We start from the raw sequence: 67,691 nt of genomic DNA, 5'->3' as shown, positions 1-67,691 counted from the left end.
TAGGCGTGCACGTGTAACCCAGTGAACCCCCCACCCCCACCCTCACATTCACAAAGCGGAGTGTCTGCACTCAGTGGCACCCTAGCCCGCTCAAATCCCCCCACCCCCCAAAAAATAAATAAATCACAATTTCTCCTGTCACTCAACCCAAACTGGGTCAGCATAAGTTTGGCTACCAATTGAGCCCCCTCCTCACTGTACTTTGGGCCCCCAATGAGGAGGCCGCCAAAAAATTTGGGCATTACGTAAGCGAGAAGCCTGCTCTGTTGGCCACAGCAGGGTGCCAGAGGAGGGTTGACAAAAGAAAATGGGTTAGGCTGCTATTATCCTCCCCATGGTCCATCACCAGTCCCCCCCAGTCCCTCGTTTATACCAGCCATTATCACGCCAATGTCCAAAGCACACCAGCATTTCGTCTCTTTTACTGCAAACCAAGTGCAATTAATGATCATTAGCTGCCCTGTCTCCCTTCATCCCCATCATGCCCCCAGCCTGCAGCCTGGTTGGGGAACGAGGGCCAATCACAGCGCTGGGAGCGTTCAGGCGTGCACTGTACTCGCTGGCCGAGCGCTTGGCCATTCTTCGCCCTAACAGGCCATTCAGCGGGGCTGTTGAGGAGGGGCTCATTAACACTGGGTGCTCGTTAAGAGTGGGGACGACCAGCGCTGTGCCACACGCTGGATCCGCAGAGGTCTGTCCCAACACAATCAGCTGTGTCTCCCTCCAATTATCTGAATGGACCTAGATTCTGTTGGTCAGCGAGTGGTCACATTGCACCAGAGCGTGCCCCCAATCCTGCCCCACCTCCCTTTCTCTAACCCCCCCCCCCCCCCCTCCACTCAGCCTGCCCCCTGCTTCCCGCACACCATCCCCAACCAGAGCAGTTTTATCCGTTACTATGGCGGGATGTCCCCGTGTGCCCATGCATTGTTTGGCAGCTAGGCCACTGTGAGCAACCACAATGGGCTCAGAACACTTTACCATCACATCTCTACCAAACGCAGCATCGCACGGGACAGACCCGCCAAAAATCGCCCGCCACAGCGCCCAGACTATTAGTCAAACGCTGGTTACTATCCACTTTCAACCTGGCATACCTATTTTGGACATGTCTTTAGAGGCGAGATTTTCAATACATTAAAAAAATAACATTACAAAAAAGCTCACAATGCATCGTGATGTGACACGTTGTGATGTTGTAGGTCGCCTACCTTCGCTATTCATCATACAACAAAGTATATAAGGCTGAACAACCGCACAGATTTCAGAATGAAATTACATGTGGCAGAAAAGATAGCCTGTTTTCAACTTTTACTTGATCGCTAATAATATGATTTATCTTTTTACAGCGAGTTTATGCGCTCTCTAATCAGAAATATGGACTTCCGCTCTCTGGAGCTGAAGCTCTTCAAAGCCAAGGTACTGTCAAATGTTGGTGTTCATTATTCATTATCTTTGTGCTTATAACATATGTTCATATAATATCTTCATTCTGAGTAGATGCTATACAGAACCTGCTTAAGCCGTGACAAATGCACACAATACACTTCATGCAGTATCAAAATGAATTGTGTTCATGTTTATCCCTCAAACCACTCCTCTCCCTTTACTGGCCCTGTGGGTACATAATTATAACAAAATAAATACAGGTAAACACTTTGAAGAGCAATTGCAAGGCATGCTTTGTAAAATGAGCTCTCCCTGAGAGGCATTTAGTCCTCATGCATAGAAATGAAGGAGGGAGCAAGCCAGAGAGAAGGAGCAGGGGAGCGGGTAAGACAGGGAGCGAGGAGGGGAGAGAGAGAGAGAGAGAGAAAGAGAGAGAGAGAGAGAGAGAGAGAGAGAGAGAGAGAGAGAGAGAGAAAGATATGGGGGTGCTTTTCCCTTTTCATAGATTAGCATGGTCTTAATCTCATTAAAGTGCCCAGCAGTGAATACGCTGTCCACTCTGTCCAGCCCTGTAATCAGCCCGAGACACTCGGCTCATCTCACATGGACCGGGGTTAGTCCACCAGCTGGCTGCACCCAACCAGCCCCGGCCCTCATTCATACAAGACTGGTATACTGAGCCACTGAGAGGCAGAATGAACATGAAAGCTTGTGGCCATGGGTGTTGGGAACTGAGCCCTGGCCAGGTAGAGGAGGGCTTTGTAATTACCGAGCTGTTAGGGATAGGTTTGATAACTGGAGAGGTTGGGGAGAAATGGGCTAATTGCCATAGGGATTATATCCCTCCCCCACAGAACAATTATTACCTAGAATGCATTAACTGTGCTAACAGGTGCAATCGGACAAGACTAGAAACAAGCCGCAGTAACCTGAGGCGGCGCTGAAAGGAATACAGAGGCACACACACACACACACACACACACACACACACACACACACACACACACACACAGCAAGTGTGCGACTCTGAGTGTGCGACTCAGCAGTTACTCAGCCAAAAGAACTTTATATTTTTGTTCAAACATTCTAGTAATGTGCATTGTACCCCTACAGCAGCTTTTCATGTTCCTACTGGATGGCCAGGCAGGGGGCGCAGTGACCCAGCAGGGTTTCATCAGCGCGGAGCAGCTGCTTGTGGAGCTGAAGGCCGGGGGAATTCACCCGGATCAGGAAGCAGCAGTGAGAGAGGAGCTCCAGCGCATAGGTTCTCTGGACCTGATGGACTTCCTAGCCTACCTGCCCCTCTTCATCCTCATCCATAACTCTGTCATCGCCAACCCTCTGGACGATTCCACTAACCTGTGAAATCACTGGACACCCCTTTTACCCTCTATTTTTATGGGATTACTAGCACCATAGCCTTTTCAATTACACTTGAAAATAAAGAGGGGTTAAGTGAAAACAATGCAGATATGTTACAGGGAAACCTTGTGCAAAGTTCAGGGGATTTCTCTTGCAGCTCTTGGGGTGTGAAACATTCATGCATTTTAGGTATATCAGGCAGGGGAATTATGAAGTGCTGTCTATGGTACTGAAACATTCTGAAGTCTTTCAGCTGGGGCTGTTAACATTTGAGCTTGATGCACATACTTGGACCCTTACGGGTCCATTTGGTTCCATTTGTACACTCTTAGGAGGAGTTAAATTAACACTAAGGATTTAGTACTTTCTGTGTCAATCTGATGAGTGAAACTTCAATCTCTTACAGAGGAATGCAATGCAGCAGAAACAGCAGAGAAAGTGCATGCATGGTTTTGAGAAAACAATGTGCAATTGATCTGACATGCTGTATTTGAGGCATGAGGCTTTTGTAACATTTGATAGTGCATTAGATTGGAAACAATACATGCATGGTCAGTTATACTTTGCATTAAAATACACATTACATTATTTTACATATCTTTGGAGAACCATGTAGATTAGAACATAAAATTACTTCTTCATGATTCATGACTTATTTTTTCAACTAATGTAGTTACATTGCGCCCCCCCCCCCTCCCTCCCATCTTTAGTTATTAGATATACCCTTTCTCTGCTGCATTTTCATGCACACATAATGGACACTGACAAGCCACAGCCCAGGATTGTTTTGGCCAAGCTGTCTTCATACATAAGCAGCATTATGCCTTCAGTCAGATCCACTTGGCCCAGTGGAAATTGTGATGCTACTGTTTACACAGTAGCATCACACAAAAAGCTAATATAGCACCACAACCACCCCAAAGAAGTGTATATTGTTGGTTAGATATACATATTTCATTTGAAAGGACTCTGATTGTGAGAAATTACACTTACATTACTGCTATTTTTGCTTTCTCTTGAAAATGAGACCAAGGTGCTGCTCATTACAAGAGCAAGCTGGCATGATCAGGTAACCTAATCTGCTATATAAATGCAACATGGCATGCATGGAATACCACAATATTGTTGATCATTAACGTTTTGTAAAAGTCTAAAGGATCAATATTGTATTGTAGTTTTTTTTAAACATTTTGGTAGTATCAGCTATATTGTGAACTAGAGCATGTATTATACAGTTTTGAAACAATAGCCTATTGTCAGCAACTCAGATTGCCACAAATTCTCATTTTTTTGTACTGCAGATGGAAAAACAAGAGAGGGCTGAACCAATTTCATAATTATCAAAGCTTATTACTTATTATAATATGATGAATCTTCCGGATTCCCAAATAAATGATTAATTAAATTACTGATAGGGTGTGTGTCAAAGAATCGATTGTGGCCTGCCTTGTGGAACAACACAATTTGATAAAAAGTTATACATTGCTTTGCAATAACTTAAAAGTGTTGATAGCAGTGGTGTAAAGTAACTACATTTACTCAAGTACTGTACTCAAGTACAATTCTGAAGTATTTCCAAATTTCAGTACTTTTACAAGTATAGGCAAATATTGTACGTTTACTCCATTACAATTATTTGAAAACTTTAGATCTTTTGATTATTATTACAAAACATGCATTAACCACTTTAGCACTACATTTCGTGACGCATTGTGAGCTTGTCTGCTATTTTCAAAAGATTTGTATACATTTTTAAAACTTGTGAAATGGGACATTCTGCATAATGAGTACTTTCTACTTTTGGTACTTTAAGTACATTTAATTCCGGACTTTTACTTGTATTTCTACATTGCAGAATTGATACTTATACTTAAGTAAAAAACAATCAAAATGTGAGTATTTTTACCACCACTGGGCTGGGCCCACTAGTCGTGCGCTGCTGTCAGGAGGCACACGCCACAAGCCATTCACTGCTGTGTCCACTCGACCACTATACAACCTCATTCACTCATTAAACCAGGCACGCGCCTGGCTGCAGACTCGTCCCTACCTGTCAACAGTGGTGGAAGAAGTACTACTCAGATGTTTAATACTTCAGTAAAAGTAGCAATACCACAATATAAAAATACTCTGTTACAAGTAAAAGGCCTGTGTTCAAAATGTTACTTGAGTAAAAGTACAAAAGTATTGGCTTCAAAATATACTTAAAGTACCATAAGTAAAAGTACTAAGATGTTTGAAATAGTAGATCTACAAGCGCACATGCAAGGCGTTATGCACATGCAAGGCGTTAACTGCCTCTGAGGTGTAATGGAGTAGAAGTAAAAGTACTGGTAATACTCCAGCAAAGTAAAAAATACCTCAAAATTGTACATAAGTAGTAGCCTACTTGAGTAAATGTACTTAGTTACTTTCCACCACTGCCTGTCAAATGTCGTTGACTCGTTTTGAAGGAAGATCTATTGAGAGATCTATTGATAATGAACAAATTCTAATCGTTCCGTTGAGATTTGCAAGACCTCCAATTTCACCCAGCGTAAGATTCAGGGCACATCAGTACCCGTGCGTAAATGCAGGTCTTAAACACAACTACAAACAACTTTTCATGAATTTCACCCCAATTCTTATCGCCATCAGACGGTGTCTAAACCCTAAGGCTAGCACATTAGGCTATCTGATTTCTTATTCTTTAGAGTTGTCCTTGGTCAGCTAGCCCAGTGGTTCTCAACCTGTTGGTCGGGGTCCCTTGATGACACTGAAGTGACAATTTAAAGACTTTTAAGAGATTTTTAATACCTAAAAAAATAAAATAAAATAAAAAGACCATTACTGCATCAAAAGTCTTCAACAAACTATACAATAAAAACTGGTCAAACATTGGCCAAATTGTCAAATAATATAAGAAAGAGGCGAAAATAGCCAATCTACAAGTTTACAACACCTTGCAAGTGAGGCATTGTGAGCTTGTAGATCGGCTAGTTTCACAATATGTATCTGTGGAATGGAGTCATTTTTGTTATGCCTCAACTCCTACGTGCTTGTCAGTGTGGGGGGGGGGGGGGGCAGTTCAAATATGATTATTTTTGGGGGTTCACGGCCTGAAAAGGTTAAGAACCACAGGTCTAAGTGACCAAAGTGATTATGTAGGCCTACACACACACACACACACACACACACACACACACACACACACACACACACACACACACACACACACACACACACACACACACACACACACACACATTTATATATAAGACATGGACAAGAATGAATTAGGAAATCATTTTTTATTCTGGGGCTAGATTGTAGAAAATATTGTTATAAGACTTTCTTTCTTTCTTTAAACCAACATGTTTATATGAAGACAGTGTAGAGACAACGCATCGCCATTGCGCTCTGTTTGGACAATAGCTGCATAACTTTTGATCATTGTGAACATGATACATAGCATGAATTTCCTATTAAATAAGACACATTGGTGCTAGAATAAAATGTTGGGAGTATCAAACCCCCTCTGGAAACCTCATGAACAGAATAGCCAGCTGCAGAGAATAATAGACTAATACGCGTCTAAAATAGGCAGGAGGTGTAGAAGCAACATAGCAATATATAGACAAAATATATACAAAAGGATGTGTACAAAACATCTATAAATCTCTTAATACATACAAAAATATCTTTAAAAAAAAAACCTTTCAATATAGAATTCCATAGAATAAAATCCGCGAGTTGGAAGCATTTGTTGAGTTAAATGTCTCAAGAGTTTGTCAAAGAGTTGGCGTTTCTTTGATTGGATTTAGCATAGTTGAAGAAGAGCAACGTTTTAAATAGGGTTTTATGTGCCTGTGACAGACAGAGCATGAATTCACTTTATGAACATTGTTTTTTTTCATGGGCAAGATGCATGGAAGGAAGCTTGGATTCCCACGCTGTCACACAAGGAGAGCCGTCTCCCCTGTTCCTTTGGCGCTGTTCTCTGTCCGAAACGTTTCAGGAGCATGTATGCGAAGTGCGAACACATACAGACAGTCTGTATAGTGCAGTGGTCTTAAACGTTTTTCAGGCCAAGGACCCCTTAGCCGAGAGACAGGTGAAACAGGGACCCCCACTACATATGGATTCGTGTAACATGTGTGTTTTCAGACATTAAAACGACTTAAAACACTCAAAACTTTGTAAAACTTGACCTTTGTCTCGGTCTTGCTTTTTTTCCCCGTACACCAAACCTCTTTGCCGAAAATAGCCGATCTACAAGCTCACAATGTGTCACAGACGCCTTGTGAGCTTGTAGATCTGCTATTTTCGGCTAATGTTCACCCCAGAATACTATAGGGATGCGAGGGTTTAAGTGGTCAATGTAAAAATAAGAAGACAAAGTTCCATCACATAAATATGTGGCGCCCCCCCTGCAGTATCTCCCCTAGGGTCCCTATAGGCTAGGGGTCCCGGACCCCCTGTTGAAGACCCCTGCTGTAGTAGTGCATCTGGAGCCTCCCGCCCGCGGGGACCATCCCAAGCTCACGGTAACAGTAGCATATACATGGAGCTGATGATGCCGATCCTGATCCATATTTCATTCTGAGTGGACGAGAAGAAAGGGGGAAAAAAATATTATTATAAAGGCATTTATTCAAGTTGTTCAGCAGCAGCACAAATGGCTAAATCGATTTTTTTTAAAAGGCATAATAACAGCAGATTTCTTACCAAATCGAATAGTTTCTCAGAACCAATTGGTGAAGTCCAGGAGCTCTCGTTCCTCGGGACTGAGCGGGTCGTAAGAGCCCTCGTCGGAGGAGTAGGACGACACCGGGGAGCCCGCCATCGAGTTCATGTCGTTGGAGTAGTTGGCGGGCGACAGGACGCCCGACTGGAACGCCGCGCTCACCGCATCGTGCTCGTCCAGGAGCTGCTGCAGCGCGCGGATGTACTCCACGGCCGAGCGCAGCGTCTCCACCTTGCTCATCTTCTTGTTGGCCGCGCCGTTGGGCACGTGCTCGCGGAGCGTGGCGAAGCCGTTGTTCACCAGCTTGACGCGGTTCCTCTCCCGCTCGTTCCGCCGCGCCACGGCGTGCGGCGGCGGCTGCGGCGGCAGGCTGTAGCCGAAGCCCGCGAAGTTCAGCCTCCTCTTGCACCGCAGCAGCTCCGGCGAGGAGGAGCGCTGCTGTCTCCTCTGTGACAGGGGATGGGAAGATGTGGAAAAATGTCACGATTAGTATTGTGGCAAAAATGATGATGAAAATGTATGATGTTATCATCACGATAATCAAAATATGCTTACAACTTAAAAGTGTCCTTTTTTTAACCACTTGAACACCTTTGAACAGCATCCCTATTCTGGGGGGAATCTTTGCCAAAAATAGCCGATCTACAAGCTCACAAGTGTTGCAAAGCATCTCATTGTGAGCTTGTAGATCTGCTATTGTTGGCAAATCGATTGTGTGTGGAGTGAAATAAGAGTGTACCAAATGCTCTTCTTAGAGGGTAGAGGGTTTAAGTGGTACTGAATTTGCAGCTCAAGAAAAGCTAATTCCTCCAAGGGTATGATGGAGGACCATTTCATGATACATTAAAATCTCCACAATACGGTTATTGTGAGTGTTTTTAAGTCTCCTCACCTGCTTGGATGCTGCTGACTTGGCGCTGCCCTGGCTGCTGGTCGGGCTCAGCTGGATGCTCTGCGCTGCTGCAGCGAAGAAACAGGCCGGTGGCATGAACTGCTGCTGATGGCTGACGTTTATTTCCATCTTGGCTGTGATGTCCATTGAGCAGTGAGTGAGTGAGTGCAGTTGAGTGATCGCCCAAAATAAAATAGTGGAAAACGTTGTAAAGAACTTTATACCAAAATAAAAATAAATAATACAAAAATATATATTAATTAAAAAAAAAAAGTAATAATATTTTTTTACCAAAATAAAAAAGTGGAAAACGTTGTAAATAAAGGCATAAAAAGCCCCCAAAAATATCTTGGAGGGGAAAAAAAGGAATCTCAAATTGTTCTTTGGAAGTTGTAGAGTAGGTGGTGGCGGTGCGTCCTGCTCGTGCCGTTCACGTGTGGCTTCTTAATGCTGATCTTGTCTCATGGGGCAGTCTGGTGGGCGCCTGCCTGCCTGCCTGCCTTCCACACTCTTCAAGCCTGCAATGCTATGGGTCCTGAGGACAGCCTGCGAGGCTTTTCAATACACTGGCTGCCCCACGCGCTCACACTGACCACGCCCCCGTCGCCTGTTGTATTCACCTTGGCTCCTGTGAGATGCGCACGCCGGACGCGTGCCACTTCAACCCCTAAACAAACAGTCACTAATGCACAACTGCTTGCACTTAGTAGATTTTTTTCCCTTCCCCGCTCTGTTTTTGAGAGCAGTTAGGGAGGCAAATGACAATGACAATTGATTGATTGATTGATTGATTGAATACTTTATTAACAAGTTTGCAAAAAAAGCACAGAAAGTACAGTTCTATACAAAAGGATGCTAAAAGGATTAAACCCAAGAAAGCACTATGGCTTGTTTCCATTGACTGACCACAATGACTGACATTTAGTAAAATTCAATTTTCAGTGGTAAGGTACATCAAAACACATTCACATCTTAGTTGTTTATTCTGACTATAAAATGTGTTTTATGAAGTTAATGTATGAAGAGATGAAACACTTAGATAAGGACAAAAACTTTGTCCTTATCTAAACAAAACTTTCCACTTCCGTGAGTAGGCTATGTAGTCCTGGCTTATTAATAGGTTATAGCCCACACTAGAGCTAAACATAAACATGCAAATAATAAATAGGAAAACTGTATACTCATATAATGTTAAACGAATAAGACAGACTCATCTTAAATTTCGATTTTAAAAGGTCCCCTACACTGATTTTGGACCAAAGTGGTGCTGAAAGACAGTTCTCCCCTGGTGAAAATATCAAGCCTGGTTGGAGAAAGTCTATTCGTTGTTTTTTTGGTTTGCTTTTTTGTTTAAATTTGTGGTGTAAATCACAGAGACTGAGGTGTATAGAGGACAGCCTATTCGAAACGTTTGGTGTTGCAGTTTATTGTTAACACATAAGCCAGAGAGGTCTGAATGCTGAGAGTGAGGCATTGTGCTGCAGGGGCGAATTTTCCACTTTCATTAGAACTAATCATCAGTATAGCAGAGGCGGAACGGAAGGCTAAATCTGTGGAGGGGCCCTGGAAAGCATGCTTTCGACCATGTTTTGTGCATGATTTGATACACCCTATATTGTTACAGTCGCCGCGACACAGCGCATCTTTTCAATTATTGTTCCTTTGAGAAGTAAGCATTATAAAACTTGTCTTCACAGAACAAACCATCCCCCCCCCATCATCTCTCTTTGGTAACCGGAACACTCGCCCCAAAACACGCTCGCCCCCATTTTTTCGGCAATTTGTTTACTGAGGATAAGGTTAGACATACGTTTAGGTTTAGGCATAGATTTACTGGTTAAGTTTAGGAATAAGATTAGGGTTTGGCACCGTTTTACTGAGGTTGCGTTTAGGAAGGTTTGGTTTAGGCATGGGCTATATATTGTTTACTGAGGTTATGTTTAGGAATAACTTAAGGTTAAGTAGGCATATAGCAATACCTGGTGCCTGGTGGCGACCATTCCGAGGTCGCCGGATTTGCCCCGGGCGACTGTGTTTTGGGGCGAACGTTTTGGTATTCCTCTCTTTAGCTCTCTATGTCTTAGTGTGTGTGTGTGTGTGTGTGTGTGTGTGTGTGTGTGTGTGTGTGTGTGTGTGTGTGTGTGTGTGTGTGTGTGTGTGTGTGTGTGTGTGTGTGTGTGTGTGTGTGTGTGTGTGTGTGTGCGCGCGCGCGCGCGTGTGTGTGATGACGGGGAGGGTTGTAAATAAATTGTGCAATTTTTCTGCGTTGGCAGTGGCCATTCAAAATCAAGCTTGCATTGAAGAACCCATGCAGCCCCCACCAACTTTCTTTTCTTTTCCTCCCCTTTTTTTGGCACAGCAAGAGAGTTTAGAAAAGAAGCGTGGGTTCTATTCATCCTCCCCCCGGACCTCCCCCCGGACCCCCAGCCCCCTTGCACCATCGCAGGGTTTTAATCTGAAACCTATCCATGCCCTGCCCTGTCAGTGCGGTTCCAGGGTCCAATTAGCGCTTTGTAAAGACCTCTCCTCTGCTTCGGTCTTCCAGACAGCGTTGCCATGTCCGCTTACTATAAGCGGCTTTAGGCCTGTTTTTCTGTAAAGTTGCTTGAAAATATTGGGGGTTGCGTTTTTTGGGGGGCTTGTTTCTAAAGTGTAGTTGCTTATTTGGGCTTGTTTCTAAGGTGTAGTTGCTCATTAGGGTTTGTTTCCAAGTTGCTTATTTGGGCTTGTTTCTAAAGTGTAGTTGATTATTTGAGCTTGTTTCTAGAATGTAGATGCTTATTTGGGCTTGTTTCTAAGTGTAGTTGCTTATTTGGGCTTGTTTCTAAAGTGTAGTCGCTTATTTGGGCTTGTTTCTAAAGTGTATTTGCTTATTTGGGCGTGTTTCTAAAGTGTAGTTGCAACATTTTCATGTCAAGGACCCCCCAAATTAATATGTATTTGTCTACCCCCCATCTGAAAATATTAAATTTCACATGTGCCATGCCAGCCCCCCCCCCCCCCCCCCCCTCACCCCCATACAGGATATGTGTTAATAAAATGTTTCAAAAATGTTCCCCCCAAGATCCTTTTTTCTTTCTTTTTTTTGTCGCTTCTTTTGGGCTTGTTTTCATAGACCTAGATTGCTTGTTTCTCTTGCAAAATTTGGCAACTCTGCCTTCCAGAGGCAGAGAGGGGTTCCAGTCATAGCTGAGTGTAATAATTAATATGACATCTGGGCGCTCGAATGTCTATTGAACCACTTCTGCCTTTTTTCTGTTTTCGGACTTCACTGAGACATAATAAAACAAAACTCATAAGGACTCGTTTTAATCCCCTGTGTGGTGTGTAAAGGGATTATCTTTCAATTTGTTAGCTATTAAACATAAATTATGTGGAGGGCCAGTATAGGCATTGTTTAATTTATGCCAGGCGCATAATGCAATCCGTTATTATTAGGACTAAAACAATGAACAGACCCTAGCTTTACTGTTAACAAACAAAAACAAACATTTTGAAGGTATTTTTAGGATTTTTTGTTTTAGGCTTAACTTTTAACATTATTAGTTTGTCTGAATGGAATTGTGAAGTCAACCTTCACAAACCACTGGTGGATAGTCCGGAATTAAAAATGTACTTGTAAAGTACAAAAGTATTGGCATAAAAATGTATTTAAAGTACCAAAAGTAAAAGTGCTCATTATACAGAATGTCAGAATTGTATAAACATCTTTTGAAAATAGCAGATCTATAAGCTCACAATGCTCATTGTCAGCCGAAATGTATAGAGGCTAGGACTGAGGTGGTTAATGTATGTTTTGTATTAATAATCAAAATCTACAAAGTAACTACGTTTTTTTTTTTTTAAGTATTAAGTAATTATTGGCATTTGGGAAATACTCCAGTAAAGTACAAATACCTCAACATTGTACTTAAGTACAGTACTTGAGTACATGTACTTAGTTACTTTCCACCACTGACAGCTGTAAATTCCATTCTCAACTGGTATCACAATCACAAACAGAGCTACGATTGATTATTATTCATCCTGCGGTTCAAGCGTGAGAGTAGTGGGAAGTTGGTAATTCAGTGCCCCCTAGAGGAAAACCATAGCAGTTGACAGACAATACTTTTCTACATTCAGATACCACTAGATGGCAGTATAGTATAGTACTGCTGACTTTCCTTATACTAGTGGTTCTCAAACTTTTTCGTGCCAAGAACCCCCAAATAGACACTTATTAGACCGCGGACCCCCATTTGAAAAGATAAGCCAGGGACCCCCATAATAGAAGATTTTTACGGCTCTCTAGCAGTGATTTCAACCATTTTAATTTCAAGGACCCCCAGTTTGACATGCATTAGGCTACAGACCCCCATTTAATGGCATGTATGTCTCTGGGACCCCAATTCATATTGTAAAATCAATGTTAATTTAACTCTGAGAGTGTACAAATGGAACCAAATGGACCCTAACGGGTCCATTTGGTTCCATTTGTACACTCTCAGAGTTACAGACCCATAAGGGTCCATTTGGTCCCTGTCCATCATTTAGCTGGGGACCCCCTGGAACCCCCTCAAGTACCCCTGGGGGTCCTCCGACCCCACTTTGAGAACCAATGCCTTATACTTCAACTCAAAGGCAAGTGTAGAGGCAGTGATGGAATAAAGTACTTTTTTTGTATTTTTTATTTTTGTAGGCTACTTAAGTAAAAGTACCAATTCCACAATGTAGTTATACTACAAATAAAAGTCCGGTATTCAAAATTTACTTGGGTAAAAGTACAAATGTATTCGCATTAAAATAATCATAATAATCATGTTAAATAAGTATTAATTGATTAACATGTTACAATATTAATAAAATATATAATATATTTTGATATATATGTTTGTATTATATGTTATATATTTGTAATACGTACAATATGTATTGTAATATATATGTTTTTAATATATGTTTATGTACACGTTTTAGTCAAGTAAATTTAGAATTTTGGTCTTTTACTTATTTTATTTTTACGTATTTCTATATTGCGGTATTGATACTTTTAGTCAAGTTAAATGTGAGTACCTTTTCCACCACTGGTAAAAAAAAAAGAAAAGAAGACTGTAGCCTATTATTCGCCACAACAAACAGACCACCTGTCCACTGTGAGTTTCCGTACTTTTCAAACCACGTGTTTGTGTTTGTTTTTATCAGGAAGATGGACATGGACCAGATGATCGATCTGGGCACTAAACATGTATAAATTAAATATAGATAGGTTTAAAAATAACAATAATTGTATCAAATATAAGTGATTGTATAATGCCGTTAGGGTAAAGGGTATTATATAGCGGTGCTATCTAGAGTTAACTATATAACTACTTAATCTCGGCATCATTGAAAATAAGGGGTCCTGCCCTCCATGTAGAAAATAAGTAAAGGTTGAATGAAAAAACAAAAACTATAGGCTGTAACAGTTTTAAAGTTTAATATTACTAAAGGCAATTGTAGATGATTAGCCTGATTTAAAATTGCTGTGTCAGAATCACAGGTTTACAGGTGTTTCCATCATGGAGGACCAGCTGGAAACAAGCCTTTGGCTCTTTTTGTGACGAAATTAATATCCATTTGGCTGCTGCAGTACTTTTAATTAAACTGTCAATAACATATTTAATCAATCAGGCGTTTTAATTTCCGTGAAAAGATTTGATTTGATTTGATTTAGCACAGAATGTTTAAAAACAATACAAAATAGTATATATATATATATATATATATATATATATATATATATATATATATATATATATAGGAGGGGAAAAGTGCCAGGAGGAGTCAAGAAGCCCACAGGGCTCATACGAGGCCTCCACCTATTTATAACAATAATAATTTAAAAGAACATTTGTAGAACATGATTTAAAAACAACAATTATCCAACAAAGTTGGCACTAATGATTATATAGCATTACAGTATAAATAGAGGATAAGTGGAGTGATAGCATAAGGGAAAGAGATCAAACAGCTTAAATAAAACAAAGATATCCACAAGTTTCCTTGGGCGTTGTGGGCATCACTTCCTGTCGATTTGATCAGGTATCAGGGATCAAATCGACAGGAAGTGATGCCCACAACGCCCTAGGAAACTTGTGGATACATAAAGTACTGTATGTGATAGCTGGTATATATATATAAATATGATGTTTAGGACATTAGCATTATCTGCAGCTGTGTTCATGTTCTTTTAGAGAGTGGCTATGAGGTCCCTTAGCTATGTTCAGAATCAGCGTGTTAGCTTGGATTTCACAGGAACTGTCCTTCCTCACGCTATTTGTCTCGGAGATGTGGACAATGATTCGGTAAATATGACTGGAAGCTTTTTGAATGAACTAATGTCGTCGCCCTCTTGTCTTGTGCAGAGCAAATGATTCATGTCTCCCTCCCTCCCACCAATGCAGTTGAACGAGCTTGTTGTGGGTGACACCAGCGGGAAGCTGCTTGTTTATAAGAACGATGACCCCAAACCCTGGATCACAAGAACCTGTGTGGGCATGGTCAGTATACAGCAACCAGCACAATGAGACAAAATGTAATGACTTTACCCATTAAGACCTGAAGCCGATTCTACAAATGTCTTCTAAATCCCAACATTATTCAGAAAAAGTGGTCAGTGGTCAAGGACCCCCAAAAAATCTCAAAATCATTTGTTCCAGGGACCCCCAGAAGCAAAGATTTGAGTTAAAAATGTTTGCTTTAAAACAATATATATTCAAAGATTTGCACAAACCGCTATGAGCTTGTAGATCTGCTATTTTTGAATAGCCAAAGTGTAAAATGATGCTTTGTAGTTCAAATCAAAAGGTGACACAGATGCGTTCCAGGTCTTAATGCTGGGTTAACACAAATGTGTTTCCCAAGCTTACATGTAGTCCTTTTTTATGTCCCCAGCTAGGCTGGGAAGACCTGGGATGTTGGTTGTCTAGGAAGTTGACAGCCGGAAATTATTGAATTTGGCGGAAGTACCGCCCAAGGAAATGACGTTGAAGCTTTACAAAACTGTTATCATTCTCCGTGAATGAAACGAGTGTTGTGATTGGTCAAAAAATATCATTTCCGAGGGAAATGGAAATCCTGTCCACTCAAGACTTGCTAGACACTCGCTGCTTTAGGTCGTGACCAGGCTCTTCTTTTCGCAGATGAGTGAGGCTGGGACCGAGGTTAGTCCCCAGCTGACCTGTGTGGCGGTTGGAGATGTCTGCAACAAGGGAAAGGTTAGCTGATAGAAACCTGCCAGATGCATGCACCAGCACAGGACATGTTTCCAGTATCCCACCTAGTCGCAAGCAACTCTTAGATGCTATTTTTGCTATCTGGCATCTAGAGTCGCAATACCAGCCCATTCATTCAAACAGAAAAGTCAGATCTGATTGTATTAAAACGTTAAACTCACTAACATTGCAGCTGGATGGAAAGATTGGATTATCCTTTTTGTATCTGCCAAGTTTTTGTTTCATAAAAATCCACATAGACATGTTATGAGCTATTTTGTGTCAATGAATTCCGTGCAGGTGATCATTTTAGTGTCAGAGCGCAACGTCCTGCTGCCTCCTGCATTATGTGACATTTTGAAACAGGTGATGATACGCAGCAGGACCATTGAGTGATTTCCAACGAGCACTTCCAAACTCGAACACTTAGAAAAATAATCACCTGCACAGAATTTATTGATCGAAAGTAGCTCATAACATGTCTACAGTGGATTTTTATGAAACAAAAACTTGGCAGATACAAAGAAGATAATCCAAGCTTTCCGTACAGCAGTGTTGATTTTGACAGCAAATTTTGATTTAGTTTTAGTCATAGTCTTTTGAATCAAATTCCATTTAGTTTTAGTCGTATTTTAGTCATCTGAAATGTTTTAGTTTTTGTCTAGTTTTAGTCGACTAAATATCATAAGATAATAGTCGACTAAATCTACAGTTGATTTAGTCGACTAAATTGTAATTTGGTGGTGCCTTGATGGCGTCGTAATGGCTGATTTTACACTTGGTTGCTGAAAATAGCCGATCTACAAGCTCACAACGCGTTGTTTAATACAATGAGATCAGACTTTTCCGTTTGGATGAAATGGGCTGTCAAGGGTTGGTATTGCAACTCTAGATACCAGATAGCAAAAATAGCTTCTAAGAAGAGTTGCTTGCGGCTTACACCCACCCATGTTGTTATCCAATCTGTCATCACCTTTTCCTGTCTGCCAGAACTTTGTGGTAGCTGTGGGCGCAGAGGGTTGGTTTCACCTGTTTGACCTGACTGCAGGCCAGGGAGATTCGTCCAGCCAACACGAAGCCCTGTTCTCAGATGACCAGAAGTGTTTCACTCAGCACATCCCTGCCAATTCGAAAGTCATTCTCATAAGTGATATCGGTAAGATTTATGCATATATATATTTTTTTTAAACTTTAAATGTCATGCTTGTGTAACATCTACTGCTCATCCAAAGGGACCTCCCCCACCTTCCCATCCAGTTGATTGTTCTGATGAATTGAACTCTGACTGTGTATGTTTTCCAGATGGCGATGGTCGCAGTGAGCTGGTAGTGGGTTACACAGACTGTGTGGTGAGAGCTTTCCGTTGGGAGGAGTCTTCTGAATCTTCAGACACAGGCTCTGGACAACTGGTCCTGCTCAAGAAGTGGCTTCTGGAGGGACAGGTACACTTAGAGATTATATCATCCTGTTAGTGGTAGCAGAGAGCTGTAGTAAATTTAAAGACAATGAAAGATAAACAGTAAAAATAAGAAAAAAGCCAACCTATGAATTTGTTTAGGGCACAAATAAAATCTTTCTATGTCTGATTGTAAAGTGTTTTGGGCCTATTTTCTGTTCCTATTTTTTTTGTTTAACTCTTCATTACTTACCGTACTTACTGCTTGCACGGCACCATGACAAATGAGGACTGTTTAGTCTGTTACTTGACAGGCCTGCCAGCTCATTACACATGATACAAGCCCAGTGATTGATGGCACGCTGTATGTGGCAGGTGGACAGCTTGTCCGTGAACCCAGGACCAGAGGGCTTGCCAGAGCTGATGGTGTCTCAGCCAGGCTGTGGCTACGCCATCCTGCTGTGTACCTGGACCCAGCAGGACTCCAGTGGTGCTGGAGAGGAGTGCCCCGCCACTCCTGGGGGGTAGATATTGCTATAATACCTAATTATTTACTATGGATAGATACTGTAGAAGCCATTTCACTGCTTTTTTGTTTATTATTATTATCATTATTGTAGTTGTTGTTATTTAGCATGTTTAGTTTTAATTAGTTGATTGATTTATTGGTATAGATTTGTGGGCACCAAGGGCACGCCTCTAGGGCATATCAGGAGACAGGTGATTGTGAGACAGGATGCACCTGAGGGACAAACGGGTTTTACCAGCACACAGCAGCACACAGACGAATGCAATGACAGAGAGATGTTTGTATCATGTTTTGGAAAAGTAAAGCAACACAAAACCTACAACTCAAACCTCTGGACAATGTGTTATTTCGCCTGCGTAGAGCCAACACATAGGTGCATCAATGGGTTTTGATGAGCTGTTTGGAGCCAACAAAATAGCCATTACAGATACATACTACACACAAACATCTAACACATCTGGCCTCAACAGAAAACATAATGTGTATGATACACATTATGTTTAAGAAAACATAATGTGTATCATCTTAATGTTCGTGTGATCGTGTGATTTGATTAGATTTTGTACGTATATTTTTTGTCCTACAGTGAGGTACCTTCCCAAGATGTGATTCTCCACCTGACCACTGGGCCGATCCACAACAAAAATGTCTCCACTCACCTCATTGGCAGCATCAGCAGAGGTACAAAACAGATTAAAGAACCTTGTTGTGCCTGTCAGTGTCATGAGGGACTTAACATTATCTGAATACTGTAAGAATAATGGTGCCCACATGCATAAGCAGTGTCTAATCACATTACATTCAATACTGTGGTTGATGCAGTTTTCTGTCTTTCATAGGTTCAAAAGATGATTCTTCTAAATGTGGCCTGTTCGCCCTCTGCACTCTCGATGGTAAATCTCAACATCAATAGCAGATTGAGTATGAAATATAATTTGGAAATGTCATGTTATATGTTGAGTTCACTACATATTAACCTTATATACTTGGTTGTAGGTCAAATAGTGAAGATGGCTGATCTACACAGCATGTTGTGATGGTGTGTTTTGACCATGTAGATCTAATATTTTCACCTGACGTTTGCCTATTTTTACTGAATGTTTACCTGTCTTTGCCAAATATTGGCCTATTATTGCATTCCCAGAATAGTGATGCTAGTATTCATGTGGTAACATGAGTGTGTCAGACAATAACCTGTGTCCAAGAAACATCTTTGAAGAGCTTTTATAAGAGAGTCTGAGAATTAGTGTCTCTCACTCATTTATTGTTGTTGAGTTCAACTCAGTTTCACAGGTCCATGTTCACCTGCATTTGGACACTATTGTGTGGAATACTCAGCACCGTCATTTTATGTTTCCAATCATTTGTTTTTATTTGTTTGTAGGCCTGTCACAATTACTACAGAAGCGCCTAATCGCAATTATTTGAGATAATCGTAATAATTCTTTGCATCATCAACGTCATCATCCGTTTTTTTACGTCTGGAGAGTCCAGTCCAGGACAGGCTTCAGGAGACTTGGCTCAGATCTGAACCCATTTGATCTGGCGTTAGGAACCTGTTGCGACCTGTTGCCCTTGCTGACGCCGACCCCAGTCAGCGTTCGTACCCACGAGTCGACATCCGCACGAAAGGCGCAATAATGTTTTGCATAATCATTTCCATGTTAAAAATGTTAATATTTTCTAACATTTCAAAAAATAGTGGAAATTTGAAGCAGATCTACAAGCTAAAAATACTCGCGATGCGACGCGTTTTGAGCTTGTATATCGGCTATTTCCACTATTAATGTTTTTATTAAGTATAAAGTAATGAAGTAGTATAATGTCATTTCTATTTGTTCCAATGTTCAAAGACAGCAACACAAACACAATTAAATCGTTGATCGCAATTATTTGAGTGACTATTCATCAAGTAAAATGTCATAATCGTGACAAACCTGTTTGTTTGTTTTGCATGTTGTTATAGGAACCCTAAAGCTGATGGATAGTTCAGAACAGTTGCTGTGGTCAGTGCAGGCGGCCCATCAGCTCTTCGCCCTACAGAAGCTCGATATCACTGTAAGTTTGTTTTTACCTGCTCATAGAAGTGCAAAAGTAACCCAAGTTTGAACCCAATGGCAAGTTTATGTTTTTCTGTGTGTGTGTGTGTGTGTGTGTGTGTGTGTGTGTGTGTGTGTGTGTGTGTGTGTGTGTGTGTGTGTGTGTGTGTGTGTGTGTGTGTGTGTGTGTGTGTGTGTGTGTGTGTGTGTGTGTGCATTTATGTTTCCTCTAGGGGGATGGCAGAGAAGAGGTGGTGGCCTGTGCCTGGGACGGCCAGACGTACATCATCGACCACAATCGGATGGTGGTCCGCTTCCAGTTTGACGAGAACGTCAATGCCTTCTGTGCAGGTGAGGTTGCCTTGCACCCGACCTCAGATCAGCATTTCGGGGGACTTGGCGCTCCCCATCGATCCCAATGCACACTGATCAGTGTTCATCCTTGGTGCGTGTTAAGAATTCTCAGGCTCATGTTGCCCCCTAGGTGGCAATGTTGAGCTTCTGAGCCTCACACAGTGACTCCTGTTCCTCCCCCCTTCTCCTCTCTGACTGTCTCCCTTTCTCCTCTCAAATGTGATGTGTAGTGGTTATTTGCTCAAACCATAGCATTTCCAAGAGAGATTTTATGCAGAAATAAATTGATTAAAGAGGTAGACTGGCAAGGGAACTGCTGCAACGCTTTCTCTGTCTGATCCCAGATGATCAACAAGGAACATTAGCATCTGTTGTCTCTACTGTTGTTTTCAGTCCATTAGAATCACATTAGAATCCAGGCAACACAGTGTTTTGCTGATGAGTTCATTGGGATGCAGCATGGCACTCCATTATTGCGCTGCATGCCACACCAAGTGAGTCAAAATTGCCTCATTGTGGCAGAAATGTTTCTGCCACAATGAAATATTCTGGGCTTCTTGACCCATTAAGATCTGAGGCCGATTCTACAAATACTTTCTCAATCAGTAGTTCTCTTTTTCGTGCCAAGGACCCCCAAATTGATATATATTTGGCCGCAGCCCCCATCTGAAAATATTTTGTGCCAGGGACCCCCAGAAGAGAAGATTTGTGTTAAAATAATTCAAAAATATTCATGATTGTTTTTAACACTTTCAAGATTTTTCAAAAATGTTCCGAAATAGCAGATGTACAAGCTCGCAACGAGGCACGAAGTGACGCGCTGTGAGCTTGTAGATCTGCTATTTTTGAATAGCCAACGCTAAAATCTAAAACGGCACTGATGCTTTCCCGGTTTTAATGGGTTAATATGAACAGATCAATACATATTCAGACGACAGTTTCGTCTGAACTCCGTCCATTTGTGATTCAGGCCAATACACCTGTAAGGAAGGCAAGAACAGCCCGTGCCTGGTGTACGTCAGCTCCAACCACAAGATCTACGTCTACTGGAGGGTGGAGCTGGAGCGCATGGAGTCCACCAACCTGCTCCGAGTTCTGGAGGAGAGGCCCGAATTCAAGAGCCTCCTGGAGAAGCTGGGAGTGGGTGAGTTCATCCACCACCTTCAGGAAGCAGCAAGTTACAGTAGCCATATGCTGTCATATGCAACGTACGTGCATTCTAACCGGGTCCTAACTTCACCACATGAACGCTAGCATCCCTATTCTGAAAATCATGTTTTTTAAAAAAATGCTAAACTAGACCATACCCGTGGGGGGATATGCGCACATGATCTGGCAACCCGGGAGCCAGCGAACACAAAAACGCTAATAAACAGCTGACATTTGGGGAAAGCGAAAAACGGGCTTCGCTGTTCCGTGCACATGGTAATGGTCAATGTCTGTGCAGAGCAATTTCTCCAGCCACTGAGGAGAACCGGTCAAAGAGTTTTTTGGGCTCACCGCACAGAGCTTTGTAGAATTATAGGAGGATATGGGTGAATATTCGGCGAAAGTAGCCAAACTACAAGCCCAGAACGCGTTTGCTGTAGACAAATACAGGCCCCTGGGGTACCCTGGTCAACAAATTATAGTATATAGGGTATAATTGATTTAACCTTTTAGCAAAGAGTCGGTGAACGCAATAACTGACATCTCTAACCCTAGTAATGAGAAGGTTGATTATTGGAGACTAGACCATACCCGTGGGGGGATATGGGCACATGATTTGGCAACCCGGGAGCCAGCGAACACAAAAACGCTAATAAACAGCTGACATTTGGGGAAAGCGAAAAACGGGCTTCGCTGTTCCGTGCACATGGTAATGGTCAATGGCTGTGTGCAAATTCAGATCAATTGCTCCAGCCACTGAGGAGAACCGGGCAGAAGAGTTTTTGTGCTCCCCACACACCACCCGCACAGAGCTTTGTAGAATTACAGGAGGATTAGCTCAGTCTATTGCCATCTAGTCATGAAGGTCAGCCATAAAGCAGAATATTATTCGGGGGGAAATGATTCAAATAAAATGAAAGGGAGAATAAAAATGACAAATGATCCATGTTTACTAGACCTCACTGTTAGATAATCTAATTTGTTTTCGTATCCCAGATAACAAAATCAGATGCACACACATATTCAGCGCTGTGGAGTGGAAGACCCTGTTAGTCAATGGGAGTTAAGAGTCAGAGTGATTCAAGAAGCGTCTTATAAATCCCTGTCTGCTCTTTGTCCAAATGTATGTAAATCTGCACCCTACTGTCTGCTTTGGTTTATACATACTGGCTGCCACTATTTTAAGAGGGGCTTTGATCCACAAGCACACAGTTCCCTAAAGCCCAGAATGTCATTCACCATCTCTCTGTAAAAGGCTTACATTATACATTTATTCCATCATGCATGTAGTAATTTGTCACTAACCCAAAGACGGATAATGTGTATGCTTAGCATGCTAATCTGGACCAATCATTTATTTTTCATGTTGCACATAGAACTTTACTCCTGTTTGCACTATAGTGCATTTGTGATTTCCGCTTGTGCGTTATATCCAACATCTTCTTCCTCTCAATACCTGAGGTGCTCTTGTGAGGTCCATCGTACGGTATGCTGAATTTTACAAGTGACAGATGATACCTGAATCCAACCAGAATATAAACACTGCCATGCTGCCAGCGTAGATCTGCTATTTTCAGAGCGCAACACCTGAGCACAACCAAACATAAAATTACTTGTCTTTTAGTTCTACGGGATCTCTTCTCCCCTAGTCCTTCCCTAACATTTTAGTCTAGTTTTTATTTGTTTACGAAATTGTCAATATACATTATTTAGTCTTAGTTTTAGTCATTGTAGCTTAGTTTTTATTTCGTTTTTATTTCATTTTCGTCAGTGAAAAAAGGTAGTCGACGAACATTCTTCGTCATAGTTTTAGTCGACGAAATCAACACTACAGCCAGTCGAGCCACTTCATATTCAACTAGGCAGTGAAAACCAATTTGGCCTCGTGAAGAATTACCCCCACTGGCACACATTAGTTGCACCTTTTGCTGTATTACAGCAAAGAGAATAACCTTATCTGAGTGCAGAGTGTAAAGCAGGCTCCAACTGGCTTTTGAACCTGCTAATGGCAGTGTAGCATGGCGTCCTGCTGCTGGTGTAAATAATTCATCCTCTGGGCCTGTTGTGTTTCTCGTGGCCATGATTTTACAGACCTGTGGAATATTTTTTATAGTTTTTATTTATATTATTATTATTATTTATAATTATAGTTTTAGTCTAGTTTTAGTCTACTAAATCTACAGTTGATTTTGTCGAGTTTTTATTTAGTTTTTATTTAGTTTTGGTCGATGAAAAAAGGTAGTCGATGAACACGTTTCGTCATAGTTTTAGTCGACGAAATGAACACTGCCTGACAATGAGGAGTCTCACTGACTGGGAGGATGTAACATGTGCAGAAGAACACACTATCTGACCTAGTTCCTCTCCCCGATGAACAGCCACCCTGACCAATCTGTAGGGGTCGCTAGTGCAGTGACAGAGATTTCCCTCCCTCCCTGCCCGGTCTCCCACCATGAAAAATAGCTAATTAGTTATTGTGTTTGTTTGAGCCAAGCTGGAGGCACCGCGGATGATCCTAACCCATAATCTCCACGGTGGTGGGAAATAACTTCACCACGTGCCATCCAAGCACCCATGACACATGTAATTTGCCTATAAGGCCGCTTACTACTACTAATCCAATAGCAATAAGCAGCTGATGTCATGCTCCATTTTGTTTCAGATTTCTATGTAGTAAACACTAAATAAGGTAACCAGAAATAAGTACAAAACAATTTGACCTGCCAAATGCGTGTGTCATTGAACTGTACTGTTACCAAATATGACTGACCTGACACACATTAAAGGCCCTTACACACCAGGGACGATTTTTTCATGCGAATAATACATTTAAAAAAAAAAAAAACTTATAAAGTCAAGGCAAGCTTCCACGGAGCGAAAAAGCGAAGCGGAAAAGTATCTTTTATTTATTCGGAACGAGTCTTAATTTTGCGTATATATCGGTGTGTAATGACCTTTATGCTTCAAATACATGCATGCACTGGATGAAAGACTCTAGCAGAGAGAAACAAAAAAAATCTGTCTGGAAATGTTTTAATGTATGGCTATTCAGCCAGCACGTGTGGAACACCCTGAGTCAGCTCTCATGCATGTACAGTCGGCAAGACAAATGTTTAATTGCATATGTAGTTTAAAATGTTACCAAAGGGCAGGGGTCTGAAAACAGATAATTTTATTTATTTACCCAGGGTAGTAGCTGAGCACAAGTGCTTATTTCCAGCAAGCCCTGCACACATAGACACACACAGACAGACCCTCACATTAAAACCTGGGAGCTGACGAGTACAACCACCAATCGAACCGCGAACCTTCGAGGCAAAAAGTGTGCTCCTCTAACCTTTAGTGCCTTTAGGCGCACAGGATAAATCAGCCATCCCTACACACACTTAGCTGAGAGAAAAAGAGCCTCTGTAATGACAACATACAGCAAGTGGAACAAACTTATTGTTTCTGTGTGGTGACAACTACTTTGACATTATACATAAGGCATGGCAAGCGGTTGAGTTTTTTATCTTGATGTACTGTCTGGAGATAAAGAGTTTGCTGTCATCTGTCCGCTGCTATTGAGCGCATTACAGTGATGCATTGGCTAGGAAGATGACAGCAGGGTCATCCAGTCAACATCCAACATTTCTTTTGCAAAGTGCAGTCAGGAAAGACAATATAAATTGCTTATGCCATTAAGTGCATATTACTGCCTAATTTACACGATTCAGCTAGTCAACAAAAGTGGACATTGTTAAAGATATTTTTGTACTAATGCTGAAACTAACTCCAAATGAATACAGGTGAGGCTGAGCTCTTATAATTCATAATAAAAGTAGTTTGTATTATCATTGTAATGTTTTTGTTTTTATATAAATTAGTATAGGTTCCAATCACTGAAGGACCTACTCAGAAACATTACAAATGTCAACCTCTTGCTCAGAAGCCTCCACAATAGCTATCCCATGACAAATGTCGTTTCCACATCAGTGTAATGTTTTCCTTTTCTTCCTCACAGATCCAGATGACACGGCTTCGGTGAAAGAGTTGGTAGAAGATGTTCTTTACGGAGATTCGCTGACCAAATGCAGCAACACACAGCCTTGAAATTACCTCTGCTCCTACAGTACCAGATTGCCAGCATCCTACTGGGAGCACATTTCTCTGTATAAATGTGTGTGCTCATCCATGAAAGTTTTTTCTATATTTTCTTGGCTATATTGAAAATATCTAGCCATAGTGTACGTTCACTTTTGTGCTGTAAAAATGCCACTTGGAAAAGTTTTGTAAAATTCTCTTGTGTTTAATAAAGACTATATAATCAAAGTAACTGTAGTTTTTCTTATTGTGTTATCCTGTAGAAAGATGTGTGTCTGGTTCGCTATATTATTTCCCCTAGGATTGTTGGTGGAGAGGAGCGCTTGTTCTCTTTTTACCTCAACAAGGCAGGTGCGCCGACAGCGTGGGCTTGAGGCTTGTGAACCGCAGGCAAGCAAGTGGCCACAGCGAGCAGCCGATGGCATCAGTCATCAGGAGGTATAGCCAGCCACCTGCCTCTCTGTTTCTCATAGATTATAAATGAGCTCTGTGTGTTTAAGTGTGTATCAGTGTTTGTGTGTGTCCTAACCCATTCAATCCGGGAACGCATCTCTGTCATTTTTTATTTCTTTGGCTATTCTAAAATAGCAGATGTACAAGCTCATAGCGTGCCACTGCAGTGCCACGCTATGAGCTTGTACATCTGCTATTTTCAAAAAATCGTGAAAATGTGTGCAAATCTTTGAATATAATATTTTTGAGCGAACATTTGTAAAATACTTGTTCCAGGGACCCCCCCCCCCCCCCCCCCCCCTCACGATTTTTCAAAAATAGCAGATCTATAAGCTCATAGCGCTATGAACTTGTAGATGTGCTATTTTTGAATAGCCAAAGAAATCTAAAATGACAGAGATGCGTTCCCGGATCGAATGGGCTAAGAGACACTCTGGCTCAGGTGTCTTTGTAGCCCCACAGTTTCACGTCTCTCTCTCTGCCCTGTGGAGACTTGCCATGGAAGGGACGATGTGTCCCTACGCACGCAGCCTGACAGATGAGCTTGTTCATCCTTTGTTTGCATCCCACTTGCTTGTGTCTGAACTTACTGCTTACTGAACTGGAGGGAAATAAAAATGGCTTCAGGCCAGCCTTGATGTGAATATTTTATTTACTAACCCGTTAAGACAGCATCTGTCATTTTAGATTTTAACCACTTTAACCATTATTTTATACTTTGGCTATTCAAAAATAGCAGATCGAGCTTGTAGATCTGCCATTTTTGAAAAATCTTGAAAATTTGTGCAAATCTTAATATTTGAATATGTATATCTTTTAAAGCGAACATTAGTAACTCAAATCTTTGCTTCTGGGGATTCTGCAAATATCTTCTAATTAGTTTTTATTTACTTATGTTTCTATATCAGTGGTTCAATATGAGTTAAAAATGTTCATTTAAAAAAAAGATATATATATATATTCAAAGATTTGCACAAACTTTCAAGATTTTTCAAAAATAGCAGATCTACAACCTCATAGCGCGCTATGAGCTTGAATATCTGCAATTTTTTGAATAGCCAAAGAAATCTAAAATGACACAGTTGCTTTCCCGGTCTTAATGGATTAGGGTTATTGCCAACGTTTTGAGTTAGGTGTTCATGATAATAATTGTCAAAATGATTTGCCTGGGGTGCTTACTGGCTCAGCCAGTTAGTGTGTGCTGACCACGTGCTCCTTGTGAGTCGTAAGGACCCGAGTTCAAATCCGTCATGTCTTGCATGTCTCCTCTCTCTGCCATAGGTTTCCTGTCTGTCACCCTAAAAAACATAAAATGCCCAAAAGAAAAAAGTGACAATTTAATTTTTCCTTCACTTTATGGGATCACAATGCTGTGATCAGCACCTCACCGAGACAGGTGTGCGAGTGCGTTTAATCTTTTGCAGACTTAAGGGTTGTTCACACCAGGCTCTAGTTTTAAAAATCGTTCTAACACAAGTGGATGGATGGCAAAGTCCAAACCACTATAATGAGTTCTTCTTTCGTGCATCATCCTCAAATGTCCAACTCGGTGTCATGCAGCCACGCCCTTGTCTCTGGTCCCTCTTGTAAAAGACAATGGTGAACAATATAGTTAACGTTGTAGTGCTTGGTGTGAATGGCACTTAATCATGCACCATGGTCTACCTTTATGACTTGGTTTGACAAGTGGTAATCTTAACTTCTTCATGATGACATTTGGATGTTTTCATGGCAATTCCTTTGGCATTGCCAAAAACGACAGATTAATTGGCAGACAACATTGTTTGTCCTCACTAGTGGTCTGCATTCCCGTACTCTGAGCACAGACCGACGCATGTCTCACTCTGACCATAAATGGTGAGGCGTGTTCGTATGCATGCTATCTGTTGTACGTAGTTGTTTGGACCGTTTCTCATTTCTGTTGTATACTGTTTCTAATAGAGAATGTCAGCCCTACCATCTGCTGGTTGAGAGTGATTAATTTATCCTGTGTGACATTTGCCCTGGTATTTTCCTAAAGCAGGCATACTGGCCATAAAACACATGTCAGATTTAGATGCAGCAGACGTCTGACCCTGGGAAATGACCACACAGCGATAATGGCCTTGCCAGCATCCTAATGGGAGCACAATTCTCTGTATAAATGTGTGTGCTCATCCATGCAAGTTTTTTTCTATATTTTCTTGGCTATATTGATCATATCTATAAAACATAAAAATGCCACTTGGAAACTAGGTCAGTAGGGATGTTACCTCAACAGAGACTGTTGTTATACAGCACAGTGTGGTTCCACATAGCACTGTTGCAGTGTTCTGTTTGCGCGTACTTGCCTATTTAATGCCTTTTAAAGACCATAGCCGAGACATGTTCCACGGTAATAAATGCATCACAAGGACCACAACCTATAGAACATGACAGGACGTTACCTCACTGCCTCAAGGCATGTTCTCTCAGGAGTAAGATGGTGCATGCCTGCTTCGCAGCCCATCTAATACATGAGGATGTATTATATAATATTGTTTTCCACTCCAGTATTCAGTGCTGTGCAGGAGATCATTTAATTACGAATGTAAATAATTTATGCAATTATGAGCTCTTTGCATGTCTTGCAGGGATACATTATCAGACAAAGAAATATAATGATTTACTCCAACTTGAAAGGGTTTGAAAATGTCTTTATAAAACACATTGACACACATTACACATTGGATACTTATACACTCCTTCGCGCACATGAATATGAATTCATGAATATGAACTGACAACCACCCTCATAATTTTCCTGACTCATGTTCCTGCCTCATTTTCCTGACAGCAGTTTCGGCCCACCCCACGTTTGCTAACCTCGGTCACTACCAATTCAGCAAGGATTGTCATGACACTCCCTTCCAATCTTAAAATACATATAGCTCCTGGAGGTAGGCCAATCTTCTTGATGGGATGATAGTGGGGGAAAGGGTACCTCCCCCTCCCTTTCAGCACAACAGGCACTGATTCATGGTTTGACTCCACTGTCATTGCCCCTCAAGGTCTCTCCATCTGGAAGCTGAAATTAATCATAATAATAATAATAAATCTTATTTGTAACACACTTTATATTTGACAAAAATCTCAAAGTGCTACATTGGAAGAAAATACAAAATAAACAATAATAATAAAACAATGAAATTAATAAAATTCAGATCAGTGGTCAACTATACACAGCTAAGAAAAAGTAAAAAGAAAAACACACATGGCATCAAAAAGTCCATATTATTATTATTAAAAGAAAGATGTTTAGTCCCTGTACTGTGTTAATTACACGGTACAGCTGAAGAACTTAGCCCTCCCACTTCCTAGACAACTTTGAGGATATAAAAATAAGCATGCACAGAAGGCTGTTGCCTTGCATCAGTTTTTTCTTCTTTTTTTTTACTATAGGCTAACCTGGTGCTGTGCCTTGTGGTGGAGGGGGACATCCTGTATGTGTATAATGTCTCTTCTTGTCATAAATTGAGCTACGTAGTTAACCACCCATTTTGTGTGACTCTGGTCACATTTCAGCCATCATCAGCGGGACTCTGATGATGGAACTGGTTCGTGACAGCCTGCGAACAAGCGAACTGGTGACAGAATTTCGTGTCCTGATATGTAGCGTCACCTGTCATAACAAGACTATCTCGAACCAATCACATTTACTAGGGCCATAAGTACTCCTCGGGTGAGGAGAGGAGAGGGATATATCTCCACTGCTACAGCACACGCACGCACGCACGCACGCACGCACACACCCACACACACACACACACACACACACACACACACACACACACACACACACACACACACACACACACACTATATATATAAATGTGAAGCAGGTCAGGAACAAAGTGAGGGCTAGAGAAGCTACTGCTGTGATATCCACCCACTATACAGTTTGAACATCCAATTTCCTTCACTCGCCGATGCTTGCTTCTCTACTCTGAAAATCGTCTTCTCCTCAGCCATGTTGTACAAATAATTGCCTTACTTTAAAGTCTAAGGCAGGGGTAGGCAACCTTAGGCACGGGTGCCAACATTGGCACAGGGGAGGGTGATCACTGGCATAAGTGTATGAGAGTTTTTTTTCTTTAAAAATAAAATATTATAAAAAGGGGGTTAGTCAGTTAAATTAGGTCCCCTCACATCTACAGTATATACAAATTACATTCTGCACATAATTCTACATTCATTCAAACTCGTAACTCTGACTGGGGAGGGAGTCTGGGAGATAGGTGGGTTATTGCTCCTAGTCTAATGACCATTACAACCTGAAAAGGAAGAAGAAAAAATATAACATTCTGATGTGGTGTCATAACTAAACTTAATGTTGATTTGGCACACTGACTATCAAGAAAATGAAAACATGGCGCTTCGTGTCATAAAGGTTGCCGACCCCTGGTCTAAGGGGACAAAGTGGAACCAAACCATGCCAGGAAAATGCCGCCCTCAGCACAACAGCCACTGGACCCCCTCGCTGTAGGGGTCAAGCATTCAGGCCTGTACTGTTCTCTTCATGGTGTACGCCACACATGTCTGCTGAAGGATGACTCATCTGACCATATCACTTTGTTCCACATCTCTGTAGCCCAGTGCCTATATGGTGTTTGCACCACTGAACTCTCATTCATCTTTGTAATGAGGTGTTTATATGCACTGAAACCCTACTCATTTATAATGTCTCTTTGTAGTTGTCAGTGGACTGTTCTGATCACATCCTTCTTTGACATTCTCAGTCACCAGAGAAAGAGCTGCTCTTCCGTTTTTCCTTACATGTCGCTCTAATGCATGAGCATCACCGTCATGTAGGCTTTTGACCACAATTTCCAACCCTATATACTAATGTCTTTCATAGATTGAAATGCAGATGTCACTTTAAACCCTGTTCCTAATGAAACACTAGCCACTTGAGTAGTATTTGTGACTGAAGCTCCTGCCATCCATGCCCCAGTCCGTCTGTTCAGCATTTGTTTACATGCTACAGAGCGTGATCCGATGTTAATTGCTTAATTGTATCATGCAGTACACTGTATGGTAGCATCTGTGTTTGTTATGTTTCTCCTCTCATTTATTCATTTTCCTTTAATATGGCACCTATCTGTATTATGCATATAATAACAGTGTGATCTCTTCTGCTTCTCTAGTCTATCTGAGTATGTCTCACACATACCTTATGGAACACTAGTTATTTTATTACATCCTTGTCGAAGGATCTAGATGTTTATTCATTCACACAGTGGCCCCAGCCGTTCATGCACCAATACAGTTTCAATTAAACGAGAAAGGAGAGAGCTGCGTTTCTGAGTCGACTGCAATCATCCACAGGCTTTTGAAATAACACAGATTCTCACGCTTTAAGATGACGCATGAGCCGTTATTGTTAGTTTGGTTATCATTCAGAAAAGCTTTCGTCCACCTCTTACTGGTTATACTAGCTGACTTCCAGGTGATTAGGATCCCCCAGTGTGTGTGTGTGTGTGTGTGTGTGTGTGTGTGTGTGTGTGTGTGTGTGTGTGTGTGTGTGTGTGTGTGTGTGTGTGTGTGTGTGTGTGTGTGTGTGTGTGTGTGTGTGTGTGTGTGTGTGTGTGTGCGTGTGTGTGTATTCCTTTTTAACAACTCCAAGCCACTCTCTGTCAACTGACATTCGCTGATTGATGGCATCCAATCCTGCCTGTGTCAGGCTTAATACTTCACCGTTTTATCATCGCCTTTGGGGATAGATGTGGGTTAAATGACAGAAGACCCCCCCCGCCCCCCACTCCGCTGCAACCCGATCGCCAGAGGAAACGTTCTCATTGAACGTTTTTCAACGTTTCTCAAAATCCGTGCATAGACTACTGGAAAACCACACATTCCGTGCATAGCCGCCTCGCATCTCCCCCATTGTGACTAAACCATTTCGGAGGCGCGCAGTCTCAAGGGAATTGTCGCCGTGTGAAGGACCACCGAGCGAGCTAAAGCGAGCGAGTTGCCGTCCTGAACATTGCGACATTCCCTTGAGCCTACTCAGCGCCGTTTGAGTTACGTACCGATAGGCACAGAATCGTAAATTTTGTTGTGGGGACTGCTCTACTTCCTGGTTTTTCCGGGTTGCGACTGGTTACGCCCACCGCGGGACTCCCCGTACGTATGCACGGAATTTGGGGGTTTCTAGGTGACTATGCACGGAATGACGTGCACAAATCCGTGCAATGTATACTACTTCTCTGGCGATCAGGCTGTTTTACGCCCACCGTGGGACTCCCCGTACATATGCACGGAATTTGGGGGTTTCTAGGCGACTATGCACGGAATGACGTGCACAAATCCGTGCAATGTATACTACTTCTCTGGCGATCAGGCTGCTCCACCAGTTGTATCACAGGAGAACATGTGAGGATTTCGATCCAATTCCCCATTGCCTGGTTATACAATAAGTACCGAAGTCCTGACATCAAAGCTAACCAGTGGTGTAAAGTACTGTACTTAAGTACAATTTTGAGGTGCTTTTACTTTACTGGAGTATTTCCAATTTCCAGTACTTTTATTTCTACTCCACTACATCTCAGAGGCAAATATATTATACTTTTACGCCACAGATTTGGATTATTATCACAAAACATACAGTAACCACTTCAGCCCTATATACATTTCGGCGATGTGATGCATTGTGAGTTTGTAGATCTACTATTTCCAAAAGATAATACAATTTAGACTTTTGAAAACTTTTACTTTTGTACTTTAAGTACATTCTGATACCAATACTTTTGTACTTTTACTCAAGTAAATGTTGAATGCAGAACTTTTACTTGTAACAGAATGTTTCTACATTGCAGTATTGATGCTTTTACTTAAGTAAAAAATTTGAGTACTTTTTCCACCACTGAAGCTAACTGGGCCATAAAGACATTTTCACATTTAAAAATCTAATTAACCTTTTATATGGCTTGGCTTCCTGTGGGGTGAGCCATCTAGAAGAGTGTCTGTCTGCCTGTGTGAATATATGAATCTTTTACCGTCAATATGGTATGAATGTGTGAATTTCATGCACATTGGCTCATGAGGAGGAATTAGAATTACACCTTAATATATTGTTTTTATGTTCACCTTTTGCCAGTGGTGTAAAGTAACAAGTACATTTACTCAACTACTGTACTTAAGTAGAATGTTCAGGTACTTTTACTTTACTGGAGTATTTCAAATTGTCTATACTTTTACTTCTACTCCACTACACCTCAGAGGCAAATATTATTACAACGCGTCGCATGCTTGTAGATCTGCTATTTTCAAACATTTTAGTACTTTTACTTTTGGTACTTTAAGTACATTTTGATACCAACACTTTTGTACTTTTACTGAAATACATTTTGAATTCCGAACATTGAATTCTACATTGCAGTATTAAAACTTTTACTTGGGTCCAGCTTGGTCCTGTGACTTGGACCTGTGACTTCCAAGTTGTAACTAGGGTCTGCCTGCTTTCTCCCGAGAACTACTATACCTACTATATATGTTTAATTCCATGAGCTCATTTATTAAACGTCTATCTTATAATGTGAAGGGTCTCCGGCACCATTTGCATCAACAATTACTGATTGATACAGAATTCCACGACACTCAGGGAGGCTGATAGCACTTGCTTAATGTAGGCCTGTGGTTGAGCATGGATGTCAGACTGATGGAAGCTGTGTATCTGTACAAGTACATTTACTTTTAAGTACATTAAGTGCATGAACTGATGCCGGAAAAGTACTAATTACAAGTACAAAGTGACAAAAAAATACAAACCTGCATACAAAATAGATAGACGATTTGATTTGATTTTTACAGTAAGTTATTCAAATTGTAAAATGTCTTTATGGTACATAATTATGGTAGTTTTTGGAACATTGGAATCTATATGTGTGTGTGTGTGTGTGTGTGTGTGTGTGTGTGTGTGTGTGTGTGTGTGTGTGTGTGTGTGTGTGTGTGTGTGTGTGTGTGTGTGTGTGTGTGTGTGTGTGTGTGTGTGTGTGTGTGTGTGTGTGTGTGTGTGTGTGTCCAGTCTTTCTGTCTGCTTTACCGTCCATAACCGTTATTGATTTAGAAGAAATAGGACTGAAATGACTCACCTCCTTTATTTATTGGTCTCTTTTCATCCTTTCTCAGAAAAGCCACTGTAAATCGTACAGCAGCCTTAACAGGCTGAGTGGAAACAGAATAATCGAATAAACCCTCTCTTTTTTTCTCACGTTTGTGTGGGCTTTATGTAAAAGCAGTGGGTAATGTACATGTTTTGTAATAATCCAAATCTACAAAGTAACTGGTAACTAAAGTTTTAAAATAATTGTAGTGGAGTAAAAGTACAATAGTTGCCTCTGAGATGTAGTGGAGTAGAAGTAAAATTGAAAATTGGAAATACTCCAGTAAAGTAAAAATACATCAAAATGGTACTTAAGTACATGTACTTAGTTACTTTCCACCACTGTTCATGTGTAATAATATAATTCTCGCATTACTATTTATTATTTGTATTGTATTCAAAAAGCCACTTAAAACAGTTAAATTATTCTGGACATTTATTTACAACCATCCCACCAAACAGTATATTATAAACAGACCATATAAAAGGCACACATACAGTAGCTGTTCAAAATGAATGAATGTTTGAAAACATTTATATTAAAATGAATCATTAATCATTCAATTAGAAGCATTAACTGTGATGGCACACCAACAAACATTTAAAAACGTTAATGGCCCTTATTTACAAACGTCACACTATACATCATAAACACACTATAAAAGACACATGTACTGTAGCTGTTCAAAATCATTTGAAACGATTATAAATCTAACAGCATTAAATGTGAAGGCACACAAACAAACAGATTTTAAAACATGTTGACCTCCACATCAACTTCAGTGAAAATAAAAACAGATTTGAATATGTGAAAAAACATTAAAATGAAATTTTAAGAAAATCCATGTGGTGTCATAAATTGATATAGAATGTTTTTGTTTTCGCCATCATTGTGCAGGCTCCATGCTCTTCGCTGAAGTCATTTCCTTCTGTTGTAAACTAAACATGGGAGAGTGAAACGGAGAGAAAGAGAGCAAGAGAGGGAGGAAAAGATAGAAAAGACCATTCAATTCACAGCTTGGTGTTACAGTGGTACATTATCAATGAGGGGGGAAAGAGAACAGAGCAGCAAACTAACATACATCTGTAAGGGTTATGTGTGATTCAATTCCTTCTCCAGTTCCTCATTCTTTGAGACACACATAAGATACAAATACGGGTATTGGGGAGCATGGCAGAGTCCGCCACAGTCCACGGTCAAATACATATAATTTTGGGGGTCCTTGACATGAAAAAGTTTGAGCACCACTGATATAGAAGCATACGTTTTTTCAGAATACTGTTGGGATTTAGAAAACATTTGTAGAATCGGCTTCAGGTCTTAATGGGTTAAAGTATCATAGTGCAGTACTATAATATGAAAAATTAAGATGGGACGTGTAAAGTACCTTGGTATGACATTGATTCCCTTCCCCTATTCACAAGCACTAGGGTGTGACGTCACTGTAGCGAAAATCATGTGTAATATCTCACCTGGCAGGTGAGAGAGGGTTAGTTGGGACTTCAGATCTTCCTCCAAATCCTCTGTGCCTGTATCCACACAAAAATACCAGACAAGTGATGAAATTATGGTTGATTTTGCTGAATTAAATTGTAACTCAATTAGACTCTGAACCGGCCCGTTGTTATATGACTTTTTTGATGACATTGATATGGTCAGGCAGCCATGTGTCGTGATTTGTAATCACTTTCAACCTGGTGTTCCTATTTTGGGCTTGTCATTAAGGTGGACATTTTCAGATGTGTTAAAAAATCATTGTGTTCAGAAATTGTCAAAAATAACAAAAAAAGCTCACAAAGCAACTCATTGTGAGCTTGTAGATCGGCTATTTTAGAACATTCTTTATATATATATTTTTATATTTACTTGTATAATTAAGTTAAATGTTCTTTTCGTATATTGTTTAATGTACTTAAAAAAAAGCAATCTTATCAAAAAGTTTGTTGTTTTAATTTTTATCATCTCTTTGCTTCTAAGTTAAATGTTCTCAGATAGTACCTTTAATCCAATATACGTATTTCAAATTGATGTCAAGATTTTGTACTTCTTCTTTTTACAAAATACCAGTCAAAACAATGGTAATAGTGGTCTAGGTCTCGGACTCTTCAAATTCAGGATGGGTATCGGACACCTGGTCGGTCGGGCCCTAAACGAATCCCGAAAAACAACTTGATTGTCTACATTTTGAAGTTAACAAAAAAAAAAAGAGAAATAGAGAAGAGGATAACACACCTGTGCTGGACCCACCGGCAGCTATAATCTGGTTCACCTCATCCTGAGTGTCACATAACTGCTTATAGAAAAGAGAATAGATAATATACGTTTGTGGCGTGAACAGGAAAATAAACAGAAACAGATTCTCAACCCCAGTTAGGTGTCGGGTAGAAACCTCTTATCTCCTTATTTTAACTTTTGGGTAACGCCCTACTTGATCATACTACAGCATCACACAAAATAATCAAAAGTAGCAGATCTGCAAGCTCACGCGTTTTGAGCTTATCGATCTGCTACTTTTGAATTTGAATTCTTAAGAGTAACAGTTTCGGACCTAATGAGAGAGTCTGACCAGCTGGAATTGATCCACGAGGCTCTCGACACGCTCCACTGTCACATCTTTGAGAGAGCGCTGCAGGGTCTTCACTTCGGCTTGGCACGCCTCTAGAACCTATGCAGAAGCATTCAGCACAGTCAGGCATGTTAACACTCAACAGGAACTACTAGGACAGTCCACAACAAAAGAATCTCTTGGACGACTCATAGGACTTGTTGACTCATCAGTCCAGGACCATTAAGACCTGAGGCGATTCTTAAAAATGTTTTCTAAAACAGTTTTTTGAAAAAAAATCAACAACAAAAAAATGTTCAAGGTTTTTCAAAAATAGCAGATCTGCAAGCTCATAGCGTGGCACTCGGTGCCGCGCTATGAGCTTGTATATCTGCTATTTTTGAATAGCCAAAGAAATCTAAAGTGACACAGATGCGTTCCAGGTCTTAATGGGTTGCGTGAGACACACAACACTGATAGTGCTGTCAAACAATCTATGAAATCTATGAAAAAGTTTAATATATAAGTAACACAATTTTATACAATATGTAGTGGGGTGGTCCCTGCTTCATCTCTCTCTCTCTGCTAAGGGGTCCAATTGGCCTGAAAAACGGTGAAGACCCCTGCAGTAGGGTTAAAGTGGTTAAACTGATTTTGATGCTCTATTAGCTATTTTAAATGGACCCATAAGGGTCCATTTGGTTCCATTTGTAAACTGTCAGAGTTATGGGGGACTGTGGTTCAATGCATACCAAACTGTGGGTCCTTGAAATAAATACATAAACGTTTCATAACCACAAGTCATCATGCAACAAAATGTGTGTGCGTAAGTTTAGCTCTTGAGGTCATACTTGTCGGCCTCAGAAGCCATCTCTTCCAGTCGCTGTCCCAGCACTCTCTCCGTGCACTGCAGCTGGTGGACGAAGATGTCTGTGTCGCTGACTGGAGAGACCAGTTGTCCACTGCGACAAAACTTCACCATCTGTTGTAGAACGCGCAAAAACACAATTGATGGAAATGAGATTACAAGTGTCCCAAAACAAAATGGATGACTGAATCTCTCCCATCATCACCCTTTAGCTTAAGATTTGTGAATCTCACAACTCTGTAATGATAACTAATAACTAATCCACACAATCAAATATCAAAAACGAAAATACTTTTTGCATGTTCGCCCCAACACTAACAATAGCTAAAATAGCTGGTCTACAAGCTCACGATTCATTGTGTGCTTGTAGACCAGCTATTGTGTGCGATACTGTGTTGTAAGACAAAGCATAAAATAGGGCTTAAGTGGTTCATCAGACGATTTTAGGCTATTCAAAAAAATCGATTTGATGTTTTCTTTTCTCACTTCAATTCATTGATATTTAAAAGATAAGACAAATGTTTAAAAAAAAAACATGCTTCTTGATTATACGATTATTATGAAAAAGTCATTGATAGAATAATCGCGTAAGAAAATAATTGATAGTTGCAGACCTTGCCCTGGTGGGAAAAAGTACTGAAATGTTTTACTTAAGTAAAAAGTACTCTTTTACAAGTAAAAGTCCGGAATAAAACATGTACTTGAGTAAAAGTACAAAAGCATTGGTATCAAAATGTACCAAAAGTACCAAAAGTAAAAGTACTAAAATGTTTTCACATTTAAAAATCAAATGAACCTTTTATATGGCTTGGCTTCTTGTGGGGTGAGCCATCTAGCCATCTGTTTGAAAATAGCAGATCTACAATCGATGCGACGCGTTGTGAGCTTGTAGATCGGCTATTTTCAAATAGCCGAGGTATAAGATAGGGCTAAAGTGGTTAATGTATGTTTTATAATGTAATGATTGATATCTTCAAAGTAACTAGTAACTAAAGTTTTCAAATAATTTTAGTGGAGTAAAAGTACAATATTTGCCTCAGAGATGTAGTGGAGTAGAAGTAAAACTACTGAAAATTGGAAATACTCCAAAGTAAAAGTACCTCAAAATTGTACTTAAGTATAGTACTTGTGTAAATGTACTCGGTTACTTCACAACTGTACACTTCACCTTTGTGCCTTCATGCAATGACACCGCCACTTGCTGGTCCCTCTGCAGCTGTAGCAGGACCACACAGAGGGTACTTTCATCAGAACAGACAGGGGAGGATAGCGCACAAAGCTCCTCGAAGGACAGGAGAGAACGCCTAAATGCGCCGCTGCTGTGGTACGCAGCAAGGACTTCCCCTGCTTTCTCCTGTAAGACACAAGGGAAGAATGTGCATTTTACACCTGTATTGGCCAAAAAACCTTTACTCCAAAGCAGTGTTGATTTCGTCGACTAAAGCTATGACGAAAAATGTGCGTCGACTACCTTTTTTCTCTGACGAAAACTGAATAAAAACTAAATGAAACTAAGCTTTGATGACTAAAACTAAAGACTAAATATATTGACAATTTCGTCAACAAATAAAAACTAGACTAAAATGTTAGTGAGGGACTAGTGGAGAAGAGATCGAGTAGAACTAAAAGACACTCGGGTGTTGCGCTCTGAAAATAGCCGATCTACAAGCTCACAACGTGTCGCAGAGCTTGTAGATCGGCTATTTTCAGCATGCAACCAAGTGTAAAATCAGCCTTTAAGACGCCATCAAGGCACCGACCAAATAACATAATTATTAACCTCTTAACAGAGAATCAATACGGTTTCCGAGCCAAAAGATCGCCCGCAATGGCACTAATTGAATTAACAGAAGAAATAACTAGTAATACTGATAATAAGATGTATACAGTAGGAGTTTTCGTTGATTTAAAAAAAGCCTTTGACACGATAGATCACAATATCCTCCTGATTCGTAGTGACTTTTTTTTTGGTCCCTAACATTCATCGAGCTCTGGACTTAGTAATTTTTTTTCCGTTTCGGTAGTGACACAATGGTGTCACTGCCGAAACGAAGAAAAAAAATGTTCCCCCAAAAACCTGTTAGGAGTACGTTTCAGGCAATTTAAAGTTGATTGGTAGTGACTTTTTTTTTGGTCCCTAACATTCATCGAGCTCTGGACTTAGTAATTTTTTTTCCGTTTTGGTAGTGACACAATGGTGTCACTACCGAAACGAAAAAAAGAATTGTTCCCCCAAAAACCTGTTAGGAGTACGTTTCAGGCAATTTAAAGTTGATTGGTAGTGACTTTTTTTTTGGTCCCTAACATTCATCGAGCTCTGGACTTCGTAATTTTTTTTCCGTTTCGGTAGTGACACAATGGTGTCACTACCGAAACGAAAAAAAAATGTTCCCCCAAAAACCTGTTAGGAGTACGTTTCAGGCAATTTAAAGTTGAATGGTAGTGACTTTTTTTTTTGTCCCTAACATTCATCGAGCTCTGGACTTAGTAATTTTTTTTCCGTTTCGGTAGTGATACAATGGTGTCACTACCGAAACGAAAAAAAAATTGTTCCCCCAAAAACCTGTTAGGAGTACGTTTCAGGCAATTTAAAGCTGATTGGTAGTGACTTTTTTTTGGGTCCCTAACATTCATCGAGCTCTGGACTTAGTAATTTTTTTTCCGTTTCGGTAGTGATACAATGGTGTCACTACCGAAACGAAAAAAAAATTGTTCCCCCAAAAACCTGTTAGGAGTACGTTTCAGGCTATTTAAAGTTGATTGGTAGTGACTTTTTTTTTTGTCCCTAACATTCATCGAGCTCTGGACTTAGTAATTTTTTTTCCGTTTAGTGACACAATGGTGTAGTGACACAATGGTGTCACTGCCGAAACGAAAAAAAAAATGTTCCCCCAAAAACCTGTTAGGAGTACGTTTCAGGCAATTTAAAGTTGATTGGTAGTGACTTTTTTTTTGGTCCCTAACATTCATCGAGCTCTGGACTTAGTAATTTTTTTTCCGTTTAGTGACACAATGGTGTAGTGACACAATGGTGTCACTACCGAAACGAAAAAAAAATTGTTCCCCCAAAAACCTGTTAGGAGTACGTTTCAGGCAATTTAAAGTTGATTGGTAGTGACTTTTTTTTGGGTCCCTAACATTCATCGAGCTCTGGACTTAGTAATTTTTTTTCCGTTGTTCCCCCAAAAACCTGTTAGGAGTACGTTTCAGGCTATTTAAAGTTGATTGGTAGTGACTTTTTTTTTTGTCCCTAACATTCATCGAGCTCTGGACTTAGTAATTTTTTTTCCGTTTCGGTAGTGACACAATGGTGTCACTACCGAAACGAAAAAAAAATTGTTCCCCCAAAAACCTGTTAGGAGTACGTTTCAGGCAATTTAAAGTTGATTGGTAGTGACTTTTTTTTTGGTCCCTAACATTCATCGAGCTCTGGACTTAGTAATTTTTTTCCCGTTTCGGTAGTGACACAATGGTGTCACTACCGAAACGAAAAAAACAAATGTTCCCCCAAAAACCTATTAGGAGTACGTTTCAGGCAATTTAAAGTTGATTGGTAGTGACTTTTTTTTTGGTCCCTAACATTCATCGAGCTCTGGACTTAGTAATTTTTTTTCCGTTTCGGTAGTGACACAATGGTGTCACTACCGAAACGGGAAAAAAATTGTTCCCCCAAAAACCTGTTAGGAGTACGTTTCAGGCAATTTAAAGTTGATTGGTAGTGACTTTTTTTTTGGTCCCTAACATTCATCGAGCTCTGGACTTAGTAATTTTTTTTCCGTTTCGGTAGTGACACAATGGTGTCACTACCGAAACTAAAAAAAAATTGTTCCCCCAAAAACCTGTTAGGAGTACGTTTCAGGCAATTTAAAGTTGATTCGTAGTGACTTTTTTTTTGGTCCCTAACATTCATCGAAATCTGGACTTAGTAATTTTTTTTCCGTTTCGGTAGTGACACAATGGTGTCACTACCGAAACGAAAAAAAAATTGTTCCCCCAAAAATCTGTTAGGAGTACGTTTCAGGCAATTTAAAGTTGATTGGTAGTGACTTTTTCTTTGGTCCCTAACATTCATCGAGCTCTGGACTTAGTAATTTTTTTTCCGTTTCGGTAGTGACACAATGGTGTCACTGCCGAAACGAAAAAAAAATTGTTCCCCCAAAAACCTGTTAGGAGTACGTTTCAGGCAATTTAAAGTTGATTGGTAGTGACTTTTTTTTTGGTCCCTAACATTCATCGAGCTCTGGACATTTTTCGTCATTTTTCGTCACCAGCATTTTTCGTCATTTTACGTCACCAGCATTTTTTCGTCACCAGCATTTTTCGTCATTTTTCGTCACCAGCATTTTTCGTCATTTTTCGTCACCAGCATTTTTTCGTCACCAGCATTTTTCGTCACCAGCATTTTTTCGTCACAAGCATTTTTTGTCATTTTTCGTCACCAGCATTTTTTCATCACCAGCATTTTTTGCCATTTTTCGTCACCAGCATTTTTTCGTCACCAGCATTTTTTGTCATTTTTCGTCCAGCAGCATTTTTTCGTCACCAGCATTTTCCGTCATTTTTCGTCACCAGCATTTTTCGTAATTTTTCGTCACCATCATTTTTTCGTCACCAGCATTTTTCGTCACCAGCATTTTTCGTCACCATCATTTTTTCGTCACCAGCATTTTTCGTCATTTTTCGTCACCAGCATTTTTCGTCATTTTTCGTCACCAGCATTTTTTGTCATTTTTCGTCACCAGCATTTTTCGTGACCAGCATTTTTTCGTCACCAGCATTTTTCTGTCACCAGCATTTTTTTCGTCACCAGCATTTTTCGTCATTTTTCGTCACCAGCATTTTTTCGTCATTTTTCGTCACCAGCATTTTTTGTCATTTTTCGTCACCAGCATTTTTCGTGACCAGCATTTTTTCGTCACCAGCAATTTTTAGTAACCAGCATTTTTTCGTCACCAGCATTTTTTTCGTCACCAGCATTTTTCGTCATTTTTCGTCACCAGCATTTTTCGTCATTTTTCGTCACCAGCATTTTTTCGTGACCAGCATTTTTTCGTCACCAGCATTTTTTCGTCACCAGCATTTTTTTCGTCACCAGCATTTTTTGTCATTTTTCGTCACCAGCATTTTTTCGTCACCAGCATTTTTCGTCACCAGCATTTTTCGTCATTTTTCGTAACCAGCATATTTTCGTCACCAGCATTTTTTTCGTCACCAGCATTTTTTCGTCACCATCATTTTTCGTCATTTTTCGTCACCAGCATTTTTTCGTCACCAGCATTTTCCGTCATTTTTCGTCACCAGCATTTTTCGTCATTTTTCGTCACCAGCATTTTTTCGTCACCAGCATTTTTCGTCATTTTTCGTCACCAGCATTTTTTCGTCACCAGCATTTTTTCGTCACCAGCATTTTTCGTCATTTTTCGTCACCAGCATTTTTTCGTCACCAGCATTTTTCGTCATTTTTCGTCACCAGAATTTTTTGTCATTTTTCGTCACCAGCATTTTTTCGTCACCAGCATTTTTCGTCATTTTTCGTCACCAGCATTTTTCGTCACCAACATTTTTTTCGTCACCAGCATTTTTGTCATTTTTCGTCACCAGCATTTTTTCGTCATTTTTCGTCACCAGCATTTTTCGTGACCAGCATTTTTTCGTCACCAGCATTTTTTCGTCACCAGCATTTTTCTGTCACCAGCATTTTTTTCGTCACCAGCATTTTTCGTCATTTTTCGTCACCAGCATTTTTTCGTCATTTTTCGTCACCAGCATTTTTTGTCATTTTTCGTCACCAGCATTTTTCGTGACCAGCATTTTTTCGTCACCAGCAATTTTTAGTAACCAGCATTTTTTCGTCACCAGCATTTTTTTCGTCACCAGCATTTTTCGTCATTTTTCGTCACCAGCATTTTTTCGTCATTTTTCGTCACCAGCATTTTTCGTCATTTTTCGTCACCAGCATTTTTTCGTGACCAGCATTTTTTCGTCACCAGCATTTTTTCGTCACCAGCATTTTTTTCGTCACCAGCATTTTTTGTCATTTTTCGTCACCAGCATTTTTTCGTCACCAGCATTTTTCGTCACCAGCATTTTTCGTCATTTTTCGTAACCAGCATTTTTTCGTCACCAGCATTTTTTTCGTCACCAGCATTTTTTCGTCACCATCATTTTTCGTCATTTTTCGTCACCAGCATTTTTTCGTCACCAGCATTTTCTGTCATTTTTCGTCACCAGCATTTTTCGTCATTTTTCGTCACCAGCATTTTTTCGTCACCAGCATTTTTCGTCATTTTTCGTCACCAGCATTTTTTCGTCACCAGCATTTTACGTCATTTTTCGTCACCAGCATTTTTTCGTCACCAGCATTTTTCGTCATTTTTCGTCACCAGAATTGTTTGTCATTTTTCGTCACCAGCATTTTTTCGTCACCAGCATTTTTTCGTCACCAGCATTTTTCGTCATTTTTCGTCACCAGCATTTTTCGTCACCAGCATTTTTTTCGTCACCAGCATTTTTGTCATTTTTCGTCACCAGCATTTTTTCGTCATTTTTCGTCACCAGCATTTTTTCGTCACCAGCATTTTTTTCGTCACCAGCATTTTTTCGTCATTTTTCATCACCAGCATTTTTTCGTCACCAGCATTTTTTTTGTCACCAGCATTTTTTGTCATTTTTCGTCACCAGCATTTTTTCGTCACCAGCATTTTTCGTCACCAGCATTTTTCGTCATTTTTCGTAACCACCATTTTTTCGTCACCAGCATTTTTTTCGTCACCAGCATTTTTCGTCATTTTTCATCACCAGCATTTTTTCGTCATTTTTCGTCACCAGCATTTTTTCGTCACCAGCATTTTTCGTCATTTTTCGTCACCAGCATTTTTCGTCATTTTTCGTCACCAGCATTTTTTCGTCACCAGCATTTTTTCGTCACCAGCATTTTCCGTCATTTTTCGTCACCAGCATTTTTCGTCATTTTTCGTCACCAGCATTTTTCGTCATTTTTCATCACCAGCATTTTTTCGTCACCAGCATTTTTCGTCATTTTTCGTCACCAGCATTTTTTGTCATTTTTCGTCACCAGCATTTTTTCGTCACCAGCATTTTTTGTCATTTTTCGTCACCAGCATTTTTTCGTCACCAGCATTTTTCGTCATTTTTCGTCACCAGCATTTTTTGTCATTTTTCGTCACCAGCATTTTTCGTCATTTTTCGTCACCAGCATTTTTCGTCACCAGCATTTTTTTTAATTTTTCGTCACCAGCATTTTTCGTCATTTTTCGTCACCAGCATTTTTTCGTCACCAGCATTTTTCGTCACCAGCATTTTTTCGTCACCAGCATTTTTCGTCATTTTTCGTCACCAGCATTTTTTCGTCACCAGCATTTTTCGTCACCAGCATTTTTTCGTCACCAGCATTTTTTGTCATTTTTCGTCACCAGCATTTTTTCATCACCAGCATTTTTTGTCATTTTTCGTCACCAGAATTTTTCGTCATTTTTCGTCACCAGCATTTTTTCGTCACCAGAATTTTTCGTCATTTTTCGTCACCAGCAGTTTTTTCGTCACCAGCATTTTTCGTCATTTTTCGTCACCAGCATTTTTTCGTCACCAGCATTTTTTGTCATTTTTCGTCACCAGCATTTTTTCGTCACCAGCATTTTTCGTCACCGTCATTTTTCGTCACCAGCATTTTTTGTCATTTTTCGTCACCAGCATTTTTTCGTCATTTTTCGTCACCAGCATTTTTTCGTCATTTTTCGTCACCAGCATTTTTCGTCATTTTTCGTCACCAGCATTTTTCGTCACCAGCATTTTTTTTAATTTTTCGTCACCAGCATTTTTCGTCATTTTTCGTCACCAGCATTTTTTCGTCACCAGCATTTTTCGTCACCAGCATTTTTTCGTCACCAGCATTTTTCGTCATTTTTCGTCACCAGCATTTTTTCGTCACCAGCATTTTTCGTCACCAGCATTTTTTCGTCACCAGCATTTTTTGTCATTTTTCGTCACCAGCATTTTTTCATCACCAGCATTTTTTGTCATTTTTCGTCACCAGAATTTTTCGTCATTTTTCGTCACCAGCATTTTTTCGTCACCAGAATTTTTCGTCATTTTTCGTCACCAGCAGTTTTTTCGTCACCAGCATTTTTCGTCATTTTTCGTCACCAGCATTTTTTCGTCACCAGCATTTTTTGTCATTTTTCGTCACCAGCATTTTTTCGTCACCAGCATTTTTCGTCACCGTCATTTTTCGTCACCAGCATTTTTTGTCATTTTTCGTCACCAGCATTTTTTCGTCATTTTTCGTCACCAGCATTTTTTCGTCATTTTTCGTCACCAGCATTTTTTGTCATTTTTCGTCACCAGCATTTTTTCGTCATTTTTCGTCACCAGCATTTTTTCGTCACCATCATTTTTCGTCATTTTTCGTCACCAGCATTTTTCGTCATTTTTCGTAACCAGCATTTTTCGTCACCAGCATTTTTTTCGTCACCAGCATTTTTGTCATTTTTCGTCACCAGCATTTTTTCGTCATTTTTCGTCACCAGCATTTTTTCGTCATTTTTCGTCACCAGCATTTTTTCGTCACCAGCATTTTTTCGTCATTTTTCGTCACCAGCATTTTTTCGTCACCAGCATTTTTTTCGTCACCAGCATTTTTTCGTCATTTTTCATCACCAGCATTTTTTCGTCACCAGCATTTTTTTTGTCACCAGCATTTTTTGTCATTTTTCGTCACCAGCATTTTTTCGTCACCAGCATTTTTCGTCACCAGCATTTTTCGTCATTTTTCGTAACCAGCATTTTTTCGTCACCAGCATTTTTTTCGTCACCAGCATTTTTCGTCATTTTTCATCACCAGCATTTTTTCGTCATTTTTCGTCACCAGCATTTTTTCGTCACCAGCATTTTTCGTCACCAGCATTTTTCGTCATTTTTCGTCACCAGCATTTTTTCGTCACCATCATTTTTTCGTCACCAGCATTTTCCGTCATTTTTCGTCACCAGCATTTTTCGTCATTTTTCGTCACCAGCATTTTTCGTCATTTTTCATCACCAGCATTTTTTCGTCACCAGCATTTTTCGTCATTTTTCGTCACCAGCATTTTTTGTCATTTTTCGTCACCAGCATTTTTTCGTCACCAGCATTTTTCGTCATTTTTCGTCACCAGCATTTTTTGTCATTTTTCGTCACCAGCATTTTTCGTCATTTTTCGTCACCAGCATTTTTCGTCACCAGCATTTTTTTTAATTTTTCGTCACCAGCATTTTTCGTCATTTTTCGTCACCAGCATTTTTTCGTCACCAGCATTTTTCGTCACCAGCATTTTTTCGTCACCAGCATTTTTCGTCATTTTTCGTCACCAGCATTTTTTCGTCACCAGCATTTTTCGTCACCAGCATTTTTTCGTCACCAGCATTTTTTGTCATTTTTCGTCACCAGCATTTTTTCATCACCAGCATTTTTTGTCATTTTTCGTCACCAGAATTTTTCGTCATTTTTCGTCACCAGCATTTTTTCGTCACCAGAATTTTTCGTCATTTTTCGTCACCAGCAGTTTTTTCGTCACCAGCATTTTTCGTCATTTTTCGTCACCAGCATTTTTTCGTCACCAGCATTTTTTCGTCACCAGCATTTTTCGTCATTTTTCGTCACCAGCATTTTTCGTCATTTTTCGTCACCAGCATTTTTTCGTCACCAGCATTTTTCGTCACCAGCATTTTTTCGTCACCAGCATTTTTTGTCATTTTTCGTCACCAGCATTTTTTCATCACCAGCATTTTTTGTCATTTTTCGTCACCAGAATTTTTCGTCATTTTTCGTCACCAGCATTTTTTCGTCACCAGAATTTTTCGTCATTTTTCGTCACCAGCAGTTTTTTCGTCACCAGCATTTTTCGTCATTTTTCGTCACCAGCATTTTTTCGTCACCAGCATTTTTTGTCATTTTTCGTCACCAGCATTTTTTCGTCACCAGCATTTTTCGTCACCGTCATTTTTCGTCACCAGCATTTTTTGTCATTTTTCGTCACCAGCATTTTTTCGTCATTTTTCGTCACCAGCATTTTTTCGTCATTTTTCGTCACCAGCATTTTTCGTCATTTTTCGTCACCAGCATTTTTCGTCACCAGCATTTTTTTTTATTTTTCGTCACCAGCATTTTTCGTCATTTTTCGTCACCAGCATTTTTTCGTCACCAGCATTTTTCGTCACCAGCATTTTTTCGTCACCAGCATTTTTCGTCATTTTTCGTCACCAGCATTTTTTCGTCACCAGCATTTTTCGTCACCAGCATTTTTTCGTCACCAGCATTTTTTGTCATTTTTCGTCACCAGCATTTTTTCATCACCAGCATTTTTTGTCATTTTTCGTCACCAGAATTTTTCGTCATTTTTCGTCACCAGCATTTTTTCGTCACCAGAATTTTTCGTCATTTTTCGTCACCAGCAGTTTTTTCGTCACCAGCATTTTTCGTCATTTTTCGTCACCAGCATTTTTTCGTCACCAGCATTTTTTGTCATTTTTCGTCACCAGCATTTTTTCGTCACCAGCATTTTTCGTCACCGTCATTTTTCGTCACCAGCATTTTTTGTCATTTTTCGTCACCAGCATTTTTTCGTCATTTTTCGTCACCAGCATTTTTTCGTCATTTTTCGTCACCAGCATTTTTTGTCATTTTTCGTCACCAGCATTTTTTCGTCATTTTTCGTCACCAGCATTTTTTCGTCACCATCATTTTTCGTCATTTTTCGTCACCAGCATTTTTCGTCATTTTTCGTAACCAGCATTTTTCGTCACCAGCATTTTTTTCGTCACCAGCATTTTTGTCATTTTTCGTCACCAGCATTTTTTCGTCATTTTTCGTCACCAGCATTTTTTCGTCACCAGCATTTTTTCGTCATTTTTCGTCACCAGCATTTTTTCGTCACCAGCATTTTTTTCGTCACCAGCATTTTTTCGTCATTTTTCATCACCAGCATTTTTTCGTCACCAGCATTTTTTTTGTCACCAGCATTTTTTGTCATTTTTCGTCACCAGCATTTTTTCGTCACCAGCATTTTTCGTCACCAGCATTTTTCGTCATTTTTCGTAACCAGCATTTTTTCGTCACCAGCATTTTTTTCGTCACCAGCATTTTTCGTCATTTTTCATCACCAGCATTTTTTCGTCATTTTTCGTCACCAGCATTTTTTCGTCACCAGCATTTTTCGTCACCAGCATTTTTCGTCATTTTTCGTCACCAGCATTTTTTCGTCACCATCATTTTTTCGTCACCAGCATTTTCCGTCATTTTTCGTCACCAGCATTTTTCGTCATTTTTCGTCACCAGCATTTTTCGTCATTTTTCATCACCAGCATTTTTTCGTCACCAGCATTTTTCGTCATTTTTCGTCACCAGCATTTTTTGTCATTTTTCGTCACCAGCATTTTTTCGTCACCAGCATTTTTCGTCATTTTTCGTCACCAGCATTTTGTGTCATTTTTCGTCACCAGCATTTTTCGTCATTTTTCGTCACCAGCATTTTTCGTCACCAGCATTTTTTTTAATTTTTCGTCACCAGCATTTTTCGTCATTTTTCGTCACCAGCATTTTTTCGTCACCAGCATTTTTCGTCACCAGCATTTTTTCGTCACCAGCATTTTTCGTCATTTTTCGTCACCAGCATTTTTTCGTCACCAGCATTTTTCGTCACCAGCATTTTTTCGTCACCAGCATTTTTTGTCATTTTTCGTCACCAGCATTTTTTCATCACCAGCATTTTTTGTCATTTTTCGTCACCAGAATTTTTCGTCATTTTTCGTCACCAGCATTTTTTCGTCACCAGAATTTTTCGTCATTTTTCGTCACCAGCAGTTTTTTCGTCACCAGCATTTTTCGTCATTTTTCGTCACCAGCATTTTTTCGTCACCAGCATTTTTTCGTCACCAGCATTTTTCGTCATTTTTCGTCACCAGCATTTTTCGTCATTTTTCGTCACCAGCATTTTTTCGTCACCAGCATTTTTCGTCACCAGCATTTTTTCGTCACCAGCATTTTTTGTCATTTTTCGTCACCAGCATTTTTTCATCACCAGCATTTTTTGTCATTTTTCGTCACCAGAATTTTTCGTCATTTTTCGTCACCAGCATTTTTTCGTCACCAGAATTTTTCGTCATTTTTCGTCACCAGCAGTTTTTTCGTCACCAGCATTTTTCGTCATTTTTCGTCACCAGCATTTTTTCGTCACCAGCATTTTTTGTCATTTTTCGTCACCAGCATTTTTTCGTCACCAGCATTTGTCGTCACCGTCATTTTTCGTCACCAGCATTTTTTGTCATTTTTCGTCACCAGCATTTTTTCGTCATTTTTCGTCACCAGCATTTTTTCGTCATTTTTCGTCACCAGCATTTTTTGTCATTTTTCGTCACCAGCATTTTTTTGTCATTTTTCGTCACCAGCATTTTTTCGTCATTTTTCGTCACCAGCATTTTTTCGTCACCAGCATTTTTCGTCATTTTTCGTCACCAGCATTTTTCGTCATTTTTCGTCACCAGCATTTTTTCGTCACCAGCATTTTTTTTGTCACCAGCATTTTCCGTCATTTTTCGTCACCAGCATTTTTCGTCATTTTTCGTCACCAGCATTTTTCGTCACCAGCATTTTTTCGTCACCAGCATTTTTCGTCATTTTTCGTCACCAGCATTTTTTGTCATTTTTCGTCACCAGCATTTTTTCGTCACCAGCATTTTTCGTCATTTTTCGTCACCAGCATTTTTTGTCATTTTTCGTCACCAGCATTTTTCGTCATTTTTCGTCACCAGCATTTTTCGTCACCAGCATTTTTTTTAATTTTTCGTCACCAGCATTTTTTCGTCATTTTTCGTCACCAGCATTTTTTCGTCACCAGCATTTTTCGTCACCAGCATTTTTTCGTCACCAGCATTTTTCGTCATTTTTCGTCACCAGCATTTTTTCGTCACCAGCATTTTTCGTCACCAGCATTTTTTCGTCACCAGCATTTTTTGTCATTTTTCGTCACCAGCATTTTTTCATCACCAGCATTTTTTGTCATTTTTCGTCACCAGAATTTTTCGTCATTTTTCGTCACCAGCATTTTTTCGTCACCAGAATTTTTCGTCATTTTTCGTCACCAGCAGTTTTTTCGTCACCAGCATTTTTCGTCATTTTTCGTCACCAGCATTTTTTCGTCACCAGCATTTTTTGTCATTTTTCGTCACCAGCATTTTTTCGTCACCAGCATTTTTCGTCACCGTCATTTTTCGTCACCAGCATTTTTTTGTCATTTTACGTCACCAGCATTTTTTCGTCATTTTTCGTCACCAGCATTTTTTCGTCATTTTTCGTCACCAGCATTTTTTGTCATTTTTCGTCATCAGCATTTTTTTGTCATTTTTCGTCACCAGCATTTTTTCGTCATTTTTCGTCACCAGCATTTTTTCGTCACCATCATTTTTCGTCATTTTTCGTCACCAGCATTTTTCGTCATTTTTCGTCACCAGCATTTTTTCGTCACCAGCATTTTTCGTCATTTTTCGTCACCAGCATTTTTTGTCATTTTTCGTCACCAGCATTTTTCGTCATTTTTCGTCACCAGCATTTTTCGTCATTTTTCGTCACCAGCATTTTTCGTCATTTTTCGTCACCAGCATTTTTCGTCACCAGCATTTTTTGTAATTTTTCGTCACCAGCATTTTTCGTCATTTTTCGTCACCAGCATTTTTTCGTCACCAGCATTTTTTGTCATTTTTCGTCACCAGCATTCTTCGTCATTTTTCATCACCAGCATTTTTTCGTCACCAGCATTTTTCGTCACCAGCATTTTTTGTCATTTTTCGTCACCAGCATTTTTTCGTCACCAGCATTTTTCGTCATTTTTCGTCACCAGCATTTTTTTTAATTTTTCGTCACCAGCATTTTTCGTCATTTTTCGTCACCAGCATTTTTTCGTCACCAGCATTTTTCGTCACCAGCATTTTTTCGTCACCAGCATTTTTTGTCATTTTTCGTCACCAGCATTTTTTCGTCACCAGCATTTTTTCGTCACCAGCATTTTTCGTCATTTTTCGTCACCAGCATTTTTTTTTATTTTTCGTCACCAGCATTTTTCGTCATTTTTCGTCACCAGCATTTTTTCGTCACCAGCATTTTTCGTCACCAGCATTTTTTCGTCACCAGCATTTTTTGTCATTTTTCGTCACCAGCATTTTTTCATCACCAGCATTTTTTGTCATTTTTCGTCACCAGAATTTTTCGTCATTTTTCGTCACCAGCATTTTTTCGTCACCAGAATTTTTCGTCATTTTTCGTCACCAGCAGTTTTTTCGTCACCAGCATTTTTCGTCATTTTTCGTCACCAGCATTTTTTCGTCACCAGCATTTTTTGTCATTTTTCGTCACCAGCATTTTTTCGTCACCAGCATTTTTCGTCACCGTCATTTTTCGTCACCAGCATTTTTTGTCATTTTTCGTCACCAGCATTTTTTCGTCATTTTTTGTCACCAGCATTTTTTGGTCACCATCATTTTTCGTCATTTTTCGTCACCAGCATTTTTCGTCATTTTTCGTCACCAGCATTTTTTCGTCACCAGCATTTTTCGTCATTTTTCGTCACCAGCATTTTTTGTCATTTTTCGTCACCAGCATTTTTTCGTCACCAGCATTTTTCGTCATTTTTCGTCACCAGCATTTTTCGTCATTTTTCGTCACCAGCATTTTTTCGTCACCAGCATTTTTCGTCATTTTTCGTCACCAGCATTTTTTCGTCACCAGCATTTTTCGTCATTTTTCGTCACCAGCATTTTTCGTCATTTTTCGTCACCAGCATTTTTCGTCATTTTTCGTCACCAGCATTTTTCGTCACCAGCATTTTTTGTAATTTTTCGTCACCAGCATTTTTCGTCATTTTTCGTCACCAGCATTTTTTCGTCACCAGCATTTTTTGTCATTTTTCGTCACCAGCATTTTTCGTCATTTTTCATCACCAGCATTTTTTCGTCACCAGCATTTTTCGTCACCAGCATTTTTTGTCATTTTTCGTCACCAGCATTTTTTCGTCACCAGCATTTTTCGTCATTTTTCGTCACCAGCATTTTTCGTCACCAGCATTTTTTTTAATTTTTCGTCACCAGCATTTTTCGTCATTTTTCGTCACCAGCATTTTTTCGTCACCAGCATTTTTCGTCACCATTATTTTTTCGTCACCAGCATTTTTTGTCATTTTTCGTCACCAGCATTTTTTCATCACCAGCATTTTTTGTCATTTTTCGTCACCAGCATTTTTTGTCATTTTTCGTCACCAGCATTTTTTCGTCACCAGAATTTTTCGTCATTTTTCGTCACCAGCAGTTTTTTCGTCACCAGCATTTTTCGTCATTTTTCGTCACCAGCATTTTTTCGTCATTTTTCGTCACCAGCATTTTTTGTCATTTTTCGTCACCAGCATTTTTCGTGACCAGCATTTTTTCGTCACCAGCAATTTTTCGTCACCAACATTTTTTCGTCACCAGCATTTTTTTCGTCACCAGCATTTTTCGTCATTTTTCGTCACCAGCATTTTTTCGTCATTTTTCGTCACCAGCATTTTTCGTCATTTTTCGTCACCAGCATTTTTTCGTGACCAGCATTTTTTCGTCACCAGCATTTTTTCGTCACCAGCATTTTTTTCGTCACCAGCATTTTTCGTCATTTTTCGTCACCAGCATTTTTCGTCGCCAGCATTTTTCGTCATTCTTCGTCACCAGCATTTTTTTCGTCACCAGCATTTTTCGTCATTTTTAGTCACCAGCATTTTTTGTCATTTTTCGTCACCAGCATTTTTCGTCATTTTTCGTCACCAGCATTTTTCGTCATTTTTCGTCACCAGCATTTTTTCGTCACCAGCATTTTTTCGTCACCAGCATTTTCCGTCATTTTTCGTCACCAAAATTTTTCGTCATTTTTCGTCACCAGCATTTTTCGTCATTTTTCATCACCAGCATTTTTTCGTCACCAGCATTTTTCGTCACCAGCATTTTTTGTCATTTTTCGTCACCAGCATTTTTTCGTCACCAGCATCTTTCGTCATTTTTCGTCACCAGCATTTTTCGTCATTTTTCGTCACCAGCATTTTTTGTCATTTTTCGTCACCAGCATTTTTCGTCATTTTTCGTCACCAGCATTTTTTCGTCACCAGCATTTTTCGTCACCAGCATTTTTTCGTCACCAGCATTTTTTTGTCATTTTTCGTCACCAGCATTTTTTCGTCACCAGCATTTTTTGTCATTTTTCGTCACCAGCATTTTTTCGTCACCAGCATTTTTTCGTCACCAGCATTTTTTGTCATTTTTCGTCACCAGCATTTTTTCATCACCAGCATTTTTCGTCATTTTTCGTCACCAGCATTTTTTTCGTCACCAGCATTTTTGTCATTTTTCGTCACCAGCAATTTCTCGTCATTTTTCGTCGCCAGCATTTTTCGTCATTCTTCGTCACCAGCATTTTTTTCGTCACCAGCATTTTTCGTCATTTTTCGTCACCAGCATCTTTTGTCATTTTTCGTCACCAGCATTTTTTCGTCACCAGCATGTTTCGTCATTTTTCGTCACCAGCATTTTTCGTCATTTTTCGTCACCAGCATTTTTTGTCATTTTTCGTCACCAGCATTTTTCGTCATTTTTCGTCACCAGCATTTTCTCGTCACCAGCATTTTTCGTCACCAGCATTTTTTCGTCACCAGCATTTTTTGTCATTTTTCGTCACCAGCATTTTTTCGTCACCAGCATTTTTTGTCATTTTTCGTCACCAGCATTTTTTCGTCACCAGCATTTTTTGTCATTTTTCGTCACCAGCATTTTTTCGTCATTTTTCGTCACCAGCATTTTTCGTCATTTTTCGTCACCAGCATTTTTTGTCATTTTTCGTCACCAGCATTTTTTTGTCACCAGCATTTTTCGTCATTTTTCGTCACCAGCATTTTTTGTCATTTTTCGTCACCAGCATTTTTTCGTCACCAGCATTTTTCGTCATTTTTCGTCACCAGCATTTTTCGTAATTTTTCGTCACCAGCATTTTTTCGTCACCGTCATTTTTCGTCACCAGCATTTTTCGTCATTTTTCGTCACCAGCATTTTTTCGTCATTTTTCGTCACCAGCATTTTTCCGTCACCATCATTTTTCGTCATTTTTCGTCACCAGCATTTTTCGTCATTTTTCGTCACCAGCATTTTTCGTCATTTTTCGTCACCAGCATTTTTTCGTCACCAGCATTTTTTCGTCACCAGCATTTTTCGTCATTTTTCGTCACCAGCATTTTTCGTCATTTTTCGTCACCAGCATTTTTTCGTCACCAGCATTTTCCGTTCCATGATGCGTAAGACATTCGTAAAGAGTATGTAAACCATTTGTGGTGTTAGGAACCAAAAAAGTCACTACAAAGTACTACCAATCAACTCTAAATTGCCTGAAACGTACTCCTAACAGGTTTTTGGGGGGACGATTTTGGCCTCCACACTTAGTGATTATTTCGGATTTAACTTTCGTTTCGGTGGTGACCAACTTTCGTTTCGGTAGTTTGATTACAAAATGTAAGTTGTGTAAAAAATAATCTGACTATACTAAGTTGTTATTTGTTTAAGTCAGGCTATACTCTACTCAGAGTCATAAGTTTACAAAATGTACTAAAGTACAGTGAACGTCTGTGCGGTTTGTCTTCATCACTGAAAATAACGTACATGTAAACTGATGTCATGTGCAGTTGGATTGAAGAAACACAACCATTTCACTCCTAATAATACCTATTTGATTTGACATCCTGACTTGCTGCTGTAACTGAGGCTTGAACCTGTTACCTGCGGCTCACTAGTCAGTGACTCTATCCATTCACCTACAGCTGTTTCCTTGGAATCTGTGGTTCTGAAACGTTTTGTTGTCAACCCCCCCAAATTGACATGTATTTGGGCAGTGGACCCCAATGTGAAAAGATGTAGTGTCAGGGCCCCCCATGAAAAAGATTTATATTTATGCTGTAACACATTTTTTTAAAGTTATTTGTCTTGTTTGTTGTTCAAGTCAAAGCACCAGGAAGGCTGTACTTGTCAGCCATCTGTTAGCTCAATGGGTTGAGACGCAGTATTCATGATCCAGAGGCCATGAGTTCAAATCCCATTGATATCTTTCCTATGATTCTTTCCTTTGCAGACTGGCTTCCAGAAGATCAACTGAAAACTACCAGGAAGGCTATATTTGTCATCCAACTGTTAGCTCAATGGGTTGAGACGCAGTATACGTGATCCAGAGGCCATGAGTTCAAATCCCATTGATGTCTTTCCTATGATTCTTTCCTTTGCAGACTGGCTTCCAGAAGATCAACTGAAAACTACCAGGAAGGCTGCACTTGTCAGCCATCTGTTAGCTCAATGGGTTGAGACGCAGTATTCATGATCCAGAGGCCATGAGTTCAAATCCCATTGATGTCTTTCCTATGATTCTTTCCTTTGCAGACTGGCTTCCAGAAGATCAACTGAAAACTACCAGGAAGGCTGTACTTGTCAGCCATCTGTTAGCTCAATGGGTTGAGACGCAGTATTCATGATCCAGAGGCCATGAGTTCAAATCCCATTGATGTCTTTCCTATGATTCTTTCCTTTGCAGACTGGCTTCCAGAAGATCAACTGAAAACTACCAGGAAGGCTGTACTTGTCAGCCATCTGTTAGCTCAATGGGTTGAGACGCAGTATACATGATCCGGAGGCCATGAGTTCAAATCCCACTGGTGTCTTTACTGTGATGCTTTCCTTTGCAGACTAACTTCTAGAAAAACAAGTTAAAACCACCAGGAAACATGTAACTCTCAGCCAACAGCTTAGCTCAACTGGTAGAGCGTCTGTCCAATAACATGACTTGACTTGAGTAGGTTCGATTCCCACTCGAGTCAAGTGTCCCCGGTAACTTGGGGCAAAGGATAAATTGACTGATATCCTTAGGGATGCTTCCCTTTGCAGACTAACTTCTAGAAAAACAAGTTAAAACCACCAGAAAACCTATAACTCTCAGCCAACAGCATAGCTCAACTGGTAGAGCGTCTGTCCAATAACATGACTTGACTTGACTTGAGTGGGTTCGATTCCCACTCGAGTCAAGTGTCCCAGGTAACTTTATCCGTTGCCCCAAGTTACCGGGGACACTTGCCTCGAGTGGGAATCGAACCCACTCAAGTCAAGTCAAGTCATGTTATTGGACAGACGCTCTACCAGTTGAGCTATGCTGTTGGCTGAGAGTTACAGGTTTCCTGGTGGTTTTAACTTGTTTTTCTAGAAGTTATTCTGCAAAGGGAAGCATCACGAAGAATATCAGTCAATTTATCCGTTGCCCCAAGTTACCGGGGACACATGACTAGGAGTGGGAATCGAACCCACTCAAGTCAGGTCAAGTCATGCTATTGGACAGACGCTCTACCAGTTGAGCTAAGCTGTTGGCTGAGAGTTACAGGTTTCCTGGTGGTTTTAACTTGTTTTTCTAGAAGTTAGTCTGCAAAGGAAAGCATCACAGTAAAGACACCAGTGGGATTTGAACTCATCGCCTCTGGATCATGTATACTGCGTCTCAACCCATTGAGCTAACAGACGGCTGACAAGTACAGCCTTCCTGGTAGTTTTCAGTTGATCTTCTGGAAGCCAGTCTGCAAAGGAAAGAATCATAGGAAAGACATCAATGGGATTTGAACTCATGGCCTCTGGATCACGTATACTGCGTCTCAACCCATTGAGCTAACAGTTGGATGACAAATATAGCCTTCCTGGTAGTTTTCAGTTGATCTTCTGGAAGCCAGTCTGCAAAGGAAAGAATCATAGGAAAGACATCAATGGGATTTGAACTCATGGCCTCTGGATCATGAATACTGCGTCTCAACCCATTGAGCTAACAGATGGCTGACAAGTACAGCCTTCCTGGTGCTTTGACTTGAACAACAAACAAGACAAATAACTTTAAAAAAATGTGTTACAGCATAAATATAAATCTTTTTCATGGGGGGCCCTGACACTACATCTTTTCACATTGGGGTCCACTGCCCAAATACATGTCAATTTGGGGGGGTTGACAACAAAACGTTTCAGAACCACAGATTCCAAGGAAACAGCTGTAGGTGAATGGATAGAGTCACTGACTAGTGAGCCGCAGGTAACAGGTTCAAGCCTCAGTTACAGCAGCAAGTCAGGATGTCAAATCAAATAGGTATTATTAGGAGTGAAATGGTTGTGTTTCTTCAATCCAACTGCACATGACATCAGTTTACATGTACGTTATTTTCAGTGATGAAGACAAACCGCACAGACGTTCACTGTACTTTAGTACATTTTGTAAACTTATGACTCTGAGTAGAGTATAGCCTGACTTAAACAAACAAATAACAACTTAGTATAGTCAGATTATTTTTTACACAACTTACATTTTGTAATCAAACTACCGAAACGAAAGTTGGTCACCACCGAAACGAAAGTTAAATCCGAAATAATCACTAAGTGTGGAGGCCAAAATCGTCCCCCCAAAAACCTGTTAGGAGTACGTTTCAGGCAATTTAGAGTTGATTGGTAGTACTTTGTAGTGACTTTTTTGGTTCCTAACACCACAAATGGTTTACATACTCTTTACGAATGTCTTACGCATCATTTGCTTAACATGAATGATAATTCTAGTAATTGTTTGGTGTCTGCATTCATGAAAGCCAGGTAGTTTGCAACAGGTAAGGAGAAAGTCCACATTAACAGACAGTCATAAATGATGAACTGTCTTCACTTTACTGTAGGGCACATAATAACATGTACAAAGGATTTATAGATATTTTAGGAATGTTTTACAAAGCATGTTAAACATGAACAAACACATTAACAGACAGTTGTAAATGATGAACTGTCTTCACTTTACTATAGGGCACATAATAACATGTACTAAGGATTTATAGATACTTTAGGAATGTTTAACAAAGCATATGTTAAACATGAACAAGCTACCAATAGCTTGTATATATTATGTAACATCAGTTACAAATGATTTAATAATCATTTACAGATTTATTATACATGGCTTATTCATGAATAGTTACTAATACCTTTATAGATGATTTGTAACCGTAGTTATAAAGGTTTTAGTAATCATTTACGAATGTCAATAAACAGGTTGTTAATGATTTGTTAATAATCTACAAACTGCTTATAAACGTTTATAAATGCTTTAGAATGGGTTGTTACAAATGATTTAATAATCTTTTACAGATGTATATAAATGGCTTATTCATGAATAGTTCACTACTTACTAATACTTTACAAATGATTTGTAACTGTAGTTATAAAGGTTTTAGTAATCATTTACGAATGTCAACAAACAGGTTGTTAATGATTTGTTAATAGTCTACAAACTACTTATAAACGTTTATAAATGCTTTATAACGGGTCATTATTGTAAAGTGCTACCAAAAAGTCACTACCAATCAACTTTAAATTGCCTGAAACGTACTCCTAACAGGTTTTTGGGGGAACTATTTTTTTTTTCGTTTCGGTAGTGACACCATTGTGTCACTACCGAAACGGAAAAAAAATTACTAAGTCCAGAGCTCGATGAATGTTAGGGACCTAAAAAAAAAGTCACTACCAATCAACTTTAAATTGCCTGAAACGTACTCCTAACAGGTTTTTGGGGGAACAATGTTTTTTTCGTTTCCGAAACGGAAAAAAAATTACTAAGTCCAGAGCTCGATGAATGTTAGGGACCAAAAAAAAAGTCACTACCAATCAACTTTAAATTGCCTGAAACGTACTCCTAACAGGTTTTTGGGGGAACAATTGTTTTGTCGTTTCGGTAGTGACACCATTGTGTCACTACCGAAACGGAAAAAAAATGACTAAGTCCAGAGCTCGATGAATGTTAGGGACCAAAAAAAAAGTCACTACCAATCAACTTTAAATTGCCTGAAACGTACTCCTAACAGGTTTTTGGGGGAACAATTTTTTTTCGTTTCGGTAGTGACACCATTGTTCAGCATTATTATTGCACAAATGTAATGACCAGAAGTCTAGCTTCACATTTGCACTTTTTATAGAATTGTCATATCAGAAGACAGACCCTTGCAGCATAGAGAATAGTTATACCCTTCCAGACAAGAGTCATATCCCGGCGGACACAGTCGTCTTCAAGGCAAGAGTCAAAGTCAGAATGCAACATATACCTTATAGACGCCGGTAGGAAGGGGCAACTATTCGCTTATAGATTCCAAGGACTTGGAATCAACTCTCTATTAATGTTATAACAGAATCCTAACAACACACTTCCCTAAAGGCAAGGCTCCTTTTGGTCAGAGGAGGCATCTCTGCTTTCAGAGCTCGCTCTATTCGGGACGGACATAGGGTCCTTCAAGACATAAGAGCTCTGACTGGAAGGGTATGACTATTCTTTACACTGCGAAGCTCGTCTTCTGATATGACATTCTATAAAAAGTACACATGTTAAGCTAGAATTATGGGTATTGAATTCATTGTTATATGGGTATTGAATTCCCATTATATGGGAGCGCCAATGGAGGGGGAAGGCTGCTTCCGTACACGCTCCTCAACGTCGCAACGTTTTTCCTTTTTTAGTATTTTTAAGCCTTTTATTTTTTTCCTACACCGTCAGGTGTCTAAGGAGTTATGACAGACAAGCACTTCAGGACATCAGCACAGCGATCGCACACAGAATTCCGGACTTTTTCGCGGATAACCCTCCACCGGCTGGGTGGTGGGAGATCTTCCCTTTGTCTCGGCAGGGATCATAGCATGGAGACGGCGAAAGAGGCGAGCGCGTCCTGGCCGTCGGAGGGGGACAAGAGCGGGCCTTCGAAAATGTTCAAAAATAGCAGATGTCCAAGCTCGCAGCGCGGCACGAAGTGACGCGCTGTGAGCTTGTAGATCTGCTATTTTTGAATAGCAAACATATAAATGGATAAAGTGGTTAAAATGTTTATGATGCTATATTAACTACTTTAGCTGGGGACCCCCTGAAATCCCCCCAAGGAACCCGGACCCCACTTTGAGACAGGCTAAGAGCTGCAGGGTGTTTGTAGCTGCGTTAGCATTGGGAACCGTATCCATCACACTGTCAGAGCTGGTGTGTGGACTTCACGTCAGATAAAACATTACAATACCAGTGGTCCTCAAACTTTTACATTTCAAAGACCACCATAACGGGTCCATTTGTACACTAAAGATTTAGACCTGTAATGGTCCATTTGGTCATCAACAATTATAATGATAATGAAGGATCCCAACCCTACACATTACACAATGAACATAAAGAATAAACCGGGTAAATACAACACAATGAATATAAAAATAAAACATAAACCATGTAAGGGTAAATACAACACAATGAACATAAAGAATAAACCAGGTAAATACAACACAATGAATATAAAAATAAAACATAAACCTAAAACATAAACCATGTAAGGGTAAATACAACACAATGAACATAAAGAATAAACCAGGTAAATACAATGAATATAAAAATAAAACAAACCATGTAAGGCTAAATACAACACAATGAATATACAGAATACAACAAACCATGTAAGGGTAAATACAACACTATGAACATAAAGAATAAAACAAACCACGAAAGGGTAAATAAAACACTATGAACACAGAATAACAAACCATGTAAGGGTAAATACAACACAATGAGCGTAAAGAATAAAACATAAACCATATAAAGGGTAAATACAACACTATGAACATAAATAAAACAGACCATATAAAGGGTAAATACAACACTACGAGTAGGGCACTGCAGGGAATTGAACCCCATCCCGGTAAACCAGGAGAACCACACCAGAGCCTTTGTTTTTGTTTTGTTGTCATTTACAATCACATGGTACCATTCACATATTTACATTTCAACAGTAAAGTCATTTTACAATTTACAATGTACATATTCATCTAATCTCTTTATCCAGAGTGACTTACAATAAACAAAGTAAACACATACATAGAATGCAGAGACGGTGCAGTGTCTCAGTAAACTAGGATCACAAGAAGATAGAAGATAGCATCAGTCTAAACAGTATAATAAATTAATAAACAGTATAATAAATTAATAATCTGTACATAGAAACTATAGGTCAACTAACCAGGTCAACAAATTAACCCAGCATCTGAGGTATTTTTTACTTTACTGGAGTATTTCCAATTTGCAGTACTTTTACTTCTACTTCACCACATCTCAGAGGCAAATATTGTACTTTTACTCCACTACGATTATTTGAAACCTTTAGTTACTTTGTAGATTTTTATTACTACAAAACATACACACACAAACATTAACCCTATTTAAACTTAGATCTACAAGCTCAAAATGCGTCTAAGTGCTACAGGCTGAGGTGGAGTCTGAAGAGGAGAGTCTTCACATTACAACAATGATGATTTACGCTGTTGGTCACATAGAATTCCTGAAGCAGCAGAGCTGTACAGTTACAGATAATGAGCATACTGAGATTAGATACGGTAATGTTTAGCGATATAGCGCCTTTTATTTAAAAAAAAAGGAATACAATAAATAAACAATGAATACAAAAAAAACATCACATTAAAATCCAGTAAATGGAAGTTAAAACAAAACATACATTACAACTGATTTTTTTTTTGTGGATATTACATAATTTCCAATGATATTATCCATCAAAGACTAATGCTATTATGTAATTTTGACAGGCCTATGAAGTCATGATGACCAAGAAGAAAACAGGAAAACAATAGCACAAAATACATGTCAATAATTAACAGTACAACAATAAAAGGAGAAAAACTAGCAAAATACAGATAATAGATACAATAAACTAACAGATATTCAAATTAATATTTGTACAAAAAAAACTCTTGCTGACCTCCATCTATCCCGTCACAGTTCATCCATTTACCAATTTAGTTTATCCACTTAAGGCTTCCATGTTAAAGGACAAGTCCGGACTAGAATAACGGCCTTTTTTCCCTACTTATATTGATCCCAAATGACTGGCCATGGAAAATTCATGAACAGACCATAAATAGGTAGCCATGTTTTCACGCCACAAAAACCTTAAGGAAAACTCCTTAGACAGAGACTAAGAAAATATATTAGTGTTTTATTTTGTCATGCTCATAAAGAGCTCCAAGTGCTAAAAGTGAAAAGTGCAGCAGCAAACGTTTGGGTCAAAGGACCATCGTCAGTGCCTCGCCTACTGACCGCCGTGAATAATCAAGCTTTACCCACAAATGACAACACATAAATCCACATCACATACAGCGCCTATGGTCATATGTGATGTGGACTGACGTGATGAAGACTTACCTGCACATGACTTAAGTGACGTGAAATGATAAGACGAGACGCAAATCAAATTATACGAAATGATACGAGACATAAGTCCACATCACATACTACACTACACTACACCCCACACACACTATGGTCATATGTGATGTGGACTGACGTGATGAAGCTTTAACCGCAAATGATTAGATCTGATATAGCACTGACGATGGTCCTATGACCTAAATGTTTGCTGCTGCACTTTTCACTTTGAACACTTGAAGCACTTTATGAACATGAAACAAATAAAACAAAAATAGATTTTCTTGGTCTCCGTCTAAGGAGTTTGTGGAGGGAGTCTTTTTTTCTGCCAGTTTTGCTTTGTTTTTGAGACCAGCTACAGTCATTAAATATTCCTCTTTTTCCTTTTAGTTTCCTACAATTAAAAAAATATATATTTACAGAAATAAAACGTTTATTTTTCTAAGGAACCTCATACATTTAAGGCAACAAATGGAACCAAATGGACCCTGGTCCACTGTTTCCCAAGTTATGGGTCGGGACTTTCTTGGGTCATGAGTAAATAAATCCCCCACCCCCCAAACTTGTTAATTAAGTGTTCAATCAAAGCTTCCAGCAGGTGATTGGCCCGTGGATTACAGTCCATTGAAAATTGTAATGTATTAAATACATTTGAAAATTACATCGGTTTGTTCTGCATGGAGCAGATAAGACATATTGGAATATTGTTGATGTCCAAAAAACATTATACAAAGTGAAAATAGACAATCTACAAGATCAATGTCACAAAAATAATCAAAAACATTCAAAATGTAATTTAAGAAAATGCTAAATAAAAAAATTCCATCAAGAGAAAATAATAAAAATCTACAAGAGTGAAGATCTACAAGTTCACAAGCTCAAACAAATTTCATAAAGTAAATAAAAAAGAAAGAAAAGCAATTCCATAAAGTAGGGTAAACATTTGTTTAACATACAACTTGCATTTAGTTGAAATTTAAACCAGTGGTTCTCCACCTAAATACTTGGCAAAAACATTAAGATTTAATATAAAAAAAAGTTATACCAAATAACTTAGTATACTAAGTTAGTTCCAATGGATTGATTGGTTTTAGTCTTTAAAGCATGCTCTGAAAAGGCCCACCCATCTGACCACTTAACACGGCTGCCATGTTAAGTGGTCAGATCCAGAATAACTTAAGGCTGAGAACCACTGATTTACGCATTTCAAAGATCTACAACTACGGCAGCTGAAAACATAACCCTATCGGTTAACGCTCTGTACATGAGCAACATCCTACTATAATTCTAGTAACCTGACGGTGGGTGGGTGGATGGAGTCCTGGGTCTCCGATCAAACTGCGCATGCGTCGTGTTGCCAGGTTTCGCGAGAGAAACAAGCAACGAGGTCTATGAAAACGAGGCCAAACCAAACGAACCCTATACCACCAACATTGGCCCTACAGCGCTTACAGTCGGCCGACATGGCAACACCTAGACCCCGCCCACTCTCTCAGTACAACTCTTCCTGTGGAAAGTAAACACATGGGCGACGCCATTTTGCGCATGCTCAGACCGAATTATTTTGGGAACATTTTTGCGTATAACACAACAAGGGCCATTAGCGTCCGCGCAGTTGAAACGTGACGTGAGCAGACCTGATTGTATGGGTAACACATTTAACACACGTGAATTAAAAATAAACTCTGATTAATGTTGTTAGTGGTGTAAAATGCCATCAAAAAATATACTCAAGCCTGCTGCAGGGCAACAGAAAATAGCAAGCCTATTTTGCTATTTTATATAGCAATTTTTTATTTATATATATATATATATATATATATATATATATATATATATATATATATATATATATATATATATATATATATATATAGAGAACTATAACAACATAGTATTTATATATCCGTTTTTATATTTATATTTTGCTATATTAAAATGGCAAGCCTATATTGGTGCTATTTAATGTACTTATATACTGTTCTATGTTTGCATATAATTTGCAAATATTAAAGATTTGGAATTGTGTAGATTTCTTTCAGAGACATGTATGGACTGTTATATCTTGAACATTTATTCATTTCCACTTACCAGACACTTTTTTTATGGTAAAAATGAGCATATAAAGCAAAATACAGAATTCAGAAATATTAAAATGGAAAAAACAGAATTTGGGAAGAAAAAAAAATGCCACGACGGGACGCGCGCGGGGGAGAAACCGCACGACAGGACGTGCATTAACCCCACGTTTGCAACGACTTTCGTCTGCGCCCTTCACCGGGTATGGTCTAGTTTAATTAACTTTCACAATTAAGATCATTTTTAGAGGAACTATATTTTATTCAACACTTTTTTTAAAGCTCGGTGGACATTGTTTTACTTTGTTTTAATAAAAACCTGATAATGCTTTTAATCGGGTAAAAAATATATAGATCATATTTTTTATCAAAAAACAAAAATGTCCACAGAACTTACAAATGTGAAATAAAATGTTAACATCTTTATACAAAAGGAAAACCGGTTGAAGAAAAGACTCACTGCACAAAAACCTTAAGAAAAACACCTTAGACAGACTAAAAAAATATATTAGTGTTTTATTTTGTCATGCCCATAAAGAGCTCCAAGTGCTAAAAGTGAAAAGTGCAGCAACAAACGTTTGGGTCAAAGGACCATCGTCAGTGCCTCGCCTACTGACCGCCGTGAAAAATCAAGCTTTACCCACAAATGACAACACATAAATCCACATCACATACAGCGCCTATGGTCATATGTGATGTGGACTGACGTGATGAAGACTTACCTGCACATGACTTAAGTGACGTGAAATGATAAGACGAGACGCAAATCAAATTATACGAAATGATACGAGACAAGTCCACATCACATACTACACTACACCCCACACACACTATGGTCATATGTGATGTGGACTGACGTAATGAAGCTTTAACCGCAAATGATTAGATCTGATGATATAGCACTGACGATGGTCCTATGACCTAAATGTTTGCTGCTGCACTTTTCACTTTGATCCCTTGGAGCACTTTATGATCATGAAACGAATAAAATAAAAATAGCTTTTTTTTGTCTCCGTCTAAGGAGTTTGTGGAGGGAGTCTTTTTTTCTGCCAGTTTTGCTTTGTTTTTGAGACCAGCTACAGTCAGTAAATATTGCTCTTTTTCTTTTTAGTTTCCTACAATAAAAAGAAAGAAAGACATGTACAGAAATAAAACGTTATTTTTCAAAGGAACCTCATATATTTAAGGAAACACATGGAACCAAATGGACCCTTGTCCACTGTTTCCCAAGTTATGGGTCGGGACTCAATAATGGGTCGTGGACACATTTTCTTGGGTCATGAGTAAATAAACCCCCCCCCCCCCCCCAACCTGTTAATTAAGTATTCAATCAAAGCTTCCAGCAGGTGATTGGCCTGTGGATTACGGTTCATTGAACATTGTAATGTATTAAATACATTTGAAAATGACATTGGTTTGATCTGAATGGAGCAGATATGACATATTGGAATATTGTTGATGTCCAAAAAACATTATAAAAAGTGAAAATAGCCGATCTACAAGATCAATGTCACAAAATAAAAACATTCAAAATAATGTAATTTAAGAAAATGCTAAATAAGAAATTCCATAAAGAAAAGAAAATAATGAAAATCTACAAGAGTGAAGATCTACAAGCTCAAACTAATTTCATAAAATAAATTAAAAAAAGAAAAGCAATTCCATAAAGTAGGGGAATCATTTGTTTAACATACAACTTACATTTAGTTGAAATTTAAACCAGTGGTTCTCCTCCTAAATATTTGGCAAAAACATTAAGATTTAATATAAAAAAGTTATACTAAATTAATTCATACTAAGTTAGTACCAATGGATTGATTGGTCTTTAAAGCATGCTCTGAAAAGGCCCACCCATCTGTCCAGTTAACACGGCTGCCATGTTAAGTGGTCAGATCCAGAATAAGGTTGAGAACTACTGATTTACACATTTCAAAGATCTACAACTACAGCAGAAATGAACATTTAATTAAAGATCTACAACTACGGCAGATGAAAACCTAACCCTATGGATTAAGTACATGAGCAACATGTAATTAAGTTTCACAATTAAGATTGACATTTTTAGAGGAACTTTTATTTTATTTAACACTTTTTTAAAGCTCTGTGGACATTGTTTTAATAAAAACCTGATAATGCTTTTAATCGGGTAAACATATAGATCATATTTGTTATCAAAAAACAAAAATGTCCACAAAACTTACAAGTGTGAAATAAAATATTGACTCCTCCAACCAATTTTATATTTTTGAAAATTGTAATAATGTAATCATTTACAGACCATAAATGGGTAGCCATGTTAACATCTTTATAAAAAATAAAAACCGGTTGAAGAAAAGACTCACTCCACAAAAACCTTATGGAAAACTCCTTAGACAATGACTAAGTAAATATATTAGTGTTTTAATTTTTCATGCTCATAAAGAGCTCCAAGTGCTAAAAGTGAAAAGTGCAGCAGCAAACGTTTGGGTCAAAGGACCATCGTCAGTGCATCGCCTACTGACCGCTGTGAATAATGAAGCTTTACCCACAAATGACAACACATAAATCCACATCACATACTACACTACACTACACTACATTACGGTCATTATGTGATGTGGACTGACGTGATGAAGCTTTAACAGCAAATGATTACATCTGATGATACAGCACTGACGATGGTCCTACGACCTAAATGTGTGTTGCTGCACTTTTCACTTCGAGCACTTGGAGAACTTGATGAACATAGAAAAAATAAAATAAAAATATATGTTCTTAGTCTCTGTCTGAGGAGTTTTCCTTAAGGTTTTTATGGAGTGAGTCTTTATTTCTGCCAGTTTTCATTTGTTTTTGAGATCAGTCAGTAAATATTCCTCTTTCCTTTTAGTATCCTACATTTGTTTTACATGAATAAAATAAAATATTTAGAGTAGTAAAACGTCCTCATGTTTCAAAAGAACCCGATACATTTAAAAACAAAAATCAAAGAAATTCCATTTAAAATATTAAAATAAGAGTAATGAAAATAGCAGATCTACAAGCCGAGCTTGTAGATCTGCTATTCTCACTAGGTCCCAGGGAGACATCACATTTCTCTTTTGGGTCTCGAGCTAAAACGTTATGAAAATCTTTACACTGAAATGTTTACATTCCAGTGTGTT

At 39.4% G+C, this 67,691-nt stretch overlaps 2 protein-coding genes across 2 annotated transcripts; one reads left to right on the top strand and one right to left on the bottom strand.

The window, feature by feature from the left end:
- Window positions 1–7,219: 7,219 nt before the first annotated feature.
- On the bottom strand, window positions 7,220–8,544 carry ascl1a (achaete-scute family bHLH transcription factor 1a). The gene is made up of 3 exons (XM_084049767.1): window positions 8,370–8,544; window positions 7,459–7,924; window positions 7,220–7,332 (listed from the first exon to the last, which is right to left on the bottom strand). Exons 1-2 carry the CDS (start codon window positions 8,514–8,516, stop codon window positions 7,475–7,477), a joined length of 597 nt encoding a protein of 198 aa, XP_083905893.1. The 5' UTR covers window positions 8,517–8,544; the 3' UTR covers window positions 7,220–7,332; window positions 7,459–7,474.
- Window positions 8,545–14,590: 6,046 nt separating this feature from the next.
- itfg2 (integrin alpha FG-GAP repeat containing 2) lies at window positions 14,591–25,193 on the top strand (the record flags this gene model as incomplete). Its single annotated transcript, XM_084049752.1, has 12 exons — window positions 14,591–14,692; window positions 14,792–14,887; window positions 15,563–15,604; window positions 16,592–16,757; window positions 16,904–17,043; window positions 17,373–17,521; window positions 18,113–18,207; window positions 18,366–18,419; window positions 19,493–19,584; window positions 19,799–19,916; window positions 20,890–21,063; window positions 25,072–25,193. 12 exons carry the CDS (start codon window positions 14,591–14,593, stop codon window positions 25,158–25,160), a joined length of 1,317 nt encoding a protein of 438 aa, XP_083905878.1. The 3' UTR covers window positions 25,161–25,193.
- Window positions 25,194–67,691: the final 42,498 nt, after the last annotated feature.

This window comes from Gymnoscopelus microlampas (assembly GCF_963454915.1).
Source record: "Gymnoscopelus microlampas genome assembly, chromosome: 23".
Classification (NCBI taxonomy): Eukaryota; Metazoa; Chordata; class Actinopteri; order Myctophiformes; family Myctophidae; genus Gymnoscopelus; species Gymnoscopelus microlampas.
The sequence above is the reverse complement of the archived record's forward strand: the minus strand, read 5'-3'. Positions and strand labels throughout refer to the sequence as shown.

Bases quoted from the DNA above. Each gene is read 5' to 3' on its own strand.
- ascl1a (XM_084049767.1), bottom strand. From the start codon at position 8,516: ATGGACATCACAGCCAAGATGGAAATAAACGTCAGCCATCAGCAGCAG. The intron at 7,925-8,369 runs GTGAGGAGACTT...CCCCTGTCACAG, and splicing joins AGTCAGCAGCATCCAAGCAG to AGGAGACAGCAGCGCTCCTC.